At 42.6% G+C, this 61,624-nt stretch overlaps 3 protein-coding genes across 7 annotated transcripts; all 3 read left to right on the forward strand.

Annotated features, from left to right (window-relative positions):
- Window positions 1–3,727: 3,727 nt before the first annotated feature.
- Window positions 3,728–17,193, forward strand: LOC103292683 (membrane-spanning 4-domains subfamily A member 8-like; the record flags this gene model as incomplete). Its single annotated transcript, XM_054725691.1, has 6 exons — window positions 3,728–3,943; window positions 7,933–8,055; window positions 11,901–11,960; window positions 12,971–13,068; window positions 16,768–16,918; window positions 17,092–17,193. Coding segments are annotated over 6 exons (750 nt in total), but the record flags the coding sequence as incomplete, so codon positions are not given.
- A 4,771-nt stretch (window positions 17,194–21,964) lies between these two features.
- On the forward strand, window positions 21,965–37,731 carry LOC103292772 (membrane-spanning 4-domains subfamily A member 8-like). 2 transcript variants are annotated; one of them, XM_054724913.1, is made up of 8 exons: window positions 21,965–22,317; window positions 23,635–23,734; window positions 24,015–24,234; window positions 28,074–28,196; window positions 32,292–32,351; window positions 33,355–33,483; window positions 36,974–37,087; window positions 37,261–37,731. In XM_054724913.1, exons 3-8 carry the CDS (start codon window positions 24,016–24,018, stop codon window positions 37,363–37,365), a joined length of 750 nt encoding a protein of 249 aa, XP_054580888.1. In that variant the 5' UTR covers window positions 21,965–22,317; window positions 23,635–23,734; window position 24,015; the 3' UTR covers window positions 37,366–37,731. The 2 variants fall into 2 exon arrangements, with proteins under 2 accessions (XP_054580888.1, XP_054580887.1); XM_054724912.1 differs by lacking the exon at window positions 23,635–23,734 and having other exon boundaries at window positions 21,967–22,317.
- A 3,048-nt stretch (window positions 37,732–40,779) lies between these two features.
- Window positions 40,780–58,640, forward strand: LOC103292771 (membrane-spanning 4-domains subfamily A member 8-like). Of its 4 annotated transcripts, none has more exons than XM_054725580.1 (8): window positions 40,780–40,844; window positions 42,375–42,559; window positions 42,734–42,953; window positions 47,784–47,906; window positions 52,879–52,938; window positions 53,962–54,081; window positions 57,484–57,597; window positions 57,770–58,640. In XM_054725580.1, the coding sequence occupies exons 3-8, from the start codon at window positions 42,735–42,737 to the stop codon at window positions 57,872–57,874; spliced, it is 741 nt and encodes a 246-aa protein (XP_054581555.1). In that variant the 5' UTR covers window positions 40,780–40,844; window positions 42,375–42,559; window position 42,734; the 3' UTR covers window positions 57,875–58,640. The 4 variants fall into 4 exon arrangements, with proteins under 4 accessions (XP_054581555.1, XP_054581556.1, XP_054581554.1 ...); XM_054725581.1 differs by having other exon boundaries at window positions 40,784–40,844; window positions 42,407–42,559; XM_054725579.1 differs by lacking the exon at window positions 42,375–42,559 and having other exon boundaries at window positions 40,785–40,844.
- The last annotated feature ends 2,984 nt before the right edge of the window (window positions 58,641–61,624 follow it).

Raw genomic sequence — 61,624 nt, forward strand, 5'->3', positions numbered from 1 at the left:
TACGATTCATAACAGTAGCAAAATTACAGTTATGAAGTAGCAACAAAAATAATTTTATGGTTGGGGGTCACCACAACATGAGGAACTGTATTAAAGGGTTGAGGCATTAGAAAAGTTGAGAACCACTGGGGTAAGGGATGAAAGAAGGAGGAATGGTGGAGCTAGCTAAAACAAACAAAGGATGTGTCTTGCAGGAAATAGGATGTTTTTTCTTAGAAGTGAAAGAGAACCATGTTGCAGAAAGGCCAGGAACCAATCAGAGAGCAGCACAGATAGACAAAGAGCAGGCCTTTATCAGATAAAAGGGGAAGAGCAGAATCCTTCCATGGCAACCCATTTGAATCTCCCTCCCAAGGAGCCACTCTGTGTTTGCAATAAATTCCTGCCTTGTTTGAACACCTCTGGTCTGTGGCTTCCTTCTTTGATTCCTTGAGACAAGACCCAAAGAAAAATTTCTGCTCTCCAGTTCCAGTCTCACAAGTAGGACTTATAACCTGGTGGAGACGAACTGTGGGGCAAAAGCTAGAATGACAATAATAATAATAAATAGTATGGTGGAAGGAAAAAGTTCTGGTTGCTAATTCCAAGTCAAAGAATGAGAGGAAAATTAAACATTAGTTTGGAGGGTTATAGCCAAATATTTAAGGAAACAAATAAACAACAACAACAACAAAACCACTTCAGGATTTAGTTTAATTTAGCTCCTGTGAAAAATAAACTGAAGATAATGAACTGGAGTCTAACATTTACAACTGTATATATGCAGCCTATTGAAATATAATTTTCCCCCTAAAGTCACCCTCATTTTTATTAAAGAGCCAAATTAAGAGCAATTCATTTACTATATTGTCTAGTTACAACTTGGCAATATTTGATTATTTGTATGAACACAATAAGAATAACAATTGATTATGCAGGCTTTTAAAAACCTGCTTTGCTGGAACATCATGATTGAGTTTTTTAATTAGCTCTTCAAGGCAAAGAACTGAGCCACCTAGCTGACATGAGGTTTTCCTGCAATTACTGTAGACTTGGGTGAGTTTCTTAAGTTCTTGATGTTCCCAATGATGTCTTGAGGTTCTTTCCTTGCCATCTTCCAGGAAAGCAAACTTTGTGCCTTACCTGTAAAGACTGCCATGAACCATGTGATCAAGCAAAGTACCAGGCTTTTTCTTGCAAGTGGCTTTTGATTGCCTTTGAACAGTTTTGAGAATGTTTCTCCCCTGGGGGCTTTGTTTCTCCCCTGGGGGCTTTGTTATTCTCTCTTACATGCAGCCATATACAGTGCCCCTGAGTGCCCAGTTCGTTTCTGTGTCTCCCTGTCCACCAAGCACAGTTTTGAGAATGATTTCTGGTGGTGCCCAGAGTTCAGGCACATCCTTTTCAGACATGACATTCCACAATTGGAAACTGGTCTCATTGAACTCATGCAAAGGAACGTATTGCCATGACTCACTCATTAAGAACTGCCAGATTCAGGAGGGATCAAGTAAGGAGAAAAATATAAAAGCTTCATTTTGTTGATGAAGGCATAATTTACCAGATTGTTCTAGGGAAATACAAATAAGCTTCTTTATATCTGGAAGGCAGAAAGATTTTCAAATAACTAATCTTTTGTCCTGATTAGTTGCCAGAATTTTATGTTTTTAGTCATTCATCAGAATTCTATAATTTTTCACTTAACGGGCCATCAAAATGAAAGGTGAACATGGCTGGTTAGCATGGTGGTGCACAGGCAGGCTACTAAATAGCCATCTCAGACACTGATTTAAAAAATTAAATTTATTTAAGGGAAGGGGATATCCAAAGGAAGGACTGCACAGCACCATGCCAAGGGGACATTGTGTCGATGATGGCAGCACCCAGGCCCTGGAGTTTCATCCTTATATGCAGTCACTGGCAGGAAACTTGTCTTCAGTGGGTTTGGGTGCTAAGGTGAACTTGGAATGAGGATGGAATGTAGGTGTGTGGTCAGGTATCTTCAGGACAGTTTCCATTCCTTATATGGTCTGACTCTTGGTGTCCAGCAAGCTTTTCCTGGTCTTTTGTTCTCCTATGGCAGGAAGCTTACGAATGACCATTAAGGATTGCATTGCCCTGCATTCCTAACAGAACTACTAGTACATGATGAAGGGTTCATGTTTCTCCCCTGGGGGCTTTGTTATTCTCTCTTACATGCAGCCATATACAGTGCCCCTGAGTGCCCAGTTCGTTTCTGTGTCTCCCTGTCCACCAAGCACAACCCTTTATTCTCCACAACAACACCATTAAACACTTATCCAATTGAACTGCATTTAATTGGTCACTTGGCATTCATAGGAAGTAAATGTGGGTGGGGAAACTGAGCTCTAGGCAGCTAGTGACATGCCCTGCCCCTAGGGCTTTGATTTAGATCTTCCTAAACATATTTCCCAACTGAACCCAGTGTGATTGCTCTTTTGGGAACATTGAACTCAGTGTGTTTTTTCTTTCCGGAGTAGTAGGTCGCCTACAACAAGCTCTGGGAAAGAGGACCAAGGGAGACTTAACCACTGGCAGAACAAAGTGAGTATACTTAATCTAATGGTTTCTATGGATAGCTCAGGGATGCTGATAAGGTTTTTCTGCCAATTGAGACTTACGATAACTGTGGGTGTGAGGATGAGCCCATGGCAGGGATTATTGTACTAGCTTTTGAGGGTCTGCTCCAAAAAAAAAAAAAAAAAAAGAGAAAGAAAAAAAATTCAGTCAGGTTAGGCACTTTGCTTTCAGCCTTGACAGACCCTGATCAGGGACCCCAGCCATGCCAGACTTCTGACCTACACAGACAGGAGCTAATAAATGAATTCTGTTTGAAGCTGCTAAATTTATAATTTCTAATACAACGTGCTTTCCTTTAAGAAAAATCTATGAAGACGTTGCAGCCAGAGAGACTGTTCAAAATCTCTGCTTCATAGGACCCTTAATTAGAAATAATGAAGCTTCTTTATCTTTAGTTACCTTCTCTATTAAATAAGAGTAGTACTATATTTATTATCTCCCCACAGAGTTATTATAAAAATTAGAGATCATGTGTATAAAGATCTGTGAGAGCAGCTTAGAAACAAACTACAGTGAAAGTGACATGATACCAAGTTACTTACCAGATACTCAGGGGTAACTGTTGTAATTATAACTAATAAATACTGTCACTGTTGTTTAGGAACTTAGGACATTATAGAGAGACATCCAGGGGTAAAGTATTTTAATAAATATATGTGTATCGGTTTACGGCATTGAGGAGAAAGGACAAGTAGTGTCTGAAGAATAGGAAAATAGATTAAAAATCCAACCTGATAAAATGCCTCAAAGAATGCACTCTCACAGATGGGAGATTCAGGTATGCACGGTAAGTCATTTTAGAATGTTCTACAGCTGAGAGTCCTACCAACATGGCCAATCACCAGAGGTGCCGACTTCTTGAGTATTTCTGAGGATGTACCATCTTGTCTTCAAATGTATTTGTTATGCTATGGAATTCTGTGAGGTTTATTTAGAAGTTGCTTCCCAATATGTTACTACAACTCACTTTAACTTTTTCTCTAAATTTCCCCTCTAACTGCTATCTAATATCTCTAAAACAATAAATCCCTAGGGGATTTAGATGCTCAAATGAGTTTAATGAAAGCAAAAGTCCTTTTTCAATGTAAACATTAATGCATATGTGAGGGATGATTCTACTGCATTTATATCTTAATATCATAAATTTAATATCATGACTTTAGCAGGCCCCTCGGCCAATTCTGTGTTTGTGATGGCACCCCACAACAGGTATCCTGTGATCCCGGGAAGCATGTCTCAAGTGCCTGTGTCTCCACTTAACCAATCCCAAGTCCAACAAATTTCTGGGAACCCGCCTAGTTTGGAGCCACGTCGGTCTATGCAACCTGCCCAGAGATCCTTTAAAGAAGCCAAAGTTTTAGGGGTAAGTGAAGTTTCACACTGTGTGCACTGGCCACATGGTTGGAGTCAGGGGTGGGAGGAGGTTCGGAAACACAGAATCTCCAAATCCAGCAGGTGGGGCTGGAGCTGACCCAGCCTTGCCAAACTCAGGTCTATTAAGAAGCTCGGCTCTCCAGCATCACCAGGGCCTCTGGGTGGGACCTTGTATTATCTCTCTTGGGCATTTTAGGAAAGAGAAAGAAAAGCAACAAAGAAGCAGTAAATTGGAATGTTGGTTGTGTTGCCAGAATCCATGTTGACCCATGTGGCCTCTGGAAGAAGTGGGTCCAGTGAGACAGAAGGTGGATTCTAAACCCAATGTGCTTGAATGGAATCTTTCTCCAATGGGAACAAAATAAGAGCTCACGATGATTTTTCCCCCAAAGGCTGTCCTGGATGAGACAAGGGAAAGCCCACTCATTACATGGGTAAATGAATGCATGCATGGACTCTGACTCAGGCTGTCCAGGCTCAAATCCTAGCTTCACCCCCATTTACTGCTCATATCAATGTTAATCAATACAATTTGTATGAAAGGCTTTCTGTATCTGCCAAATTTTAAAATACATAATAATTCCACTTCTGAGGCTTGTCTTATAGATATGTCTGTACACATAAGAAATATGACATGTATGAGGTTATTTATTGCAGCATGGTTTGTGATGGTGAAACTGGCTCAAATGATCCTCAGGTTCTTTTGCCTGCTGCTGTGAAGCCAAATACACAACACTATTGCTGATGGAAGGAAAGGGATTTATTTAGGTACTGACTACCTGAGAAGATAGCAGGCTCATGTCTTAGCAACCATCTTAATGTCTCAGGGTAGGCAAAATGTTTTTATAGAGGGATCGTGAGAGAAGGGAATTAAGGAATGCTGATGACATCAGTTTTACATTTAAGCTCTCAGTGGGTTTGATGCTCTCTTTCATGTCTGTCAGCAGACATATCTCGTATTTTTTTCTCTTTGTGGGTTTTATTTCTGGGGATATGATATTGCAGGCCTGGCCAGCCATTAGCATGTATTACACAATTATGGTAGAGGCCAGTGAAAAGGGGAGTTGGAACTGCTTCTGCCTGTGTAATATGCTTAAATATGAAATTATTAATATTTTAGACTATAAGTTTTATTAGCATATTCTTTCAATCTTTGATTAGTTAGTCAATTAGACATGAGGTTTTTTTTTATATCCTATATCCTATACCCTGTTATAATAGGAAAAGATTGGGGATAACCAAAATATTTATCAATATAATACTGGTTAAATCAATGTATTATATGTCTGAAGAATGAAATGTGATGGAGCTATAAAAAGGATATGCTCTTTGCCCTGCCAGTGTGGCTCAGTTGGTTGACCATCAACCCATGTACTCAGTGGTCGCCAGCTCTATTCCCAGTCAGGGCACATGCCCAGTGGCAGACTCCATCTCTAGTAGGAGGCAACTGATCAATATTTCTTTCTCATCAGTATTTCTCTCTCTATCTCTCCCTCTCCCTTCCTCCTTCTCTAAAATCAATGATAACATATTTTAAATACAATATGTATATATATTATATTTAATAAAAATAAAGTTCTTTAGCTCCTTTTATAATGATATGGACATACTCCCAAGCTATATCATTAATGAAAAAAAAAATAATTGGGGGCAGACGTTTTAAATGATTTTCTAACATTTGTGTAAATTTAGTGAAATAATATATTTGTATTCTTTGTTATGTTTGTACTATATACACCTATTTATCATTTGGGCAGGAATATATATTAGTTTCTTAGAGCTGCCATAACAAAGTACTACCAATCAGGTGGCTTAGAACACAAGAAATTTACTGTCTCAGTTCATAAGTTTGTAATCAAGGTATCCATGGGGCCATGCTCTTTTTGAAGGCTCTAGGGGTGAGTCTTTTCCAGGCCAGTCTCCTAGCTTCCAGTAAGTCCTTGGATTGTGGCAGCAAAACTACCATCTCGGCATTCTCCTGGGTGTGCATGTTTCTCTTCACATGGCATTCCTTTGAAAGGATAGCAGTCATGTAGGGGCCACCCTATTCCATTATACCTCATATTATCTAATTGCATCTGCAGCAACCCTATTTCCAAATGAGATCCCATTCAAAGTCACTGGAGGTTTAAACTTTAAGCCTATCTAATAAAAGAGCAATATGCAAATTGACCATACCTACGCTACACCAACAAGCCACACCCACCAGCCAATCAGGAGCAAGTATGCAAATTAACCCAACCAAGATGGCTGCAGCCATGGAGCGAACAGGAGGCTTGGGTTTCCCTGACAATGGAGGAAGCCAAGCTTCCTGCACACTCTGGCGAGCCCAGGCCTCCACTCAAGGGTACAAAGTTTCAATTATAGAAGATAAATAAATCCCAGATCCCAGGGCCTCTGCTTAGGTCGCTGGGGGGCGTGGCCAGCCTGCAAAACACCACAGGCCCCTCGCCCAGGCCGCCCCATGCCCAAAGAGAACCCCCACCCTGATCCAGGACACCCTTCAGGGCAAACCAACTGGCCCCCACCCGTGCACCAGGCCTCTATCCTATCTAATCCTATCTAATAAAAGAGTAATATGCAAATTACTGTCACTCTAACACACAAGATGGCTGCCCCCATGTGGATACAAGATGGCCGCCACAAGATGGCCAGCAGGGAAGGGCAGTTGTGAGTGATCAGGCCAGCAGGGGAGGACAGTTGGTTGGGACCAGGCCTGCAAGGGAGGGAAGATGGGGGCAATCAAGCCTGCAGGGGAGGGCAGTTAGGGGTGACCAGGCTGGCAGAGGAGGGAAGTTGGGGGTAACCAGGCCTGCGGGGAAGGGCAGTTGGGGGGCACCCAGGCCTGTAGGGGAGAGCAGTTGGGGGGGACCAGGCCTGCAGGGGAGGGCAGTTAGGGGCGACCAGGCTGGCAGGGGAGGGCAGTTAGGCATCAATCAGGCTGGCAGGGGAGTGGTTAGGGGGTGATCAGGCTGGCAGGCAGAAGCAGTTAGGGGCAATCAGGAAGGCAGGCAGGTGAGCAGTTGGGAGCCTGCAGTCCTGGATTGTGAGAGGGATGTCTGGCTGCCCATTTAGGCCCAATCCTACTGAGAGGATTGGGCCTAAATGGGCCGTTGGACATCCCTCGAGGGGTCCCAGATTGGAGAGGGTGCAGGCTGGGCTGAGGGACATCCCCACACACACACACACGAATTTTGTGCACCAGGCCTCTAGTATATTAATATGAGCCCTGGCCAGAGTTACTCAGTGGTTAGAGCATAGGCACGTACACCAAAGGCTTGCAGGTTTAATTCACAGGCAAGGGAAGGTATCTGGGTTGCAGGTTCAGTACCCAGCTGGGAGACAGGCAATTGATGTGTCTCTCTCATATCAGTATTTCTCTCTCGCTGTCTTCCATCATCCCTCCATTTCATTCTAAAAATCAATGAAAAAAATATCCTCAGATGAAGATTAACAAACAGATATATAAATTTAATGAAAGAAGACACAATTCAATCTAAAATAATATTTCAAAGAAATAAAAGATGAACACAAATACTTATCTACAAAGATGTTTATTGCAGTGTTGTATATAATATGGAAACATATTATACCTGCCCAATATCTTTTGTCTTAATCCTCCACAGATCATCCATATAATGGAATGTAGGAAGACCTTAAAAAGCATATATTTAAAGAATACTTAATGCCATAGGGACGTTTTCATAATGAAATATTAAGTTAAATATGCAGAGCCTTTTTGTATTATCAGTGTATATATTTTAAAAAATAATGGAACGTTATGCACCAAAATATAAGTGGTTGTTTTCTTTGAGTGGGGAGTAATTATGGGAAGTATTGTTTCGTTAGTACATTTTAAATCTGACTTTATTGATCAAGAGAACAAAATGTTTATTAAAATAAAAAGGAGGCCCAAGAGTGCAGGGGTTAAAATCCGGCCTCAGAAACAAAGGTCTCTGCTTTTGGCTCCCCTGACAGGCCATCCAGATCCTGATCGGCCTGATACACATTGGCCTGGGCATCATCATGGGGACCATCATGCCTGGGCCCTACACCGCTGTCTCATTCTACGGAGGCTATCCCTTCTGGGGAGGCATCTTGGTAAGTAATGTCAGTCGCCCTGCAAGTGAGTTCCAGAAGTGCCAACACACTGGCAAGTTGTGTACTTTGCTGCATAAGTTTTTTAGCCAAGAGAGCACGTGGGCTGTGAACCCAGCTCAGGCCTTGTTCACCAAGAACTTTAGTCCATGTGGGAAGCCAGAGCAAATACCACAGACTTGGTGGCCAAACAACAGACATTTATCATCTCATAGTTCTGGATGCTGGAAGTCCAAGGTCAAGGTGTGGAAAGGGTTGTTTCTCCTGAGGCCTCTCTCTTTGGAGTGTAGATGGCTGTCTTCTTCCCTGTGTCGTCACATGGTTTTCCCTCTCTGTGTTTCTGTGTTCATATCTCTTCTTATTAGAACACCACTCACATTGTTTTAGGGCCCACCCATATGACCTCATTTAACTTTAATCATCTTCTTTATTAATTTTTTTAAATAAATTTTATTGGGATGGCATTGGTCAACATGAACATATAGGTTTCATGTGTGAATTTATAAGTTATAAAATCTGTATATAGCCTCATGTGCCCACCACCCAAAGTCAAATCTTCTCCTGTCACCTCATATTAGGACCTCCTTTCCCCCCACTCCCCTTCCTCTGGCAACCATGACACTACTGTTTTTGTTCATAAGTTTCAGTTTTATATCCCACATATGAGTGAAATAATATGGTTTTTAGCTTTCTCTGCCTGGCTTATTTTACTTAGCATAATGTTCTCAAGGTCCATCTATGTTCTTGTAAATGACTCTATTTCATCCTTTCTTATGGCTGAGTGTTAATCGCCTTCTTAAAGACCCTATCTTCAAATACAGATGCTCTTCAACTGATGATAGGGCTACATCCCCAAAAACCCATCATAAATTGAAAATATCTTGAGTCAAAAATGCATTAAGTACTACACTGTAGAGAATGTGTTGTTTAGGCTCGTGATTGCGTGGCTGACAGGGAGCTGAGGCTGACTGCTTCTGTCCAGCATCACCAGAGAGTATCTTACCACATATAACTCACCCAGGAAAAGATCAAACCTCAAATCCAAAGAACAGTTTCTGCTGAATGCATATCATTTGCACACCATTGCAAAGTAAAAAAAAAATCATAAGGCAAACTATAGTGAGTCTGGAAACGTCTATACAGTCACATTTGGAGGTCCTAGGGGTTTAGACTTCAAAAGATGGATTATGAGGAGACAAAATTCAGTTCATATACCAAGTGACAGCCCTGTAAAGTGCCGTTGCCCCAAAGCAGGCAGCTTCCTAATTAGCCCACCTCAGAGGGTAGGAAACCTTTTCCTAGTTCATCAGCCCAGTGCTCAAGTGTTGTTGGACTCAGGCTCAGAGCTGGTGCTCCAGGAGAAAAATGCTTCCCCCAGGAGTTAAGAATGGCTGCCCAGCCACAGAACAGACATTAAGCAGTGGGAACTCAACCCGGAGTCCTTTGATGGGTTCAGAGTCAACCTTGTTGCAAAATATTTGGTATATTAGATGTTTTTTATTTATTTTTTTTTCTGGAAAAGCCCACAGTTTTTATCACATTTTCAGGGTGATCTGGAACCTCTTAAAAGGTTAAGAACCAGAGGTCCTTTCTCTTTCCAATGTATTGCCTTTATGATTGTTTTCCACTCTTCTTAGTGTCTTCCCTCTTCCACAGGCGCGCGCGTGCACGCACACACACACACACACACACACACACACAATCCAATCCAGGGGTCCTCAAACTTTTTAAACAGGGGGCCAGTTCACTGTCCCTCAGACCGTTGGAGGGCCGGACTACAGTTTATAAAAAACTATGAACAAATTCCTATGCACACTGCACATATCTTATTTTGAAGTAAAAAAACAAAACGGCAAAAATACCCGCATGTGGCCCGCAGGCCAAAATACCCGCATGTGGCCCACAGGCCAAAATACCCGCATGTGGCCCACAGGCCAAAATACCCGCATGTGGCCCGCAGGCCGTAGTTTGAGGACGCCTGATCCAATCCCTCTCCCACCAACCATGTTCCTCTCTTCTAAATGCCAAAACACAGTTTTTCTCTCTAATCACTTATCTGTGACCCAAGGCAACTTTTCTCACAAATAGCAAAACTCCAGAGTAACCTGGACATCAGCCAAGTCACCATACACTGAGCTTTAAATAAAAATAGCCTAGAGTCATCCACCATCCTCATACACACACACACACAGCCTCTGCAAATGGCAGGGCTTAGATTCTTGGGAGCATCTTTGTCCAAGTACCTGCTCTCTCTTGTTCCCATTTGTGTCTCATCTTCTGAGGCTGAAGTGGTCTCTCTGTTCAGCACAGACCCAGACTTGGAACTTAGTCAACCACAGACACCTGTGTGTATAACAGACTTCTGTGGAGTTTGGGGAAATGGAGAAAACTAACACCACAGCCACAAAACAGTTCCTATTGAGTGTTAGATTCTCTGAAGACATCTCAAAGGCCTTGCTGGCCATCTCCCCTTCCACCAGGCTGCTCAGGTCCCATCACCCTTATGACACCACCCTCCCTTTTTCCTACAGGACACTTTTGATCTTTGTTGCCTTCTTGACTCCAGGACTATCTATTTCCTAAAGATCATTAAAGTCCTCCTCCAAACCAAAGGCCCTCTCCTTAGACATCTCAAAAGGACCAGCAGGGACATCAGAAGTCCAGCCTTCTGTTTCTTTCCTTCCCCAACAAGTCTGTATAAAAAGAAGGACATAATGGTTCACATTTATTTTTCCATTTATAGGAAACATGGCATTCCTCTTAGAAGGCACAGGTGGCTAGAATAAGTTTTCATTGTGAATATCAGTTTCCATTCCCTGAAGTAGAATGAGTACAGGATGAGGGTTAAGAACATGATATCTGGGGTCAACTACCTGGATTTGATTCCCAGATATACTATTTGCTAGATGGTCTTGGGTGTGTTAACCAAATCTCTAAGCCTCAGTCCACCCCTTTATAAAATAGGAATAATAATGGTGCTTCATGGGCCATCATGGAGTTAAGTAAGGCAAAGTTAAAAGCAGTTCAGGTAGGACTGAGCAAAGCTTCCATTAAATCATATCTGATGCCCTCTCTAACCCTCACTGACAACAGAGAATTCCATCAGCCACTATGCCTGCAGAACATCAGTGTTGAAATAAATCCAAACATTCTACCCTGTAGCCCTCATAGCTGATGTACTGCATTGCAGAGATGCAACATTCTTTGGAGTAACTAAAAGATACATTGGGTTGATATCTCAGCAGTGAAAATGTGTTAACCCCTTCCTCCTTCCCTCCAGAGCCCTTGTGCCTGAGTGAATCGTTTTGGGTGGCCAACAAGATGTGCCTGTGGGAAAAGAAAAGGCAAGAAAAGAAGTAATTGCATTGAGTATCTACAATGTATAGGATCTACCATGGGCAAGATATACCAAATGCTAGAAGCAAGGGACAAATTATCTCATGATAATAACACTTAGGAAGACATACAGTTTTCCTCATTTTTTGAAGAGGAAATATACACTAAGAAAAAATTAATAACTTACACAAGATCAAATGAGTTTCAAGTTAGAGTTTAAAAACTGGTATACTGGATTCTAAAATATATATTTATCCCTAGTCACTGCCCTGTCATGTGGCACAAAATAGGCCTTCCTTCCTTCCTTCCTTCCTTCCTTCCTTCCTTCCTTCCTTCCTTCCTTCCTTCCTTCCTTTATTAATTAATTAATTTATTTTCCCCAAGTTGAGTAGGAGATCCCAGCAGAGGATCCTAGCATGTTTGAGAGAATATGTGTGTGATCAGAAGCTTGGAGCCTGAAGGTGAGGCCCTGACCACTGACCTTTTTCTAAACTCCCTCTCTTCTGTGCCAGTTCATCATTTCAGGATCCCTCTCAGTGGCATCAGAACAGCTACCAAGATCTTCTTGCCTGGTAAGTCACATCCTGAGACAGGCTCTCTGAACCGTGGACCCTTAGGAGAGACACACAACGCGGGAAAGAAGCTCACACACAATGCCTCCTTCATCCTTGCACCTACTTATAAGCAGACACAGGGCACTGTCATGCATATTCACTCATACTCACTTACAAGACCACATGAACCTAGACAGAGTCACAAATGGGGAAAAACTCCAGAAGATTCGGTGGAAGGAAGGGCAGCTTCAGGGTATGGAGAGACAGAATAATTTTCCTGAGAGGATCTTACAAGAGGCAAAAAATTACCAGGGGTGCAGGACTCCCCTCCAGCAGAGCAGGCACTGACTGCCTGCAGCACACAGAGCCCAGTGCCAGACATTTCTACAGGGAAGCTGCTCAAGCAGCAGCTTCCCAAAGGAATCCTTTCAAACAAGTTCTATGAATTGACGTGGGAAAAGCTTGCTGGCCCCAACTATTGGACCAAGAGAGTACCTTTGTTTCCCCAGGATGGCCCGGTCCCACACCAGATGAGATCTATTTAAAAACTCCACAGGGAAGATCAATTCTGGGCATGCCTTTCTGCACATGGACCAGAATCATGGAGCATCAGAGTTGGTCCCATCCCAAAACACTTTGGTTGAGTCTTCTAGCCATGTCCTGTGGGATAAATGAGTCCAGTGATTCCTAAACATTATTCTTGGGGATACTTGTCCCATGAGATACTTTATGAAGATGGTTAAATAACTTGGGAGGGATCTCTATTTAGTAGTCTCCTCTCCAGGGGATCCATATTCCTTGTTAAAGGCTCTGAGAAGTCCTGCACAAAAGACCTAACTTTGTGTAACCCAGGTGTTTTCAAAGTTAATTTACCACCAAGCCTACTGTATTTTGCACAAGACATCTCTTTACTTGCCTCGCATCTAGGGTTCCAGGAATTCAAATTATGAAGCACTTGTTGAAACTCTGCTCATCTCAGCTACAATTGTTTTCCTCTCTCATACTGACCTTCTCTGTACCTTCTTCAGCTGAAAAGTAGCATGGGCTTGAGTATCGCCAGTGCAATCTGCTCTATGGTTGGAATCCTGCTCCTCATCACAGATATGGTTATCAACTCCCTATATAGGTACACGGACCCCTATCATTATATTGGTGTGGTAAGTATCCCTCTTGACTAATTCTCCTGTGGGTTCCAATGTAGCTATCTTTAGGAAATCATTGGAAAAGGCCTGACTCCACCAGGCTTCTTTACCAAGCACCAAAGAAAACAAAGCTCTCTAAATCAGAACAGAGTTTCAAGTCCCTTACCTGTAGCTTTACTGCTGTTACTCTAAGCAAGTGACTTTTCTTAATCTTGTTTCCATCTTTATAAAAGAGTACCTACCTTTTGACATTGTTGGGAGAATTAAATGCAGTTATACAGAAAATACATCAGTACCCACCAATCTCCTCATCTTCCTGCCCATTACTGTGGAGAAAAGGGTCAGCAAAGGTGTTTAAAAAAAGGATATAGTGTGAACATTTAAGGTTTTGCTGGCCATCTGGTCTCTATTGCAAGTACTCAATCCAGTGTGAAAGCAGCCATAGAAATGAATAGGTGAATGAGCCACCAATGCTATAGACCCATTCTGTCAAATAGAAATCTAATGTAAGCCACATGTGTGATTTTACATTTTCTAGTCTCTGTATTACAAAGAGTGAAAAAAAAAATGAAATTAATTTCCGCAATACATTTATTTAACCCAATAAATACAAAACATCATTTCAAGGTGTAACCTATATAAAAAAGTTATTAATTCAATATTTTGCATTTTAGGTGCCACGTCTTAGAAATCCAGTGTGTATTTTGCATTTGCAACACATCTCAAGTCCTCAGGGGACACTTGGCTAACATCTGAAAATTCAGCTATAGATGAGTCCCATGTAAACTCAGTATCTCCCTCTACACAGCAGCCCAGCCCTCTCTGCTCACTCAAACACACTTCTGTTTCTTTCATCTTCGATAACACACTAACCTTCTCTTGGTTATTTCAGCTACCACTCCATTTCTCTGGCTCTCTCTGCAGAAAATTCCTTAAAAGAATTGTCTGCCTCACTGTCTCCAATTCTCTCCTCTCATAATCTCTCTTTAACCCATGCTAGCCATACTTCTAGCCTCAGTTCTCCAAAAAACTCCTCTACTCAAGCGCCCAATCATTCCTCCTCTTTGGTGGACTTCCCGTTGGCTTCCAGGCCCTGCAGCTGTTGTTTCTGCACCCACACTGGTTGCTCTCTTCTCTGACCCTTTTGCTGGTTCTTGTCTTTCCCCCAACTTCTCACACTCAGTCCTCAATCTTCTTCTGTTTCTCTCTATACTCTGCCTTAGCAATCTCATGCAGTCTGGTGACTTGAAACACTTTCCTTATGACATTGACTCCAAATGCCTACGTTCCGGCAAAACATCTCTCACAAACTCCTGTCTAGTATCCAGTTGTCCCCTTACCATCTAATATTTGGATGTTAACATATCCAAATCTCCTATCCATATTTTACTTCCCAAACTTTCTCTCAGGTTGCCGTTTCCAGGTTGATGGCAACTGCATCCTTCCAGTCACTCACGACAAACCCTGGTGAAATCATTCACTCACTCTGCCCCCCCACCCCCACCCCCGGCAACCTCCGAGCCAACGCCTCAGGGAATCCTGTTGAATTCACCTTTAAAATGCATCCAGAATCCAGCCATTTTCACCAGTTTCTCAGTCACCACACTGGCTGGAGCCACCACCATCCGACTTCGAATCTCAGTTCTGCCAATGTCTGATCTCTTTCATCCCGTGCACCCACACACCTCTGGCTTCAGTCCAGAAGGAGGAGGGCTGGACTTCAACATAGCTTACCAAAAGATGAGCCAAGGGATGGGGTGCTTCAAGGTCCCAACAAGCATGAATTAATACTCACCAAATAGTAACTATCTAAACTGCTTAAGGAACCCTTCTCCTTCATAGAAGGGTATATTTATTGATTTATTTTTCAATTACAGTTGACAAACAATACTATTAGTTTCAGGTATATGGTGTAATGATTAGATACACATATTTTATGAGGTAATACATTCCCTATACTGTACTTTAATTTACCTCCCTGTGACTGTTTTTATAACTCCCTATTTGTTGTTCTTAATACCCTTCACCTTTTTTATCTATCTTCCCAACTCTCCTCCCATTAGAAAGCTTTATTTATAAAAGAACTAGAGGCCTGGTGCACAAATTCATGCACCAGTGGAGTCCCTCGGCCTGGCCAGTGATCACGCTGATAGGGGCCATTTCACCAGGTCCTGATTGGGGCCGTGGGGGCCGACTGGCTGGGGAGGGGCATTGGGAGGGCTCTAGGGTATATCCAGCCCTCTTGCCCACTCCCAATCAGCTGGACCCCAGCTGCAATCTAACCTACTGGTCGGAGTGTCTGCCCCCTGGTGATCAGTGTGTGTCGTAGCGACTGGTCAAGCGATCAACCGATCCATCGGATACTTAGCATATTATGCTTTTATTATATAGGATGTTGTTGTTAAAAACATTTGAAAAATACCAGCATCATTTGTAAAGGCCCCTTCTCCCTAAGCTTCTGTGATTCTGTTACTCAGACATCACCATCCTGCTGTTCCCCTTGCCTAAACACATGTCCAAACCCACATCATTGGATCTTCAACTGAGAATGAAACTTTCTCTCCTCAGTGCCCTGAGACTATTATTGGCTTTTTTATAGCTCTTACCATGTCTGATTTAAATTATAATTTAATACATCTGTATCTGCCTCCCTCACTAGATTGTGCCTCTCAAGATGCTTTCTTAGCCTTCCATAGCAAACAGATGTTTAATAAGTACTTGATAAATCAAGAGGGGAGAGAAGGAAAGTGCTGAGGAGAGGTCTCTCCATGAGAGAGGATTCTCTGAGCAGCCAGCTATCACCAAAGCCATTTAAAAAATTATGATTGACCAACATTGGTTTGATACCTATCATATGCCATGCACTTTCACTTTCATATGTATTCTCTCCTGTAATGCAATCCAAATGTTATTGTGGTCATTCATCTCTTGTCTTTTTATAACTGAAGTGGATTCTATCCAAACTCTCTCCCCAGATACAGTGGGAGATCCCATGTTCCTGAGCATTGTTGTAGAACAGCAAGGGAAAGACTTAGATGTCTCCTGATGCTCACATGAAATCAACTACCGCTGAATTAGTTCCATTGGGGATCCTTTTACTGACCATTTTTCTTAAGTTAAAGACAGTCCCAATTATTTCTCTCCACAAAATGCCACAGTCACAAGCCAGGAAGCTTGTTTTAGTAGCTGACTTTCTCTAAAGGTTCGGAGAGGTGGTGGAGGTAACTACTGATGCCTGGAGCTTAGACATCCCTGCTTTGTCTTAATTTCTCACAAGATACCTTTCTTTGTAGACTCCACCTTCCCTTCATGTTGTTGAGTCCTGTCTTTCTCCTCTACCCATCTCCCTTTGCTCTCTCTGAGGACTGTCCATACTCCCAAATTTCTCTTCGCTTCCTACACAGAACAGTTTCACTGTCTCACTCCAGACCCCATCCTTAGGTTTCGTGCCCTGTACCCGAAATAAGTCATCAAGGTGTTTCCCTAAACAATGACTATTCTTTTCCTTAGAAGAACACGGGTCGTAAGTGTTAAAATAATTCTTTTACAAACACACGTGACCCTCACAAAACCTGGTGAGATCTTTTCTCCATGAGGCTGAGATGAGGTTAGAGGACTTCCTCAAAGCCCTAGCCATGGTCTATTGCAGAGCCATGCTTTGAGCCAGACCTCACATTCCCCAGGCAACACTCATCACCTCCGTGTTCCTCCTTGTTCCAGGCCTTTGGAGTAGCTACTTCTGCCATGCTGTTCATCTTTAGCCTCCTGGAGTTCTGCATTGCCTGCACGTCTGCCCACTTTGGCTGCAAACTCGTCTGCTATTCACATAACAACGTGAGTGTGTAGGATTCTCAGTGGGTGGAAAGATGCTCTAAAGAGTGTGAGGACTAGAGAGGTTTTCAAGCTTCCCCTTCTTTCCCAGGCACTTGGGGAATCCCAGAATGTCTAAAGGCCTTTGTGCAATTGTGGTTCTGACTAACGCACCTCCTTGTACCTGTCTTTTTCAGGGCACTGTGGTCTTCCAAACCGTCTATGTGACACACCCAGTGGCCAATCCTGAACCAGTGAACTCTCCACCATCTTATTCCAGTGAGGAGCAGGACTCCTAATAAGTCAATGGTTCTAGAAGCATCTTTCACTGGAACTAAAAGAAGAACTCCCCTTTCTGGTCTTCTGAAACTCAGCTTCTTCCTTCTCTGACAAACTAAGGAAAATTTCTCTCCAACTCTTGGCACCCTGTACCTCATTCACTTCAGTTTAGTTAATCATGCTGTTCCTCCATTTAAAAGGAGACAGGACTTTAAAGTGGATTTTAGCCAAGAAGTCCTCCCTAGGACATCCACCTGTGGGATGTCTAGTGCACATACTCATGTGCTTTCCTGTGTGAGCTTATGTGTTAGTGAAACAAATGTCTAGATAACCCAAGCTTCATTCTCTCAATCTTTCACTTACTGAATAAAAGTACACTGAGCATTTGATATGTTGTTCAAAACTCAATTAATGGCAGGATGAGGGTGAATATGGTGAATTTGCAAAGTCCTTGACTTCAAGGAACTTCTGCCTCACAAGAGAAGAACATGCAAGCAATTTTCTTTAACATAGGCAGAATGTGGGGATAGTACAGAGAGATCAGAGAGGGAAATGATTTATTCTGACAGTGACGGGTGAAGCAGAGAACAAGCCTGGTTGAGGAATCAGCATTTGTTGGGGCATTAAAAGAGAGTGTGTGGTTTTTATGTTGTTTTTTAGTGCAATAATATGTGCCGTGCCAGCACAGCCAAGGGTTCGGCGAGCCTGAGGGAGGGCCAGCGAAGGAGGAAGAAAAGACAGACAAAGAGAATAAGCTGGGTCTAGGTGGATCTTCTGTGTGTGACTGAGACCACAGAACAGATCCAGATTGTAAACTGATGCTTTATTTTATAGTCAGAGGTAAACAAGGTAATTTACAATGTTCTTGTAAGTTTCACTTGTTTTGGCAGCACTTGCTGCACCTCCCACAGCCCATTAGCTACCCAGGAAAGATCTAGGGAGCAGTCACAAGATCAAGCTTAATTATGCTAAGAGGGCTGTGCCCTCTAAGCTGGGACTTGTTTGTGGCTTTGCCAGCAGGTCAGTCCAAGGCTTAACCCTATAACCGCTCCCTACAATAATATACCATTATTTTGAGAAGACCATCGGAGAGAATCATCCACTGAAATTATTATGCTTTTTATATGCTGTTGCCACTGATGCAATAGTACTCAAGAACATGTCTTAAGATATCTTCCGAAGTTATGAGGCAATTATATCTTTATTTAACAAAGGATCAGAACTCATTCAAAGAAGTTATGTATATAACTTGTAGATGTCTGCTCTTTCAACTTAAATATTGTTACCCATGATGACCAATTGGCTCCCTAAAGGTTACGTGCCCACAGATTATAGAAATAATCTGTAAAGGCCTACATTGTGTTTTCTAGAACTTAGTGGGTTTTAGGAAATGATAGACAACAAAAAAATGTTAGTCGGAGCATGTACTGTTCTGATTTAGACCAGCCCTCCACCTATCTGTTTTGTAAGCTGAGTCCAATGTTAGTACACTGAGCTCCCCATCATGGGCTGACTTGTTTGGACCAGTTTTGGAAGGCTGGATGGTCAGAGTGAGTCTGGCCCTCTCTCCTTCTTCTTTGTTGTTGCCTCTCACTGCCCCATCCGATTTGACATCTCACTCCACAGATCTCCAGTCCTCCAAATTGATCCTACACTCTCTTCTCAGAGCCTCCTTCCTGACTTATCTGACCTCTGAGTTAACATAAATACTCCAGATGTGTCTCACCTCCTACATGTGCATCATCTCAGAGAAAGCATCTTCTAACACACCTGGTGCTTCTCCAGAGATGGATACCTTCCACCTTCCCTGCTGAAATCACCATGGGGCTAGTTTGAAGAGTCTCTTTTTTATCCTACTACCTACTTTATTAGTTCTGTGTGCTAGGCCCATCATCCAAGAGGGTTCCTTCCCCAACCTGGAGTGATAGTTCACTGTCTCCAGCAGGTAATAAAATTGCATACTTGTCCTGCACTGTCCCACAAGCCATCTGTCTGCACACCTCCATTCACTCCCATATTCTTCAGATCAATGACACATAAAAGCTGGAAGAGACCTTGGAGACCTATGGATCAATGGAAATGCAGTTTCCATCAATGGAGGGCAGAAATTTCCCAGGGTTATCAAGCCACTTTTATGACCATTTCATTTTGCAGTACATTCTGATACCTCATTGCTTTTTGAAGGTGATGGTACCCAAGATTATTAAGATCATCATGTGAACATATGTCTCAACCTATGGTGGGATCTCTCTTGGTGCATACATTTTCTGGAATATTTTTCACTTTCCCTTCCTATGTCATAACAAAGGGGATTGATATTATATTTGCCTTGGTTAATTATGAAAATACTCATTTTCTCTACTTCCACATTCTGTACTTTGCCTTGATGTGACTATACAGATTAATATTTTATTCTTCTTTCTCCTATATTAGATTAATAAGTCTACTCCTTTATAACTTAATTTTGTTATTTATTACTTGCTAGTGTCCTGGTGCACAGATTCATGCACATAGAAAGGAAATTAATTAGAAGAAATATTTCTCTCTTCACCCTTTCTACTATAATAGAAGTGTCAACCAAATTCCCCGGTCAACAATGACAGATCGAAACACACGCATGCAATTGGCACCAGTGAGAGCTTTATATGTATTGCGCATGTGTGAGCCAACTTAACCTTTTATATATATAGAATAAACTTGCTTAATTAGACTTGCTTTCTGATTAAGCTAAACTTTTTCCAGCCCAGTGAAGCACCCCAACTTCTCTTTCAGGCAGTTGTCAGCAACATAGCAGTAAATATCAACACGAAGCATATTATTATTGTAGATCACACAGGGAGAACAAAGGGTAAAATATTTAACTGTAGCAGTGTTTGACTATATTCTGCTCAGCAAGAAAACCTGAAATCATTTATTGGGAGCCCTATGTTAACTTGCATGATTAGGATTCCAAGTTCTTCCTTTAAATAAAAATAGCCATAGATGTCATGTTTGCCTCCATTTGGGGCAGGGTGGGTGTGGGGACCCTATCTATAGTGTGTTGGATGTTCAAGGCCACTCTGAGCATGGGAATCCTAATCAGGGTGTTCAAGGCTAAGTTGCTATAAGCAGGTGCCAGAAGCAAGGACACGTTATCTTACTGTATGTATACTGCAAAAGGGTGCCCTTCTGTAACCCAAAAATAGTGAGGTCACTATTTGGAAAGAAGCCTCTTTTGTCTAAGTTAGTATTAAAGTATGTTACTGACCAGCAGGTAGCAGGCTCAGAGGTGGCTACTTAGTGAGGCTGTAGCTCTAAGGATGGCTCCTGTATAGCTCCTATGTTGAGGCTACTGCTACTTTGTAGGAAAGATGTACTGTTACCTAGCTGGTGTACGGCTACTGAGGACTGTACTTTGAAGAACTGCTTTGTCTAATAGCTCATGTCTCAGCAATGGCTGCTTGGGCTACAATAAAGACTCTCTTATATACCCACAACTTCTCAGGGCTTCTCCGTCAAATACCTGGCGTCCAAGAAGGTCCAGTCCCTGACAGAGGAGCTCAGACCTGATGTTGGGGGAGACCAAGGAGGCAAACAAGTCCCCACTTGCCCATCCAGATCCATTTTCTGCTGTTAGAGCAGTTAGGTAACTGGTTATGTTATCAGAGAATTGCACAGGTGGAATTTTTCCGTTGCTAGTGGGATTCTTACAATATCTTGAGAAAAAGAATTTCCTAAGACTCACATGGGAGAATGAGATGTGGTAGAAAGGTTTATTCAAGTGAAATTATATCCCTGGGGTTGCAAAGTCCCATTTCTCTTAAAGCAGTCCTGAAAAATGTGCAGCTGGGGCTTCAGCAGAGCTAGAAGCAAAGCCGGTGTCCAAAGTTTCCATTCCATGAAGGAGTTGAGTTGGGCACAGCATCAGTCTAGTCACATTGTATGGAGTCCACAGGGCTGTGAGTCACATGGGTGCATGCAGGGGAGCACGCCCCCTATAACAGGGGAGCCAGGAGCACAAGAGGGCCAAGAAAGAAAAGTCCTTTGATCAGGAGCTTATCTACCACAAATTCCACTCTTGTGGTACCCATGTCCATTCTGGCCAATGCCCTGAACCCAGGTGTCTGACAGATAACTACCTTCCTTTACCTCATTTAGACCTTACTGGGCCTACATCTGTTATCTAGTCTCTTCCCCCAGTGGTGTGCGGGCAACAGACCTGGAGAGTGTTAAGTGGCAGATTCCTGGCAGAGCTGTACAAATGGCATGCCTATATTATCTGGCCTTCTTTTTGCCACTTTTCTGTTAATAAATAAATAAATAAATAAATAAATAATAACTGGGTTAATTATAATGGTATCAGTAAGACTGCAAAATAGGGTAATTTAAGGAACATTTAATTCAGGACTTCCCTCCAAAATGTGGGTTCTGAATCCAAAATAAGAGTTCTGAATTCAAATGAAATGCACAGTGGAATAAGCAAAGTAAAGTTTACTTACTTTGTGTCTCTAAAAAAGAAATATGGGCAGTGTGTACAAAAATCCCAATATTGTAACAGAAAATAAAAAAATTTATACTATTCTAACTATTAAACAGAATTAGAATAAAATGTACTAAAAGTGATAGAGGAATTCACATACAGTGTCCTTATACTAGTAAGCTAATTGTAGTTCCTCCCTCGCTGACTGTAAGAATTTTGGCAAATGACCAGCAAAAATGCTGCCTGAACCTCCTCTTCCCCTTCTGGGAAGCCAACTGTGACACTTCAGGTGGAGCAATGAAACTATGTGATGAAGGGTTCCTGTTTCTCCTTCTGAGGGATTTGTTTTTCTGTCCTACAGGCAGCTATATGCAGTACCTTGAGCGCCCAGCTCAAGCAACCCTTTCTTTTCCACACTGATACCATTAAACACTGGGGTAGCTGTTACAATTGAACTGCGTTTAATTGGTTTCTTGTCAATTATAGGAAGTATATGTGGGTGGGGAAGCTGAGCTCCAGGCAGCTGGTAACCTGCCCTGCCCCTAGGAGAAGGACTTTGTTTTGAATCTTTCTAAATATATTTTGTAACTGAATCTGGTGCGTTTGTTCTTTCCGGAAAAACAAGTTGCATACAGCAAGCCCTGGGGAAGAGAAGCAAAGGAGACTTAGCCACTGGCAGAACAAAGTGAGTATACTTAACCTAAGGGTTTCTCTGGGTAGCTCAGGCATGCTGATAAGGTTTTCCTGCCAAATGATAACTGGGGGTGTGAGGATGAGCCCATGGCAGGGTTTATTGGACTAGCTTTTGAGGGTGTCCTCCAAAAAAAGAGGAAGGAAAAGAATTCAGTCAGGTTAGGCACTTTGCTTTCAGCCTTGACAGACCCTGATCAGGGACCCCAGCCATGCCAGACTTCTGACCTACACAGACAGGAGCTAATAAATGAATTCTGTTTGAAGCTGCAAAATTTATAATTCCCAATACAACGTGCTCTCCTTTAAGAAAAATCATGAAGACTTTGCAGTCAGAGATATTGTTCAAAATCTGTGTCATTGGACCCTAAATTGGGAATAATGAAACTTTTTTCTCTTTAGTTACCATCTCTATAAAACAAGAGTAGTAATATATTATTCCCTTCCCCCCACAGAGTTATAAAAATTAGAGATCATGTGTATAAAGATCTGTGAGAGCAGCTTAGAAACAAACCATAGTGAAAGTGACATGATACCAAGTTACTTACCAGATACTCAGAGGTAGCTGTTACAATTATAACAAGTAAATATTGTCACTGTTGCTTGGGAACTTAGAACCTTATAGAAGGGACATGCATGGCGGTAAAGTATTTAAGTAAATATATGTATATCCGTTTATGGAATTGGGGAGAAAATGCAAGCAGTGTCTGAAGAATAGGAACATAGATTAAAAATCCACCTGATAAAATGACCCAAAGAATTCACTCTTTCAGATGGGAGATTCAGGTCTGCATGGTAAGTTATTTTAGAATAGTCTAGAGCTGAGAGCCCTAGTAACATGGCCAGTCATCAGAGGTGAGTATTTCTGAAGATGTGCTGTACCATTTTATTTTCAAATGTATTTGTTATGCTACCTTTATGGAATTCTGTGAGCCATTACCTTTACCTAAGGTTTATTTAAAAGTTGCTTCCTGATATGTTACTACAATTCACTTTAACTTTTTCTCTAAATTTCCTGCATGAAACATAAGAGTTCTGTATCCAAATGGAAATGCACAGTGGAAGAAGCAAAATAAATTTAACTTACTTTGTATCTCTTTAAAAAAAAAAGAAAAAAAGAAATTTAAAAAACGAAACCAGAATTCCCAGTTGACCTAGAACACTGAGTAACCATGAGCCCCCCAGTGAATATATTCAGCCCTGGGAATGGGCTTCCTTGGCGGATAAGGATCTCCATTTAACAAATATTTATATGACTGGGAACTAGGGGAATTCGTGTCCACACTCCCAGCCTCAGTTTCCTTTTTTTCAGAAATTGAAAGAATTAGAGTCACTGTTCTCCTGGAGACTCTCCAGCTCTGCAATGTTGAAGTACCACTTTGTGCAAAACGCCCTGCTAAGCACAATGAGAGGTACAAAAGTGAAAAGACACAGCCTTGCCCTCTGTAGCTCTCAGCCACATTGGGCCTCCGTTTTCTCACCTGGGAAACTGGCAAGGTGTGAGGAACCAAAGAGATGTATTTGTAAAGCACTGACTGCATTTGTGCTCTCTAACTGCTGCCTAATATCTCAAACAATAAACTCATAGGGCATTTAGATCCTCAAATGAGTTAATGAAAGCAACAGTTATTTTCCAATGTAAACATTAGTGCACATGTGTGGGATGACTCTACTGCATTTATACCTTAACAGCATGAATCTGATGACTTCAGCAGGCCCCACGGCCAATTCTGTGTTTGTGATGGCACCCCACAACGGGTATCCTGTGATACCCGGAAGCTTGTCTCAGGTGCCCCTGTATCCACTCACCCAGCCCCAAGTCCACCAAATTTCTGGGAACCAACCTGGTTTGGAGCCACCTGTGTCTATGCAACCTGCCCAGAGGTCCTTAAAAGAAGCCAAAGTTTTAGGGGTAAGTGAGATTTCACACTGTGTGCACTGGCCACATGGTTGGAGTCAGGGGTGGGAGGAGGTTTGGAAACACAGAATCTCCAAATTCAGCAGGTAGGGCTGGAGCTGACCCAGCCTTGCCAAACTCGGGTCTATTAAGAGGCTCAGCTCTACAGCATCATCAGGGCCTCTGGGTGGGACCTTGTATTATCTCTCTTGGGCATTTTAGGAAAGAGAAAGAAAAGCAACAAAGAAGCAGTAAATTGGAATGTTGGTTTTGTTGTCAGAATCCATGTTGACCCATGTGGCCTCTGGAAGAAGGTGGGTCCAGTGAACCAGAAGGTAGATTCTAAACCCAATGTGCTTGAATGGAATCTCTCTCCAATGTGAATAAGATACGAGCTTGTGATGATTTCCCCCCCAAAAGGCTGTGCTGGGTGAGACCAGGGAAAGCCCATCTCATTGCTTGGATGAAAGAAGACACTCATGGATTCTTTTTGTTGTTGTATTTGTCAATCCTCACCTGAGGATATTTTTCCATTGATCTTTTAGAGAGAGGGAGAGAGAGAAAGACAGAGAGAAACATGGGTGTGAGAGAAACACATTGATTGGTTGCCTCCTGAATGCACCCGCATCAGGGCCTGGGCCTGGGCCAGGGAGGAGCCTGCAACTGAGGTATGGGCCCTTGACCAGAAATGAACCCAGGACCCTTCAGTCCGCAGGCCTACGTTCTATCCACTGAACCAAACCAGCTAGGGCAAGACATGCATGAATTCTGATTCAGGCTGCCTGGGTTCAAATCCTAACTTCTCCCCCACCCCCCATACTACTCATAGTAATGTCAATTGATACAACCTGTATGGAGGGCTTTCTATATCTGCCAAATTTTAAAATACACAGTAATTCCATTTCTGACACTTGTCCTGCAGACATGCCTGTACACATAAGAAATATGACATGTATGAGGTTATTTATTGCAGCATGGTTTGTGATAGTGAAACTGGCCCAAATGACCCTCAGGTTCTTTTACCTGCTGCTGTGAAGCCAAATACACAACACCGTTGCTGATGGAAGGAAAGTGAGTTAATTAGGTGCTGACTACCTGAGAAGATGGCAGGCTCATGCCTTAGCAACCATCATAATGTCTCAGGGTAGGCAAAAGGCTTTTCTAGAGGAATCATAGAAAGAAGGGTATTAAAGAATGCTGATGACATTATAAGCTCTCACGTGGGTTCGATGCTCTCTTTCATGTCTGTCAGCAGACATATCTGGTATTTTTTTCTCTCTGTGGGTTTTATTTCTGGCATCAGGATGTTATAGGCTTGTCCAGCCGTCAGCATCTACTACACATACATGGTAGAGGCCAGTAAAAAGGGGAACTGGAACTGCTTCTGCCTGTAACATGCTTAAATATGAAATTATTAATATTTTACACTATAAGTTTTATTAGTATATTCTTACTTTTAATTTTTGATTAGTCAATTAGATGTGAAGTTTTTTTTTTAAACCCTACACCCTGTTACAATAGTTAAAGAATGGGAACAACCAAAATATTCATCAATATAATACCAGTTATATCAATATATTATATGTCTAAAGAATGAAATGTGATGGAGCTATGAAAAGGACACTCTTTGCCCTGTCCAGTGTGGCTCAGTTGTTTGACCATCATGCCATGTACTCAGTGATAGCCAACCAACTCTTTTTCCCAGTCAGGGCACATGCCCGTGGCAGACTCCATCTCCAGTAAGAGGCAACTGATCAATGTTTCTTTCTCATCGGTATTTCTCTCTTCCTTCTCCCTTCCTCTCTCTCTCAAATCAATGATAACTTATTTTTTTAATACAAAATGTTTTTTAAATAAAAACAAAACTCCTTAGCTCCTTATGTAATTACTAGTGGCCTGGTGCACGAAATTCATGCATGGGGGCAGGGGGAGGACGGTTGTCCCTCAGCCCAGCCTGCACCCTTTCCAATCTGGGACCCCTCAGGGGATGTCCCACTGCCGATTTAGGCCTGATCCTGATGGGGCCTAAACCGGCAGTCGGACATTCCTCTCACAATCCAGGACTGCTGGCTCATAAATACTCATCTGCCTGCCTGCCTGATTGCTCCTAAACGCTTCTGTCTGGCAGCCTGATTGCCCCCTAACCACTCCCGTGATGGCCTGATTGATGCCTAACTGCTCCCCTGCTGGCCCGATCACCCCCAACTGCCCTCCCCTGCTGTGACCTGCCTCCTCCTCCGGGACCTGCCTCCACTGTAAGAGGCGGTGGAGATGCCAGGACCTGCCTCCTTCGTGCAGCACGAAGCCATGGGACTCCCAGGCCTCACTACGCAGAGCGGCTGCCGAGCCTTGCCTCAGCTGTGCGCATGGCCATCTTGTGGTGACCATCTTTGTGGCGGCCATCTTGTGGCAATGTCGCATGTGAGGGTCACGTAAGCTTTTATTAGTATAGATATGGACATACTCCCAAGCTATACCATTGAGAAAAAGAATTGGGGGCAGGCATTTTGTATAATTTTCTACCATTTGTGCAAATTTAATAATATATTTGTATTCTCTGTAATGTTTGTGCTGTACACACACACACACACACACACACACACACACATATATATATATAAATATATATATATATATATATATATATAGCATTTGGGCAAGAACATATATAAGTTTCCTATAGTTGCCATAAAAAAGTACTACTGATTGGGTGGCTTAGAACACAAGAATTTTTTTTATCTCATTTCAAAAGTTTGTAATCAAGGTATCCATAGGGCCATGCTCTCTTTGAAGGCTCTAGGGGTCGATCTGTTCCAGGCCAGTCTCCTAGCTTCCGGTAGGTCCTTGGCTTGTGGCAGCAAAACTCCCATCTTGGCATTCTCCTGGGTGCGCATGTTTCTCTTCACATGGCATTCCTTTGAAAAGATAGCAGTCATATAGGGGTCACCCTATTCCATTATACCTCATATTATCTAATTGCATCTGCAGCAACCCTATTTCCAAATGAGATTCCATTCTGAGTCACTGGAGGTTTGAACTTCAAAATATTAAATTTGAGTCCTGGTCAGAGTTGCTCAATTGTTGAGCATCAGTCTGTGCACCAAAGGGTAGCAGGTTTGATTACTAGTCAAGGGCATGTACCTGGGTTACAGGTTTAATACCCAGCCCCAGTCCAGTCATATGTGGGAGGCAGCCAATTGATGTGTCTCTTACACATCAGCGTTTCTCTCTCTCTCCCTCCCTCTCTTTCTCTCTCACCTATCATCTCTCCATTCCATTCTCTCTCAAGATCAATGAAAAAAAAAATCCTCAGGTGAAGATTTAAAAATAGAGATATATAAATTTGATGAGGGAGAGAAGACACAATTCAATCCAAAACTATATTCCAAAGAAATAAAAGATGAGCACAAAGACTTACCTACAAAATGATGTTCATTGCAAGTTGTTTATAATATGGAAACATATTATACCTGCCCAATATCTCTGTTCTAACTCTTCCACAGACCATCCACATAATAGGATGTGGGCTACCTTATAAAGCATATATTTAAAGAATACTTACTACCATGGGGATGTTTTCATAATGAAATATGAAGTTATATATGCAAAACCCTTTTGTATAATCAGTGTATATATTTGAAAAAATAATGTAAGGTTGTACACCAAATTATAAGTGGTTGTTTTCTTTGAGTGGGGGGAAATTATGGGAAGTATTATTTCATTAGTACATTTTAAATATGACTTTATTGACCAAGAGAACAAAATATTTATTAAAATAAAAAGGAGTCCCAAGGGTGCAGGGGTTAAGATCCGGCCTTAGAGACAAAGGTCTCAGTTTTTGGCTCCCCTGACAGGCCATCCAGATCCTGATCGGCCTGATACACATCGGCCTCGGCAGCGTCATGGGCACCATCGTTCTCTGGTACTACACTGCTGTCTCATTCTACGGAGGCTATCCCTTCTGGGGAGGCATCTTGGTAAGTAACATAAGTTGCCCTGCAAGTGAGTTCCAGAAAGTGCCAACACACTCAGGCTCACCTTGGCAAGTTGTGTACTTTGCTGCAGAAGTTTTTTTTAGCCAAGAGACCATGTTGGCTATGAAACCAGCTCAGGCTTTGTTCACCAGGAATATTAGTCCACTTGGGCAGCCAGAACAAATACCACAGACGGTGACTAAACAACAGACATTTATTATCTCATCAAAATTTGTGCACTTGCGGGGGGGGGGGGGGGGGGGGTGGTCCGTCAGCCTGGCCTGCACCGTCTCACAGTCTGGGAGCCCTCGGGGGATGTCCAATTGCTGGCTTAGGCCCGCTCCCTGTGGGAAGCAAGCCTAAGCCGGCAGTCAGACATCCTTAGTGCTCCTGCGAAGGCGGGAGAGGCTCCTGCTACCGCCGCTGTGCTCGCCAGCCATGAGCCCGGCTTCTGACTGAGCAGTGCTCCCAGTGGGAGCATACTGACCACCAGGGAGCAGCTCTTGCATTGAGCGTCTGCCCCCACCAGTCGTTCCGCTGTTCGGCCGAAACCAGCTCTCTGACATCCCCTGAGGGAACCCAGATTGTGAGAGGGTGCAGGCCAAGCCGAGGGACCCCACTAGTGCACCATCAGGGGTGGGGAGGGATGTGGGAGGTTGGCCAGCTGGGGAAGGACCATGGGAGGGCTCCAGGGTATGTCTGATCCATCTCGCTCAGTCCCAATTGGCTGGACCCCAACAGCAAGCTAACCTACCTGTCGAGCGTTTGCACCCTGGTGGTCAGTGTACGTCATAGTGAGTGGTTGAGCGGGCTTAGCATATCATTAGCATATTGACCAGAGATGACCCAACACTTAGCATATTAGGCTTTTATTATATAGGATAGTTCTGGATGCTGGAAATCCAAGATCAAGGTGTGGGCAGGGTTGTTTCTCCTGAGGCCTCTCTCCTTGGTTGTTTTCCTCCCTGTGTCTTCACATGATCTTCCTCTGTGTGTGTCTCTGTCCTCATAGCTCTTCTTATTAGAACACCACTTATATTTTATTAGGGCACATCCACATGACCTCATTTAACCTTAACCACCTCATTAAAGGCCCTATCTTCAAATATAGATGCTCTTTAACTTATGATGGGGTTACATCCCCAAAAACCCATCATAAATTGAAAATATCCTGAGTCAAAAATGCATTAAGTACTACACTGTAGAGAATGGGTTGTTTAGGCTCGTGATTGCGTGGCTGACAGGGAGCTGAGGCTGACTGCTTCTGTCTAGCATCACCAGAGAGTATGTTACCACATATCACTCACCCAGGAAAAGGTCAAAATCCAAAATCCAAAGAATAGTTTCTACTGAATATGTATGGCTTTCACACCATAAAATAAAAAAAATTAAAAAAATCATAGTTCCAATAGAGTGAGTCTGGAAATATCTATACAGTCACATTTGGAGGTCCTGGGGATTTAGACTTCAAAAGATGGATTATGAAGAGATAAACTTCAGCTCATAATACCAAGTCCCAGCCCTATAAGGCACCATCATCCCAATTAGGTCACCTTTTCTAATTAGCCCACCTTAGAGGTTAGGAAACCTTTTCCCAGGTCATCACCCCAGTGCTCACGTGCTGTTGGACAAAGGCCCACAACTGGAGCTCCAGGAGAAAACATTTTCACTACTAATTGAATGTCTGCCCAGCCACAGAACAGTCATTAAGCAGTGAGAACTCAACCTGGAGTCCTCTGATGGGATCAGAGTCCACCTTGTTACAAAATATTTGGTACATAGATGTTTTTGTTTTTATGGAAAAGCCCATAGTATTTATCACATTTTCAGGGTGATCTAGAATCCCTTAAAAGGTTAAGAACCACAGATCCTTTCTCTTCTCCAATATATTGCCTTTATGATTCTTTTCCATTCTCCTCAGTGTCTTCCCTCCTCCAGAGGCACACACATGCAATTTAATCCCTCTCCCATCAACCATGTCCTTTTCTACCCACTATAACACAATTTTTCTCCCAAATCACATATCTGTGACCCAAGGGAGTTTTCTCACAAATAATAAAACTCCAGAGTAGCCTGGACATCAGCAAAGTCACCATATACCATGAAATTTAAATAAAATAGCCTAGAGTTGTCCACCACCTTCATACACACACACAGCATCTGCAAATGGCAGGGCTTAGATTCTTGGAAGCATTTTTTTCTGAGCACCTGCTCTCTCTTGTTCCCATTCGTGTCTCATCTTCTGAGGCTGAGGTCTTCTCTCTCTGTTCAGCACAGACACAGACTTGTAACTCAGCCAACCACAGATACCTGTGTGTATAACAGACTTCTGTGGAGTTTGGGGAAATGGAGAAGACTAACACCACAGCCACAAAACAGTTCCTATTGAGTGTTAGATTCTCTTAAGGCATTTCAAAGGCCTTGGTGGCCATCTCCCCTTCCACCAGGCTGCTCAGGTCCCATCAGCCCTCATGACATCACCCTCCCTTTTTCCTACAGGGCACTTTTGCTCTGTGTTGCCTTCTTGACTCCAGGACTATCTATTTCCTAAAGATCATTAAAGTCCTCTTCCAAACCAAAGGCCCTCTCCTTAAGCACCTTAAAAGGATTAGCAGGGACATCAGAAGTCCAGCCTTCTGTTTCCTTCCTTTCCTACAAAGTTTGTAGAAAACATAAAATTGAGACTCATTTTCTTACTTGTAGGAAAAATGGCATTCCTCTTACAAGGCACAGGTGGCTAGAGTAAGTTTTCATTGTGAATACCCATTTCCATTCCAAGACATAGGCATCTACTCTGATGTGGAATGAGTTCAGGATGAGGGTTAAGAACATGAGATCTGGAGTCAATTACCTGGATTTGATTCCCAGATATGCTATTTGCTGGATGGTCTTGGTTGTGTCTTTTAAAATTTCTAAGCCTCAGTCCACACCTCCTTAAACTGGGAATAATAATGGTGCTTGATGGGCCATCATGGAGTTAAGTAACTTCATTTAGGGCTGAGCAAAGCTTCCATTAAACCATAGCTGATGCCCTTTCAGACTCTGACAGCAGGGAATCCCACCAACCACTATGCCTGCAGAACATAAGTGTTAAAATAGATGCACACAACCTATCCTGTCGCCCTCATAGTTGATGTTCATCATTGCAGCGATGCAACATTCTTCTGAGTAACTAAAAGGCACCAAATTATAGACGGGAAAGGACTGATATTGGGCTTTTATCTCAAAGCAGTGAAAATATGGGGACCCCTTCCTTCTTCCCTCCAGAGCCCCTATGCCTGAGTGAATTGTTTTGGGAGGCCAGCAACAAGTGTATGTGAGAAAATAAAAGGCAAGAAAAGAAGTGATTTTATTAAGTATCTACTATGTAGAGGATCTACCATGGGCAAGATATACCAAATGCTAGATGCAAGGGACAAATTATCTCATGATAATAACACTTAGGAAGACATATAGTTTTCCCCATTTTTTAAGAGGAAATATACACTTAGAAAAATTAATAACTTACCCAAGATCACATGAGTTTCAATTTAGAGTTTAAAACGAGGTGTACTGGATTCTAAAATACATATTTATCCCTAGTCACTGCCCTGTCATGTGGTATAAATCGTCCTTCACTCCCTCCCCTCCCCTCCCCTACTCCTCCCCTCCCCTCCCCACTCCTCTCCTCTTCTTTACCTTTCCCTTCCCCGTCTCCTTCCTTCCCTTTCCTTCCTCCCTCCCCCCCCCCTCCTTGATTGAGTAGGAGGTCCCAGCAGCGGATCCTAGCATGTATGAGAGAACATGTGTGTGATCAGAAGCATGGAAGCCTGAAAGTGGGGCTCTAACCTCTGGCCTCTTTCTTTTTTTACAATATATTTTTATTGATTTCAGAGAGGAAAGGAGAGGGAGAGAGGGATAGAAACATCAATGATGAGAATCATTGATTGGCCGCCTCCTGCACGCCTCCCACTGGGGATCGAGCCCACAACCCAGGCCTGTGCCCTTGACTGAAATAAAACCTGGGACCCTTTAGTCCACAGGCCAACACTTTATCCACTGAGCCAAACCAGCTAGGGCTCTCTGGCCTCTTTCTAAACTCCCTCTCTTCTGTGCCAGTTCATCATTTCAGGATCCCTCTCAGTGGCATCAGAACAGCTACCAAGATCTTCTTGCCTGGTAAGTCCCATCCTGAGACAGGCTCTCCCAACTATGAACCCCTAGAAGACACACACAACAAGGGGAAGAAGCTCACACACAATGCCTCCCTCATCTTTGCACCTACTTATAACCAGACACAGGGCACTGACACGCATGCTCACTCATACTCACTTACAAGACCACATCAACCTGGACAGAGTCACAAATGAGAGTCCAGAAGATTCGGTGGAAGGAAGGGTAGCATCAGGGTGTGGAGAGACGGAGAGAATAACTTTCCTAAGAGGATCTTACAAAAGGAGGCAAAAAACAACCAGGAGTGCCAGGCTGCCCTCCAGCAGAGCAGGCACTGACTGCCTGCAGCACACAGAGCCCAGTGCCAGACATTTCTACAGGGAGGCCAGGGGGAGGCTCAAGCAGCAGCTTCCCAAAGGAATCCTTTCAAACAAGTTCTGTGAATTAACACAGGCAAGGATTGGTGGCCCCAAGTATTGGACCAAGAAAGTACCTTTGTTTCCCCAGGATGGCCCGGTCCCACACCAGATGAGATCTATTTAAAAACTCCATATGGACCAGAATCATGGCGCATCAGAGCCTGTCACATCCCAGAACACGTGGGCTGAGTCTCCTGCCCATCTCCTGTGGGATAAATGAGTCCAGTTCTTCCTAAACATTATTTTTGGGGATACTTGTCCTATGAGATACTTTATGAAGATGATACTTTATTTAGATACTTTATTTAGATAACTTGGGAGGATCTCTATTTAGTAGTCTCCTCTCCAGGGGATCCATATTCCTTGTTAAAGGCTCTGAGAAATCCTGCATAAAAGACCCAACTTTGTGCAACACAGGTGTTTTCAAAGTTAATTTACCACCAAACCTACTATATTTTGCACAAGACATCTCTTGCCTCACATCTAGGGTTCCAGGAATTCACATTATGAAGCACTTGTTGAGTCTCTGCTCATCTCAGCTACAATTGTTTTCCTCTCTCATACTGACCCTGTCTCTGTCTCTTCTCCAGCTGAAAGGTAGCATGGGCTTGAGTATTGCCAGTGCAATCTGCTCTTTGGTCGGAATCATGCTCCTCATCACAGATATGGCTATTAACAACCTGTATAGCTCCTTCAGCTCCTATCCCTGCAGTGGTATGGTAAGTATCTCTCTTGACCAATGCTCCTCTGGTTTCCAACGTAGCTATCTTTAGGAAATCATTGGAAAGGGCCTGGCCCCACCAAGCTTCTTCACCAAGCACCAAAGGAAACAGAGAAGCTCTCAGAACAGTTTTAAGTCCCTGACCTGTAAGTTTATTGCTGCTACTCCAAGCATGTGACTTTTCTTAGTCTTAGTTCCTATCTTTATAAAACAGTACCTACCTTTTGACATTGAATGCGGTTATAGAGATAATGCACCGGTACCCACCAACCTGTACATCTACCCACATGTTCACCTTCCTGCCCATTTTCATGGATAAAGGGGTCGGCAAAAGTGTTCAGAAGAGGACAGAGAGTGAACATTTAAGGTTTTGCAGGCCATCTGGTCTCTGTTGCAAGTACTCAATCCAGTGTGAAAGCAGCCATAGAAATGAATAGGCGAATGAGCCATCCCATGCTATAGGCCCATTCTGTCAAATAGAAATCTAATGTAAGCCACATGTGTGATTTTACATTTTCTAGTCTCTGTATTAAAGAGTGAAAAAAACTGAAATTAATTTCCATAATACATTTATTTAACTCCATAAATACAAAACATCATTTCAATGTGTAACCTGTATAAAAAAAGTTATTAATTCAAAATTTTGCATTTTAGCTGCCACATCTTAGAAATCCAGTGTGTATTTTGCATTTACAACACATCTCAAATCCTCAGGGGACAGTTGGCTAACATCTGAAAATTCAGCTATAGATGAGTCCCATGTAAACTCAATGTCTCCCTCTACACAGCAGCCCTGCCCTCTCTGCTCACTCAAGTTATCACTCCATGTGCTTCTCCCTACTCCCTGGCCCCACCTCTCTTCTACATCACTACCTGCCATTGGCGACAGCTTTTCCATCAACGTCTGAACACACTTCTGTCTCTTTCATCTTTGATAACACACTAACCTTCTCTTGGTTATTTCAGCTACCACTCCATTTCTCTGGCTCTCTCTGCAGAAAATTCCTTAAAAGAATTGTCTGCCTCACTGTCTCCAATTCTCTCCTCTCATAATCTCTCTTTAACCCATGCTAGCCATACTTCTAGCCTCAGTTCTCCAAAAAACTCCTCTACTCAAGCGCCCAATCATTCCTCCTCTTTGGTGGACTTCCCATTGGCTTCCAGGCCCTGCAGCTGTTGTTTCTGCACCCACACTGGTTGCTCTCTTCTCTGTCCCTTTTGCTGGTTCTTGTCTTTCCCCCAACTTCTCACACTCAGTCCTCAATCTTCTTCTGTTTCTCTCTATACTCTGCCTTAGCAATCTCATGCAGTCTGGTGACTTGAAACACTTTCCTTATGACAATGACTCGAAATGCCTAGGTTCCAGCAAAACATCTCTCACAAATTCCTGTCTAGTATCCAGTTGTCCACTCTCCATCTTATATTTGGATATTAACATCTCCAAATCTCATCTCCAGATTTTATTTGCCAAACCTTCTCACAGGTTGCCTTTTCCAGGGTGATGGCAACTGCATCCTTCCAGTCACTCAGGACAAACTCTGGTGAAATCATTGATTGTCCCACTTTGTCTCCTGCACCTCTAAGCCAACTCCTCAAAGAATCCTGCTGATTTCACCTTTAAAATGCATCCAGAATCCAGCCATTTTCACCAGTTTCTCAGTCACCACACTGGCTGGAGCCACCACCACCTGACTTCTAATCTCAGTTCTGCCAATGTCTGATCTTGGAAAGAGATCTCTTTCATCCCCAGCACCCACACACCTCTGGGTTCAGTCCAGAAGGAGGAAGGATGGACTTCAACAGAACTTACCAAAAGATGAGCCAAGGGATGGGGTGCTTCAAGGTCTCAACAAGCATGAATCAACACTGACCAAATAATAACTATCTAAACTGCTTGAGGAACCCTTCTCCCTCATGGAAGGCTGTTTTTATTTTTCAGTTACAGTTGACAAGCAATACCATATTAGTTTCAGGTATATGGTGTAATGATTAGACACATATAACTTATGAGGTGACTACATTCCCTATACTGTACTTTAATTTACCTTCCTGTGACTGTTTTCACAATTCCCTATTTGTATTTCGTAATACCCTTCACATTTTTCACCCATCCTTCCAGCCCTCCTCCCATTAGAAAGATTTATTTATAAAAGAAAGTTGTTGTTAAAAACATTTGAAAAGGACCAGCATCATTTGTAAAGGCCCCTTCTCCCTAAGCTTCTGTGATTCCTTGACTAAGACATCATCATACTACTGTTCCCCTTGCCTGGACAGATGACCAAACCCACATCACTGAATCTTCTACTGACAATGAAACTTTCCTCAGTGCCCTGAGATTATTATTGGCTCTTTTATAGCTCTTACCATGTCTGATTTAAATTATAACTATCTACATTTGTATCTGCCTCCCCCACTAGATTGTGCCTCTCAGGATGCTTTCTTAACCTTTCGTAGCCAACAGATGTTTAATAAATACTTGCTAAATCAAGAGTGAAGAGAAGGAAAGTGCTAAGGAGGGTTCTCTCCATGAGAGAGGATTCTCTGAGCAGCCAGCTATCACCAAAGCCATTTTGAAAAATTATGATTGACCAACATTTGTTTGGTACTTACTATATGCCAAGCATTTTCAGATTTATTCTCTCCTGTAATTGGAATACAAATGGTTATTATGGTCATTCACCTCTTGTCCTTTCATGATTAAAGTGGATTCTACACAAATTCCCTCCCCAGATATAGTGGGAGATCCCATTTTCCTGAGCATTGCTGGAGAACAGCCAGGGAAGGGCTTAGATGTCTCCTGGTGCTCATGTGAAATCGACTACTGCTGAATTAGTTTCATTTGGGGATCCTTTTACTGACTATTTTCTTAAGTGAAAGACAGTCTCAATTATTTCTCTCTACAAAATGCCACGGTCACAAGCCCAGGAAGGTTGTTTCAGTAGCTGACGTTCTCTAAAGGTTCGGAGGGATGGTGGAGGTAACTACTGATGCCTGGAGCTTAGACATCCCTGCTTCGTGATGTGTTAATTTCTCACAAGATGCCTTTTTCTGTAGGCTCTACCATCCCTTAACGTTGCTCAGTCCCATCTTTCTCCTCTCTCCATCTCCCTTTGCTTTCTCTGAGGACTGTCCATACTCCCAAATTTCTCTTCACTTCCTACACAGAACAGTTTCACTGTTTCACTGTCTCACTCCAGACCCCATCCTTAGGGTTCGTACCCTGTGCCTAAAACAAGTCATCAAGGTGTTTCCCTAAACAATGACTATTCTTTTCCTTAGAAGAACACAAGTAATAAGTTTTAAAATAATTCTTTTACAAACACACTTGACCCTCACAAAACCTGGGGAGATATTTTCTCCACGAGGCTGAGACCAGGTTAGAGGCCTTCTCAAAGCCCTAGCCACAGTCCATTGCAGAGCCATGCTTTGAGCCAGACCTCACACTCCCAGGGCACCACTCATGACCTCCATGATCCTTCTGGTTCCAGGTCTCTGGAGTGACTACTTCTGCCGTGCTGTTCATCTTTAGCCTCCTGGAGTTCTGCATTGCCTGCACGTCTGCCCACTTTGGCTGTAAACTGGTCCGCTATTCACACAATAATGTGAGTTTGTAGGACCCTTAGTGGGTGGAAAGATGCCCTAAAGAGTGTGGACACTAGAAAGCTTGTTAGGCTTTTGTTTCCTGTCCAGGGACATGGGGAGTCCCGGAATGTCTAAAGGCCTTTGTGCAATTGTGGTTCTGACTAACGCACCTCCATGTACCTGTCTTTTTCAGGGCACTGTGGTCTTTCAAACCGTCTATGTGACAAATCCAGTGGCCAATCCTGAACCAGTGAACTCACCACCGTCTTATTCCAATGAGGTCCAGGACTCCAAATAAGCCAAAGGTTCTAGAAGCATCTTTCACTGGAACTAAAAGAAGAACTCCCCTTTCTGGTCTTCTGAAACTCAGCTTTTTCCTTCCCTGACAAACTAAGGAATGTGTCTCTCCAACTGTTGGCACCCTGTACTTCATTCACTTCAGCTTGGTTAATCATGCTGTTCCTCCATTTAAAAGGAGACAGGACTTTAAAGTGGTTTTGAGCAAAAAGGTCCTCCCTACAACATCCCCCTGTGGGATGTCTAGTGCACATATTCATATGTTTACTTGTGTGAGCTTATGTGTTAGTGAAACAAATGTCTAGACAACCCAAGCTTCATTCTCCCAATCATTCACTCACTGAATAAAAGTGCACTGAGCATATGATATGGTCAAAACTCTATTAATGGCAGGATGAGGGTGAACATGGTAAATATGCAAAGTCCTTGACTTCAAGGAACGTCTGCCTCATAAGAGAAGAACATGCAAGCAGTTTTCTATAACACACAGTAGGATTTAGGGGTGTGTAGAGAGATATCAGAGATGAAAATGATTTATTCTGGCAAGTGATGGTGAAGCAGAGAACAAGTGTGGTTGAAGAAGCAGCATTTTTTTGGGTATCAAAGGATAGAGTGTCATTTTTGAGGTGTTTTTAAAAAAATCTTTATTGAAAGTATTACATATGTTCCTGTTTTTCTCCCATTAACCTCCTTCAGCCCATTTCTGTCCCCCACCCCAGACCCTCACCACCCCATTGTCTGTGTCCACGGGTTATGCATATATGCATACAAGGTCAGGATTGATCTCTTCCTACCCTCTAAGGTTCAACATGCTTCTATGACTCTGGGTCTATTTTTGTTCATCAGTTTTATTTGGATCATTAGATTCCACATATGAATGAGATCAGGTGATACTTATGTTTCTGTGACTGGCTTACTTTGCTTAGCATAATACTCTCCAGGTCCATCCAGGCTGTTGCAAGTGGTAAGAGTTCTTCCTTTTTCATTGCCACATAGTATTCCACTGTGTAAAAGTACCTGTTGAGGAATACTTACTCCTTAATCCTGCTTGCTGCGCCAGTTGTTGGAGTAAGTTCTTCCTTGATTCTGCTCGACTATGCTAACTGTGGGGTCTCAGTTCCCCTGCCAGGAACTGGACCTTGATGGGTGCCGGGTATTAGACAGAGAAGACAATATGAGCATTCACAGGCATATAAGAAGTCTTTATTGTAGACTAAATAGCCATTGCTATAACAAGGCAGTCCACAAAGTAATCCTTGCTAAAACAATAGTAAACACGAAGCAGCCCTTGCTAATAGAGTAGTAAACACAGGAGCCATTACTAACAAAGTAGCCTGACCAAGTAGCCGCACAAGGCAGCCCTTGTAGACAAGTAGTCCCCATACATAAAAGTAGCCTTAGTAACATAGGAGCTATCACACAAGTCTGACCAGGCAGCCTCTCACTGGCTGGTCAGTAACACACTTTATACTAACTTAGACAAAAGTGGCTTCTTGCCAAATACTGACCTCAATACTTGGGCTATGGACAGGCATGCCTGCAAAGTGTACACAGTAAGATTGCTGTGTCCTTGCGCATACTGGCTTTGAACATCCTGATTAGGGTTCCCGTGCTCAGATTGGCCTTGAACATCCAGCGTACTCTGAACAGGGTTCCCACAGCACCACAATTTTGAGAGTGTGGTTTCTAAGTTGTTTTTAGTGCAGTAAACTACAATTTTGAGACCTTTGAAGAGAGTTCATCCTCTAAAATTATTAGGCTTTTTATATGCTGTTGTCATTGATGCAATAGTACTCAAGAACAAACATTGTCTTAAGATACCTTCCAAAGTTATGAGGCTATTATATCTTTTATTTACCAAAGGATAGGAACTCATTCAAAGGGAAATAGCTATATCTATAACTTCTAGATTTGTACACATTCAATTTAAATATTGTTATCCATGATGGCAATTGGCTCCCTAAAGATTATGTGCCAGCAGATTATAGAAATAATATCTAAATTCCAGGTGCCATCAAATTTTCCTTTGCTGCACAGACTGGCAATGACTTTCTCTTTTTATATTATTAAGTATAGACATGTTTTTACTCTTGTAAATATTTTTAGGCTCTGACTTTACCTAAGAAGTTTCCTCTCAATGGCTTGATGTTCAGAGTTCTGTCCCTTTCTGCCCCTGTATCTTCTCTGACCAGGGAGCCTTTGGCTGCCCATCAGCCAGTCAGGAATGGCTGAGTTTCCAAGGCCTCCAGTGGGTTTTCTAGAACTGAGTGGGCCTTAGGAAATGACAGACACAACTAACCATGAAATGGAATTAGAATAAAATGTACTAAAAACCTGCTAAAGGAACTCACATACAGGCAGTGTCCAGATAAGCTTATTGCAATTGCAGTTAGTTCCTGCCTGACTAAGAATTTGGGCACGTGACCAGCAGAAATGCTGCCTGAATGTCCTGTTCCCATTCCCGGAAGCCAGCAATGAAACTGTAGGTGCAGCAATGAAACTGAAACTGGACACAATGGGTTCCAGGCCATATGTCAGTACTTGAGTCAAATTAAGCAGAGACAGGGTTGAATCATAAAATGAGCATTTATTCCAGTAGTGCCGGCAGTACGGGGAGAGTAGTTGGTCACCCTGGGAATTTCGCTCTGACCCCCCCTCGCCAGTTGGCTGATTATATATACACAGGAGTGAGAAGGTAGCTACATGCAGCTGTGAGCTGCAAGTATAACATGAAAAGGGGAGGGGAGAGTCTGCAGTCTGGCCTTCGGGAGCTCAAAGTCGGATAACCAGGTGGCTAATCTCTGATGTTACAAACAGCTCAGCCCATTCCTGGGACCAGAGAATGGTCAGCATTCAGAAAAAAACTCCTTGAGCAGGTCAGGGTTCGGGCACAGCAACCAAATCAAAGCGTATCCTTTGGTCTGTTTTCAAAATTTATTTCTTTTCTGAGTAATGGACCCATCGAGATATCTTACCTTTTTACAGCCTTGTTTCATACTCCAGTTTCCCAGAGTCTGTAAGAAAACTTTTTATTTAGTAAGTAAGGTGAATGATTATTAGACAACTGTGGCTCTATTCTTATTACATGCCTTCCCCACTATCAAAACTACATGATGAAGGGTTCCTGTTTCTCCCCTGAGGGATTTGTTATTCGTCCTACATGAAGCTGTATGCAGTAACCCTGAGTGCCCAGTTGAAGCACAACCATTTCTTCTCCACACAGATACCATTATACACTTATCCAATTGAACAGCATTTAATTGGTTCCTTGTCAATTATAGGAAGTATATGTGGGTGGGGAAGCTGAGCACCAGGCAGCTGGTAACCTGCCCTGCCCCTAGGAGAAGGACTTTGTTTTGAATCTTTCTAAATATATTTTGTAACTGAACCTGGTGCGTTTGTTCTTTCCGGAAAAACAAGTTGCATACAGCAAGCCCTGGGGAAGAGAAGCAAAGGAGACTTAGCCACTGGCAGAACAAAGTGAGTATACTTAACCTAAGGGTTTCTCTGGGTAGCTCAGGCATGCTGATAAGGTTTTCCTGCCAAATGATAACTGGGGGTGTGAGGATGAGCCCATGGCAGGGTTTATTGGACTAGCTTTTGAGGGTGTCCTCCAAAAAAAGAGGAAGGAAAAGAATTCAGTCAGGTTAGGCACTTTGCTTTCAGCCTTGACAGACCCTGATCAGGGACCCCAGCCATGCCAGACTTCTGACCTACACAGACAGGAGCTAATAAATGAATTCTGTTTGAAGCTGCAAAATTTATAATTCCCAAAACAAAGTGCTCTCCTTTAAGAAAAATCATGAAGACTTTGCAGCCAGAGAGATTGTTCAAAATCTGTGTCATTGGGCCCTAAATTGGGAATAATGAAACTTTTTTCTCTTTAGTTACCATCTCTATAAAACAAGAGTAGTACTCTATTATCTCCCCCGCAGAGTTATTATGAAAATTAGAGATCATGTGTATAAAGATCTGTGAGAACAGCTTAGAAACAAACTACAGTGAAAGTGACATGATACCAAGTTACTTACCAGATACTCAGGGGTAGCTGTTACAATTATAACTAGTAAATATTATCACTGTTGTTTCGGAACTTAGAACCTTATAGAAGGGACATGCATGGTGGTATTTAAGTAAATATATGTATATCAGTTTATGGCATTGAGGAGAAAATGCAAGTAGTGTCTGAAGAATAGGAAAATAGATTATAAATCCCACCTGATAAAATGAATGTGCTCTCTCAGGTGGGAGACTCAGGTCTTCATAGTAAGTCATTTTAGAATGTTCTAGAAATAGAGCATGGCCAATCAGCAGAGGTACAGAATTCTTGAGTGTTTCTGTCATCAAATGTATTTGTTATGCTACCTTTATGGAATTCTGTGAGTCATCACCTTTACCTAAGGTTTATTTAAAAGTTGCTTCCTGATATGGTATTACAATTCACTTTAACTTTTTCTCTAAATTTTCTGCATAAAACATAAGCATTCTGAATTAAATGAATAGACAGTGGAATAAGCAAAATAAATTTAACTTACTTTGTGTCTCTTAAAAAAAAAAAAGAAAGAAAGAAAGAAAGAAAGAAAGAAAGAAAGAAAGAAAGAAAGAAAGAAAGATTTTAAAAATGAAACCAGAATTCACAAGTGACCTAGAACCGTGGTTGGCAAACTGCGACTTGCAAGCCACATGCGGCTCTTTGGCCCCTTTAGTGTGGTTCTTCCACAAAATACCACGGCCTGGGTGAGTCTATTTTGAAGAAGTGGCGTTAGAAGAAGTTTAAGTTTAAAAAATTTGGCTCTCAAAGAAATTTCAATTGTTGCACTGTTGATATTTGGCTCTGTTGACTAATGAGTTTGCCGACCACTGACCTAGAACATTGAGCAGCATGAAACCCCCAGTCAATATAATCAGTCCTGGCAATGGGCTTCCTTGAAGGATAAAGATTTTTATTAATGAATGTTTATATGACTGGGAATTCATTTCCCTGCTCCCAGCCTCAGTTTTCTTTTTCAGAAAGTGAGCTAATTAGATGCACTGTTCTCCAGGAGACACTCCAGCTCTCCAATGTTGAAGTACCACTAGGTGCAAAGCACCTGCTAAGCACAATGAGAGGTGCAAAAGTGAAAATGTCACAGCCCTGCCTTCTGAAGTTCTTAGCCACTTTGGGCCTCGGTTTTCTCACCTAGAAAACTGTCCAGGTGAGAGGCATCAAGGAGATGTGTTTGTAAAGCACTGACTGCATACGTGTCTTTTAACTGCTACCAATAGGCGGTTTAGATGCTCAAATGCGTTAATGAAAACAGAAGTCCTTTTTAAATGTAAACATTAGTGCACACGTGAGGGACTACTCTACTGCATTTGTACCTTAACAGCATGAATCTGATGACTTCAGCAGGCCCCACGGCCAATTCTGTGTTTGTGATGGCACCCCACACCGGGTATACTGTGATCCCGGGAAGCATGTCTCAGGTGCCCCTGTATCCACTCACCCAGCCCCAAGTCCACCAAATTTCTGGGAACCAACCTGGTTTGGAGCCACCTGTGTCTATGCAACCCGCCCAGAGGTCCTTAAAAGAAGCCAAAGTTTTAGGGGTAAGTGAAGTTTCACACTGTGTGCACTGGCCACGTGGCTGGAGTCAGGGGTGGGAGGAGGTTCGGAAACACAGAATCTCCAAATCCAGCTGGTGGGGCTGGAGCTGACCCAGCCTTGCCAAACTCGGGTCTATTAAGAAGCTCAGCTCTACAGCATCACCAGGGCCTCTGGGTGGGACCTTGTATTATCTCTCTTGGGCATTTTAGGAAAGAGAAAGAAAAGCAACAAAGAAGCAGTAAATTGGAATGTTGGTCCTGTTGCCAGAATCCATGTTGACCCATGTGGCCTCTGGAAGAAGGTGGGTCCAGTGAACCAGAAGGTAGATTCTAAACCCAATGTGCTGGGTGGAACAAGGGAAAGCCCATTTCATTGCTTGGGTGAATGAAGACGAGCTTGGATTCTCTTTTTTGTTGTTGCTGTTAATCCTCACCTGAGGATATTTCTCCATTGATCTTTTAGAGAGAGAGAAAGACCGAGAGAAACATCAATGTGAGAGAAACATATTGATTGGTTGCCTCCCAAATGCACCCGGATCAGGGCCTGGGCCTGGGCCTAGGCTGGGGAGGAGCCTGCAACCGAGATACATAGCCTTGACCAGAATTGAACCTGGGATCCTTTGGTCTTCAGGCCAATGCTCTATCCATTGAGCCATACCAGCTAGGGCAAGACAGGCATGAATTCTGATTCAGGCTGCCTGGGTTCAAATCCTAGCTTCACCCCCATATACTACTCATAGTCATGTCAGTGGATACAACCTGTATGGAGGGCTTTCTGTATCTGCCAAATTTTAAAATACATAATTCCATTTCTGAGACTTGTCCTGCAGACATGCCTGTTCACATAAGAAATATGACATGTATGAGGTTATTTATTACAGCATGGTTTGTGATAGTGAAACTGGTTCAAACGACCCTCAGTTTCTTTTGCTTGCTGCTGTGAAGCCAAATACAGGGCACTGTTGCTGATGGAAGGAAAGTGATTTATTTAGGTGGTGACTACCTGAGAAGACGGCAGGCTCATGCCTTAACAATCATCTTAATGTCTCAGGATAGACAAAAGGCTTTTCTAGAGGGGTTGTGGAAAGAAGGGTATTAAGGCATTTTGATGACATTAGTTTCACATTTCAGCTTTCACGGGCATTCGATGATCTTTTTCATGTCTGTCAGCACCTGGTGTTTTTTTTTTTTGCTCTCTCTGTGGGTTTTATTTCTGGCATCAGGAAGTTACAGGCCTGGTGAGCCATCGCCATCTACTACACATTTATGGTAGAGGCCAGTGAAAAGGGGAACTGGAACTGCTTCTGCCTGTAACATGCTTAAATATGAAATTATTAATATTTTAGACTGTAAGTTTTATTAGTATATTCTTACTTTTAATCTTTGATTAATCAATTAGATGTGAGGTTTTTATACCCTATACCCTGTTACAATAGGAAAATAATAGAAACAACCAAAGTATTCGTCAATATAATACCAGTTAAATCTATATATTATATGTCTAAAGAATGAAATGTGATGGAGCTATACAAAGGAAGCTCTTTGCCCTGGCTGGTGTGGCTCAGTTGTTTGACCATCATGCCATGTATTCAGAGGTTGCCAGCTCTATTCCCAGTCAGGGCACTTGCCCAGTGGCAGACGTCATCCTCAGTAGGGATTGTGCAGGAGGCAGACATTCAATGTTTTTTTCTCATCAATGTTTCTCTCTCTCTCTCTCCCTCTTCCTTCCTCACTCTCTAAAATCAATGATAACATATTTTTAAATACAAAAAATATTTTTTAGATAAAAATAAAACTCCTTGGCTTCTTGTCCTATCTAATAATAGACAAATATGCAAATTGACCACACCTCCGACACCCCACAAGCCACGCCCACCATCCAATCAGAGCGAGCATGCAAATTAACCCAAACCAAGATGGCTACAGCCACAGAGAGCAAGGTTTCCTAAGTAACAGAGGAAGCCAAGCTTTCTGCCAGCCGTTGCAGGCCTAAACCTCCACTCAAGCTACAAAGTTTCAATTATAGAAGGTAAACAAATTCAAACAAATGGCGGCAGAATGGAGCTTGAGAGAGCAGGCCAGGGTTGCCACCGGCAACAGGAGAAGCAAAGCTTTCCACACACCCTGGCCGGGCTCACCTGCTTAAGGCAACAAAGTTTCAATTATAACCCCAACACAAATGGCTGAGGGCCTCAGAGGGAGCCCCAGGCTTGGCTCTGCTCCAGGCTACAAAATTTCAATTGTAGAAGGAAAATAAATTCCAGATACCAGGGCCTCCGCTTGGGTTGCCAGCGGGCGTGGCCCACCTGCAAACCACCACAGGCCCCTTGCTCAGGCCACCCCATGCCCCAAGGGAACCCCACCCTGATCAGGGACACCCTTCAGGGCAAACCAGCTGGCCCCCACCCCTGTACCAGGCCTCTACCCTATCTAATAAAAGAGTAATATGCAGATTGATCATCACTGCAACACACAATATAGCTGCCCCCATGTGGTCAAAGATCCTGCCCCCATGTGGACACAAGATGGCCACCACAAGATGGCCAGCAGGAGAGGGCAGTTGGGAGGCACCCGGCCTGCAAGGGAGGGCAGTTGAGAAGGACCAGGCCTGCAAGGGAGGGCAGTTGGAGGTGATCAACCCTGCAGAAGAGGGCAGTTAGGGGTAACCAGGCCGGCAGAGGAGGGAAGTTGGGGGCAAGCAGGCTGGCAGCAGAGTGGTTAGGGGGTGATCAGGCTGGCAGGCAGAAGCGGTTAGGGGCAATCAGAAAGGCAGGCAGGTGAGCAGTTGGGAGCCAGCAGTCCTGGATTGTGAGAGGGATGTCCAACTGCCCGTTTAGGCCTGATCCAGGGATCGGGTCTAAACGGGCAGTCGGACATCCCTTGAGGGGTCCTAGATTGGAGAGGGTACAGGCTGGGCTGAGGGACAACCCCCTCTGTGCACGAATTTCGTGCACCGGGCCTTTAGTGTAATTATATGTTATATCATTATTGAGAAAAATGATTGGGGGCAGACATTTCATAATTTGCTACCATTTGTGCAAATTTAATGAAAAAAAATATATATATATATATGTATATATATAAATATATATACACTTTTTTTTTAATTTAATAAATCTTTATTGTTCAGATTATTACAATTGTTTCTCCTCCCCCCCCCCCCCGATATTTCCCCTCTGTGTGTGTATCATTTGGGTAAGAATATATATGTTTCATAAAGCTGTCATAAAGTACTACTAGTGGGGTGGCTTAGGACACAAGGAATTTACTGTCTCAGTTCAGAAGTTTGTAATCAAGGTATCCATGGGGCCATGCTCCCTCTGAAGACTCTAGGGGTGGATCTGTTCCTGGCCAATCTCCTAGCTTCCGGTAGGTCCTTGGCTTGTGGCAGCATAACTCCCATCTTGGCATTCTCCTGGGTGCACATGTTTCTCTTCACATGGCATTATTTTTAAAAGATAGCAGTCATATAGGGGCCACCCTATTCCAGTATACCTCATATTACCTAACTACATTTACAGCAACCATATTTCGAAATGAGATCCCATTCTGAGGCACTGGAGGTTTGAACTTCAAAATATTAATTTGAGCCCTGGTTAGAGTTGCTCAGTTGTTAGAATGTCAGCCTGTGCACCAAAGGGTCACAGGTTTGATTATTAATCAAGGGCACATACCTTGGTTGCAGGTTCAGTACCCAGTCCCAGTCCTGTCATGTGTGGGAGGCAGCCAATTGATGTGTTTCTTGCACATCAGTATTTCAGTGTTTCTCTCTCTCTCTCTCTCTCTCTCTCTCTCCCCCTCCCTCCCTCTTTCTGCCACCCTCTCTCCCACAGTCCCTCCCTTCTGCTCTCTTTAAAAATCAATGCAAAAAATATCCTCATATAAAGATTAACAGATATATATATATATCAGTGCCCTGGTGCATGGATTCATGCACATTGAAAGGAAATTAATTAGAAGGTGGCTGGCAGGGCGGGACTGGGCGGGACTGGCCAGACATGCCCTGGAGCTAACCTCCAGTGATTCCTTCCTGGCCGGCTGCACCTGGGGCCGTGCAGTGGCTTGAAGGGAGTGAGCAGGGTCCCTCTGGCAGATGGGGTCCCTCAGCCTGGCCTGTGGGGATTGGGCCAAAACTGGCTCTCCAATATCCCCCAAAGGATTCTGTATTGCCAGAGGGCAGTTCTCAGGTGATGCACCCCGGAATCGGGCTCCCTCCTCTATGGTTCCAGGGTGTGTCACCGGAGAACCACAGCTGCCAAGTCAACAAGTGTTAAGGGTCTGCCCCCTGAGGGTCAGTGCGGGTCATAGCTACCAGTTGGACGGTGAGACAGTCGCTTAGCCTTTTATATATAGAGATTAATTTGATGAGGGAGAGAATACCCAATCAAATCCAAAACAATATTCCAAAGAAATAAAAGATGAGCACAAAAAGTTATCTCCAAAATGATGTTCATTGCAGTGTTGTTTATAATACAGAAACATATTATACCTGCCCAATATATCTGGGCAATCCTTAAAAAAAATATATTCAGAGAATACTTAATACCATGGGGAGATATTGATAATGAAATATTAAGTTAAATATGCAGAGTCATTTTGTATTATCAGTGTATATATTTAAAAAAATAATCGAAGGCTATACACCAAAATATAAGTGGTTGTTTTCTTTAAGTAGGGTGAAATTATGCGAAGTATTGTTTCAGTTGTACATTTTAAATATGACTTTATTGACCAAGAAAACAAAATATTTATTAAAATTAAAAGGAAGCACAAGGGAGCAGGGTTAAGATCTGGCCTGAGAAACAAAGGTCTCAGCTCTGGCTCCCCTGACAGGCCATCCAGATCCTGATTGGCCTGATACACATTGGCCTGGGCATCATCCTGGGGACGTTCCTGCCTGGGACCTTCGTATCTGTCTCATTCTATGGAGGCTATCCCTTCTGGGGAGGCATCTTGGTAAGTAATGTCAGTCGCCCTGCAAGTGAGTTTCAGAAAGTGCCAACATATTCAGTTCCACCTTGGCAAGTGGTGTGTTTTGCTGCAGAAAATTTCCAGCCAATAGAGTTCATGGGCATCTTTCTAATTAGCCCACCTCAATAGAGCATGGGGGCTGTGAAACCAGCTCAGGCCTTATTCACAAAAATATTAGCCCTCTTGGGAAGCCACAGATGGGGTGGCTAAACAACAGACATTTATTAATTCATAGTTCTGGATGCTGGAAGTCCAAGATCAAGGTGTGGGCATGGTTTTTTCTCTTGAGGCCTTTCTCCTTGGTGGGTAGATGGCTATCTTCCTCTTTGTGTCTTCACCTGGTTTACCCTTTGTGTGTATCTGTATCCTCATATCTCTTCTTATAAGAATACCGGTCATATTGGATTAGGGCCCGCCCATATGACCTCATTTAACTTTAATCACTTCTTTAAAGGCCCTATCTTCAAATATAGATGCTCTTCAGCTTATGATGGAATTATATTTCAATAACCCATTGTAAATTGAAAATATCCTGAGTCTGCCCTAGCTGGTTTGGCTCAGTGGATAGAGTGTCGGCCTGTTGACTGAAAGGTCTCGGATTCAATTCTGGTCAAGGACATGTGCCTGGGTTGAGGGCTTGATCCCCAAGGTGGGGCATGCAGGAGGCAGCCAATCAATGATTCTCTCTTGTCACTGATGTTTTTATCTCTCTCCCTCTCCCTTTCTATAATCAGTAAAAACATATTTTAAGAAAAGTTCATTAAATACTACACTACAGAGAATGGATGGTTTACCCTCTTGATCGCGTGGCTGACAGGGAGCTCAGGCTGGCTGCTTCTGTCCAGCATCACCAGAGAGTATCTTACCACATGTCACTCACCTGGTAAAGATAAAAACTCAAAAACCAAAGTACAGTTTCTACTGAATGCATATGGCTTTCACACCATTGTAAAGTCAAAAAAATCAGGAGTCCAACTATAGTGAGTCTGGAAAAAACTATGCAGTCACATTTGGAGGTCCTAGGGATTTGGACTTCAAACGATAGATTATGAGGAGATAAAAACCAGGTAATAACAAGTGACAGCCTGCAAGGTGCCATTGCCCCAGAGTGGGCACCTTTCTAATTAGCCTACCTCAGAGGTAAGGAAACCTTTCTGTAGTTCTTTAGCCCAGTGCACACATGTTATTCAAATCAGGCCCACAGCTGGAGCTCCAGGAGAAAAACATTTCCACTAGGGGTTAAGAGTGGCTGTCCAGTCACAGAACAGTCAGGAAGCATTAGGGACTCAATCTGGAGTTCACTGATGGGTTCAGACTCCACCTTTTTTGCAAAATATTTGGTATATTAAATGTTTTTGTGTGTGTGTGTGTTTTCTGGAAAAGCCCACCATTTTTATCACATTCTCGGGGTGACCTAGAACCCCTTAAAAGGTTAAGAACAACAGGTACGTTCTCTTCTCAAATGAATTGCCTTCATGATACTTTTCCATTTTCCTTAGTGTCTTCCCTCCTACACACACACACACACACACACACACACACACACACACACACATGCACACACACAATCCAATCCCTTTCTCACCAACCATCTCCTTTTCTCCCTGCTATAACAGTTTTTCTCTCAACTCACATATCTATAACCCAAGGCAACTTTTCTCACAAATAGAAAAACTCCAGAGTAACCTGGACATCAGCCAAGTCACCATATACCATGCGATTTAAATAAATAGCCTAGAGTTGTCCCCTACCCTCATACACACAGCATCTGCAAAATGGCTGGGCTGAGATTCTGAGGAGCATTTTTGTCTGAGCACCTGCTCTCTCTTGTTCCCATTTGTGTCTCATCCTCTGAGGCCTAAGTCCTCTCTCTGTTCTGCACAGACCCAGACTTGGAATTCAGCCAATCACAGACACCTGTGTGTATAACAGACTTCTGTGGAGTTTGGGGAAATGGAGAAAACATAGCCACAAAACAGTTCCTATTGAGTGTTAGATTCTCTTAAGACATCTCAAAGGCCTTGCTGGCCATCTCCCCTTCCACCAGGCTGCTCAGGTCCCATCAGCCCTCATGACATCACCCTCCTTTTTTCCTGCAGGGCACTTTGGCTCTTTGTTGCCTTTGACTCCAAAACTATCTATTTCAGTGGTTCTCAACCTTTCTAATGCCGCGACCCTTTAATACAGTTCCTCATGTTGTGGTGACCCCCAACCATAAAATTATTTTTGTTGCTACTTCATAACTGTAATTTTGCTACTGTTATGAATTATAATGTAAATATCTGTGTTTTCCGATGGTCTTAGGCGACTCTGGTTGAGAACCGCTGCTGTAGAACCACTGCTGTAGAGCCTAAGACCATCGGAAAACACAGATATTTACATTACGATTCATTAATAGTAGCAAAATTACAGTTATGAAGTAGCAACAAAAATAATTTTATGGTTGGGGGTCACCACAACATGAGGAACTGTATTAAAGGGTTGTGGCATTAAAAATGTTGAGAACCACTGATCTATTTCCTAAAGATCATTAAAGTCCTCCTCCAAACTAGAGGCCCTTTCCTTAGGGTATTCAAAGGGACCAGCAGGGACACCAGAAGTCCAGCCTTCTGTTTCCTTCCTTACTCATCAAATCTGTAGAAATAGAAGGACAGAAGATTGGGACTAATTTTCCCACTTAAAAGAAAAATGGCATTCCTCTTAGAAGGCACAGGTGGCTAGAGTAAGTTTTCATTGTGAATACCATTTCCATTCCAAGGCACACGCATCTACCCTGAGTGGCAGGGAGTGTAGGATGAGGTTTAAGAACACAGGGTCTGTAGTCAACTACCTGGATTTGTTTCCCAGATCTTCTCTTTGCTGCATGCTCTTGGATGTGCCATTTAAACTTCCAAATCTTAGTCCACCCCTCCTTAAACTGGTAATAATAATGGGGCTTGATGGACCATAGTGTAGTTAAATAAGGCAAACTTAAAAGCAGTTCACATAGGACTGAGAAAAGCACTTATTAAACCATACCTAATGCCCTCTCTGACCCTCACTAACAGCAGGGAATCCCATCAGCCACTATGCTTGCAGAACACCAATGTTGAAATAAATGCACCCAATCTACCTATCACCCTGATAGTTGTTCCGCACTGTAGAGATGCAACATTCTTCTGAGTAACTAAAAGGTACTCACCAAACTGTATATGGGCAAGGTCTGAGCTTGGGCTTATACCTCAAAGCAGTGAAAACGCAGGAACCCTTTCCTTCTTCCCTCCAGAGCCCCCATGCCTGAATATCGGTATTCACAATGAAAACTTACTCTAGCTACCTGTACCTTCTAAGAGGAATGCCGTTTTTCTTTTGGGAGACCAACAAGATATGCTTATGGGGAAATAAAAGGCAAGAAAAGAAGTAATTGTATTGAGTATCTACTATGTACAGCAACATGTCAAACTCAAAGGCCAACATGGGCCAAATAAACCATCTCACACCTGTCAGAATGGCTATCATCAACAAATCAACAAACGACAAGTGCTGGTGAGGATGCAAAGAAAAAGGAACCCTCGTGCACTGCTGGTGGGAATGCAGACTGGTGCAGCCACTGTGGAGAACAGTATGGAGTTCCTCAAAAAACTAAAAATGGAACTCCCATTTGACCCAGTGATCCCACTTATAGGAATATATCCCAAGAAACCAGAAACACCAATTAGAAAGGATATATGCACCCCTATGTTCATAGCAGCACAATTCACCATAGCTAATATTTGGAAACATCCTAAGTGCCCATCAGCAGATGAGTGGATTAAAAAACTGTGGTACATCTACACAATGGAATACTACGCTGCAGTAAAAAAGGAGTTCTTACCATTTGCAACAGCTTGGATGGAACTGGAGAGCATTATGCTAAGTGAAATAAGCCAGTCAGAGAAAGATAAACAAGGTTTAAGTTTATGTGGGCCGCAAAAAGAAAAGCTTCAATTTTCATAGAAATGTAGGTTTATTTCGATAGAGACATGCTGAATACAAAGGGCTGAAATTAATGAGTAATCATTAACATAAAATAATAGAACTTTTTAATAAAAATTAGTATTTTTTCTTGAACATTAACTTACCAGAAACTGAATAACTACACAAATTAATAAATGTAATGCAAATAAACCTATTTTTCTTGATCTCCAAAAGCAAAATATTTCCTGTTGTGCACACCAAACAAGTTAGTCCAAGACTAATGACATGGCAATCGGCTGCTAACATATTTGCTGCTAGTATTAGTGGAGAGAAACGGTAAGCCCGTGCATAAGGTGCGTAAAGGAAATGAATGCAATACAATTACGTAATCAGTCATTAGCAAACGTTGTAGTTTGTTATTAATAATTATGTATAACAGGATATTATAAAAATTAAGTTATAAAAATTTTATTAAAATGTTTCTTACATACCATTTTATTGGCTGGGCCGCAAAAATATTTGTTGTGGGCCTCATGCGGCCCACGGGCTGTGAGTTTGACATGCTTGATGTACAGGATCTACTATGTACAGGATCTAAATGTTAGATGCAAGTGACAAATTATCTCATGATAATAACACTTAAGAAGATGCATAGTTTTTCCCATTTTTTGAAGAGGAAATATACACTTAGAGAAATTAATAACTTACCCAAGATCACATGAATTTCAAGTTAGAGTTTAAAACTAGGTATACTGGATTCTAAAATATATATTTATCCCAATTCACTGCCCTGTCTAGTGGTGCAAAATAGCCCTTCTTCCCTTCTTTCCTTCCTTTATCCCTTCCTTCCTTCTCTCCTTTATTAATTAATTAATTAATTAATTTTCCCCAAATTGAGTAGGAGATCCCAGCAGAGGATCCTAGCATGTGTGAGAGAATATGTATGTGACCAGAAGCATGGACGCCTGAAGTGTGGCCCTGACCTCTAACCTCTTTCTAAACTCCCTCTCTTCTGTGCCAGTTCATCATTTCAGGATCCCTCTCAGTGGCATCAGAACACCTACCAAGATCTTCTTGCCTGGTAAGTCACATCCTGAGACAGGCTCTCTGAATCATGGACTCTTAGGAGAGACACACAATGGGGGAAAGAAGCTCACACACAATGCCTCCTTCATCCTTGCACCTACTTATAACCAGACGCAGGACACTGACATACATGCTCACTCATACTCACTTAACAAGACCACATGAACCTGGACAGAGTCACAAATGGGAAAGAGTCCAGAAGATTCGGTGGAAGGAAGGGCAGCTTCAGGGTGTGGAGAGACAGAGAATAACTTTGCTAAGAGGATCTTACAAGAGGGGGCAAAAAGCTACCTGGGATGCAGGACTCCCCTCCAGCAGAGCAGGCACTGACTGCCTGCAGCACACAGAGCCCAGTGCCAGACATTTCTACAGGGAAGCCAGGGGAGGCTCAGGCAAAGGAATCCTTCCAAACAAGTTCTGTGAATTAACATGGGCAAGGCTTTCTGGTCCCAAGCACTGGACCAAGAAAGTACCTTTGTTTCTCTAACAAGCAGGCTATCTGGGACAAGGGGCCCCAAACTGAACCAGTCCCACACCAGATAAGATCTATTTTAAAATCTCCACAGGGCATGGCTCTCTGCACAAAGACCAGAATCATGGAGCATCAGAACCTGTCACATCCCAGAACACTTGGGCTGAATCTTTGGGCCATTTCCTATGAGATAAATGAGTCAAGTGTTTCCTAAACATTATTCATGGGATACTTATCCTACGAGATACTTCATGAAGATGGTTAGATAAACTTGGGAGCGAGTTCAATTTAGTAGGTTCCTCTCTAGGGGATCCATAATCCTTGTTAAAAACTGAAAAGTCCTCCACAAAAGACCTATTTAACTTTGTTCAACCCAGATGTTTTCAAAGTTAATTCACCACCAGACCTATTTTGCACAGGATATCTCTTTACTTGCCTCACATCTAGGGTCCCATGAGTTCACGTTATGAAGCACTTGTTGAATCTCTGCTCATCTCAGCTACAGTTGTTTTCCTCTCTCATACTGTCCCTCTGTGTCTTCTTCAGCTGAAAGGTAGCATGGGCCTGAGTATCGTCAGTGCAGTCTGCTCTGTGGTTGGAATCCTGCTCCTCATCACAGATACAGTTATCAACTCCCTATTTATCCACAACAGCTCCAGTGGTATGGTAAGTATCCCTCTTAATCAGTGCTCCTCTGAGCTTCACCTGAGCTATCTTTAGGAAATCATTGGAAAAGTATTCACCCTACCAAGCTTCTTCACCAAACACCAAAGAAAACAGAGGTGTTCTCAGAATCAGAACAGAGTTTCAGGTCCCTTACCTATAGCTCTATTGCTGTTACTCTAAGCATGTGACTTTCCTTAGTATCACTTTCCATGTTTATAAAACATTACCTATCTTTTGATATTGTTCGAAAATTAGATGGAGTTATACAGACAATGCACTGGTACCCACCAATCTGTACATTTACTCACATACTCACCTTCCTGCCCGTCTTCATGGACAAAGAGGTCTGCAAAGGTGTTCAGAAGAGGACAGAGAGTGAACATTTAAGGTTTTGCAGGCCATCTGGTCTCTGTTACAAGTACTCAACCCAGTGTGAAAGCAGCCATAGAAATGTATAGATGAATGAGCCATCCCATGCTATAGACCAGTGCTATAAAGTAGAAATGTAATGTAATCCTTGTATGTGACTTTACCTTTTCTAGTCTCTGTATTAGAAAGTGAAAAAATAACAGGTGAAGTTAATCTTAATAATACATTTATTTGACCCAATAAATCCAAGATGTCACTTCATTATGTAATATGTATTAAAAACTATCAATTCAATATTTTGCATTTTGGGAGCCACATCTTTGAAATCCAGTGTGCATTTTACATTTACAACACATCTCAACTCCTAGGGAGCCACTTGGCTACCAGATGGGAAATTGAAGCTATAGATGAGTCTTCATGTAAAACCAATGTCTCCTTCTGCACAGCAGCCCTGTCCTCTCTGCCCATCCAAGGTTATTACTCCATGTGTTTCTCGCTTCTCCCTGATTCCCACCTCCCTTCTACATCACTGTGTGCTATTTGCTACAGCTTTTCTATCAACATCTGAATATACTTTTGTTTCTTTCATCTTAAAAAACACACACACAACAACCTTCTTTCAGTTACTTTAGCTACCACCCCATTTCTCCAAAAGCCTCCTCTGCTCAAAGCCCCCAATCATTCCTCCTCTTTGGTGGACTTCCAGTGACTCCCAGGCCCTGCTGCTGGTGTTCCTCACCCACACTGGTTGCTCTCTTCTATGTCCCTTTTGCTGGTTCTTATTTTTCCCCCCAATTTCTCATGCTCAGTCCTCAATCTTCTTCTGTTTCTCTCTCTACTCCCTGCCTTGGCAGTGTCATCCAGTCTGGTGACTTGAAACACTTTCTCTATGACAATGACTCCAAATGCATAGATTCCCGCAAAACATCTCTCGCAAACTTCAGTCTCTTGTATCCAGTTGTCCACTCACCATCTTGAAATTAACCTACCCAAATCTCATCTCCAGATTTTACTTCCCAAACCTTCTCACAGGTTGCCTTTTCCAGGTTGGTGGCAACTGCATCCATGCAGTTGCTCAGGACAAGAACCTGGTGAAATCATTGACCCAGTCTCTGTTTCCTGCACCTCCCAGGAAACTCCTCAGAGAATCCTGCTGGTTTCACCTTTGAGCATCCGGAATCCAGTCATTTTCACCAGTTTCTCAGTCACCACACTGGCTGGAGCCACCACCACCTGACTTCTAATCTCAGTTCTGCCAATGTCTGATAGGAACTCTTCTATTCTGGCCACACACACACTTCTGGCTTCAGTCCAGAAGAAGGAGGGCTGGACTTTGACATAGTTTAGCAAAAGAAGAGCCAAGGGAGGGGGTGCTCCAATGTCTCAACAAGCATGAATTAATACTCACCAAATAGTAACTATTTAAGCGGCTTGAGAAACCCTTCTTCCTCATGAAAGGGTGTTTTTTATTTTATTTTTCAGTTACAGTTGATAAACAATACTATATTAGTTTCAGGTGTACCGCATAAGGATTAGACACATACAACTTATGAGGTGACTATATACTCTATACTGTACTTTAATTTACCTCCCTGTGACTATTTTTATAATTTCCTATTTGTACTTATTAATAACCTTTACCTTTTTCACCCATTCCCTCAGCCCTCCTCCTATTATTAGAAAGCTTTCTTTATAAAACAATGATTTGTTAAAAAACAGATTTGAAAAGGACCAGCATCATTTGTAGAGGCTCCTTCTCCCCATGCTTCTGTGATTTCTTGACCAAGGCATCACCATACTGCCATTCCCTTTGCCTAGACACCAACACCACATCGTTGAATCTTATACTGAGAATGAATCTGTGTCTCCTTGTGCCCCGAAGCACTATTTTTGGCTCTTTTATAGCTCTTACCAAGTCTGATTTAAATTATGACTATCTCCATCTGTATCTGCCTCCCACACTAGACTGTGCCTCTTGGGATGCTTTCTTAGCCATTCATAGCAAACAGATGTTTAATAAGTGCTTAGTAAATTGAGAGGGAAGAGAAGGAAAGTGCTAAGGAAAAATCTCTCCATGAGAGAGGATTCTTTGAGCAGCCAGCTATCACCAAAGCCATTTAAAAATGATAATTGATCAATATTTGTTTGATACCTACCATGTGCCATGCACTTTAACTTTCATATTTATTCTCTCCTGTAATTGGAATCCAAATGTTATTAGGGTCATTCATCTCTTGTCCTTTCATAATTAAAGTGGATTCTACCCAAATTCTCTCCCCAGATACAGTGGGAGATCCCATTCTCCTGAATATTGTTGAAGAACAGCCAGGGAAGGGCTTAGATGTCTCCTGGTGCTCATGTGAAATCGACTACTCCTGAATTAGTTCCATTTGGGGACCCTTTTACTGACTGTTTTCTTAAGTTAAAGACAGTCCCAATTATTTCTCTCCACAAAATGCCACAGTCACAAGCCCAGGAAGGTTGTTTCAGTAGCTGACTTTCTCTAAAGGTTCGGAGAGGTGGTGGAGGTAACTGCTGATGCCTGGAGGTTAGACATCCCTGCTTTGTAATGTCTTATTTTCTCATAAGATGCCTTTCTTTGCAGACTCCACCTTCCCTTCATGTTACTCAGTCCTGTCTTTATCCTCTATTCATCTTTCTTTGCTCTTTCTGAGGACTGTCCATACTCCCAAATTTCTCTTCGCTTCCTACACAGAACAGTTTCACTGTCTCACTCCAGACCCCATCCTTATGTTTCGTGCCCTGTACCCGAAACAAGTCATCAAGGTGTTTCCCTAAACAATGACTATTCTTTTCCTTAGAAGAACACAAGTAATAAGTTTTAAAATAATTCTTTTACAAACACACTTGACCCTCACAAAACCTGGTGAAATATTTTCTCCAAGAGGCTGAGACCAGGTTAGAGGACTTCTTCAAAGCCTTAGAAAAGGGTCCATTGCAGAGCCATGCTTTGAGCCAGACCTCACACTCCCAGAACACCACTCATGACCTCCATGATCCTTCTGGTTCCAGGTCTCTGGAGTGACTACTTCTGCCGTGCTGTTCATCTTTAGCCTCCTGGAGTTCTGCATTGCCTGCACGTCTGCCCACTTTGGCTGCAAACTGGTCCGCTATTCGTACAACAATGTGAGTTTGTAGGATCCTCAGTGGGTGGAAAGATGCCTGAAAGAGTATGAGGACTAATGATGTCGTCTGGCTTCCCCTTCCCACGCAGGTGCACAGGGAATCTCAGAATGTCTAAAGGCCTTTGTGCATACATAGTTTGTACTAACGCACCTCCTGTGCCTGTCTTTTTCAGGGCACTGTGGTCTTCCAAACCTTCTATGTGACAAACCCAGTGGCCAATCCAGAACCAGTGATCTCTCCACCATCTTATTCCAGTGAGGTTCAGGACTCCAAATAAGCCAAAGGTTCTAGAAGCATCGTTCCCTGGAACTAAAATAGAACTCCCTTTCTGGGCTTCTGAAACTCAGCTTCTTCCTTCTCTGACAAACTAAGGAATGTGTCTCTCCAACTGTCGGCACCCTGTACTTCATTCACTTCAGCTTGGTTAATCATGCTATTCCTCCATTTAAAAGGAGACAGGACTTTAAAGTGGATTTGAGCAAAGAGGTCCTCCCTAGGACATCTGCCTGTGGGACGTCCAGTGCACATATTCATGTGCTTAACTATGTGAGCTTATGAGCTAGTGAAACAAATGTCTAAACAACCCAAGCTTCAGTCTCCCAATCATTCACTCACTGAATAAAAATGCACTGAGTATTTGATATGTTCAAAACTATTTATGGCAGGAAGAGGATAAACATGGAACATGCAAATTCCTTGACTTCAAGCAACTTCTGCCTCACAAGAGAAGAAGAACATGCAAGCAATTTTCTTTAACATATGCAGAATGTGGGGATAGTGCAGAGAGATCAGAGAGGAAAATGATTTATTCTGACAGTGACGGGTGAAGCAGAGAACAAGCCTGGTTGAGGAAGCAGCTTTTGTTGGAACATTAAAGGAGGTAGTGTGGTTTTTATATTGTTGTTTTTTAGTGCAATAGCAAACCACAATTTTGAGAAGACCTTTGGAGAGTCATCCACTAAAATTATTAGGTTTTTTTATATGCTGTTACCACCAATGCAATATTACTCAAGAATAAACATTGTCTTAAAATATCTTCCAAAGTTATGAGGCTATTGTATCTTTATTAAATAAAGGATAGTCACTCGTTTAAAGAGAAATGGTTATGTCTTCTAAATTTGCACACTTTCACTTACATATTGTTATCCATGATGGCCAGTTGGCTCCCTAAATGTTATGTGCCAGCAAATTATAGAAATAATCTTTCAATTCCAGGTGCCATCAAATTTTCCTTTGCTACACAGCCTGACAATGACTTATTTTTTATTACTAAATACGGAATATGATCTTACTAAAAAGTATTTTTAGTCTCTGACTTTACCTAATACGTTTCTTCTCAATAGCTTACTGTTCATAGCTCTTTCTTTTTCTGCACCTACATCTTTTCTGACCAGAGAGCCTTTGGCTGCCCATCATCTAGTCAGGAATGGCTGAGGTTCTAAGGCCTCCAGTGCATTTTCTAGAACTTAGCAGCCTTAGGAAATGACAGTCAGCAAAAATGACAGATGGAGCAATAATAAGCTGGTTTAGACCAGCCCTCCACCTATCTGTTTTGTAAGCTGAGCCCAATGTTAGTACACTGCGCTCCGCATAAGGGCCTGGCTTATTTGGACCATTCTTAGAAGGCTGGATTGTCAGAGTAAGTCTGGCCCTCTCTCCTTCTAATGTTGCCTCCCACTGCCCCATCCAATTTGACATCTTCTTCCTCCACAGATCTCCAATCCTCCATGTTGATCTTACACTCTCTTCTCAGAGCCTCCTTCCTGACTTATCTGACCTCTGAGTTAACATAGACACTACAGATGTGTCTTACATCCTACATGTGCATCATCTCAGAGAAAGCATCTTCTAAAACACCTGGTGCTTCTCCAGAGAGGGATACCTCCCACCTGTGCTGCTGAAATCACCATGGGGTTAGTTAGAAAAGGGTCCCTTTCTTATCCTACTACCTACTCTATTAGTTCTGTGTACTAGGCCCTCGTCTCCAAGGGCCCCTTCATCAACTTGGGGTGATAAAGCTGCCTCCATCCAGTAGGCAATAAAATTGTGTGCTTGTTCTGCATCATCCCACAAGTCATTTCTATGCACACCTCCCTTCTCTTTAAAACAATGACACATAAAAGCTGGAAGAGACCTTGGAGTTCTATGGATAAATACAAACGCCGAGGTAGAGAGGGCAGAAATATTCCCAGCTCAAGCCAGCTAGGAGCACAGGCAAGACCAAAACTCCAGAAGGCCAGTCCAGGGCTCCTTGAAGAAGCAGACACATGTGGTGGGAAAAGCAATGTGATTAAGGTCAGAAGACAGTTTTTTTTTTTTTCACCTTAGCAAACACTACTCTCAACCTTACTTTCTCCAACACCTTCATTCCCCATTCCAAGGACAATGTCATCAATACCCCCTCGCCCCACCCCATGTTGCCAAGCTCAATGGTTCTATTTCTTTTCTTTTCTTTTTAAAAAAAATATATTTTATTGATTTTTTACAGAGAGGAAGGGAGAGGGAGAGAGAGTTAGAAACATTGATGATAGAGAAACATCAATCAGCTGCCTCCTGCACACCCCCTACTGGTGATGTGCCTGCAACCAAGGTACATGCCCTTGACCGGAATCGAACCTGGGACCCTTGAGTCCGCAGGCTGACACTCTATCCACTGAGCCAAACCGATTAGGGCTCTATTTCTTTTCTTATCTTTCTTGACCTCTGCAGGATTTGACCAAACAATCCACTCTCAATTTAAAATAGTCTCCTAATTTTGCTCCATTGTCTCCACATGTCCTCCTAATTCTTCTACAATGGCTCTTCTTTCTCCTCTTGTACCTCAAGCTTTGCTCCCCAATAAGGCACGTACCTTGGTCCTCTTCTTATTTTATGTACTCATTTCTGGGGGTTTAAGATTCAAATCTCAAGTAAGATTGTGAGATTCAAATGTGCTAATCAGTGCACAAAAGTACTGCAAAGTATACCATTATCCAACTAGGCTTTGGTTTCCAGGACCTATCATCAACCAATTGGGATTTCTTATGAAAGAGGTTGTTCTATTTCCTTTCTCATATGCTGCCACTCTTATTCACTGTAGTATTGGAAGTCCTAGCCAAAGCAATCAGATAAGAAGGGAAAAAAAAGGCATTCAAATTGGATAGGAAGGAGTAAAACTGCCCTTACTTGAGATAACATAATACTCTATGTAGAGAACCCTAAAGAATCCAATAAAAAAACTACTAGAACTGATAAATGAATTCAATAAAGTAGCAGGATATAAAATAAGTATACAGAAATCTGTTGTATTTTTATACACCAATAGTGAACTGACAGAAAGGGAAACGAAGAAAACATTCTCATTCATAATTGAGTAAAAAAGAATAAAAACCTAGGAATAAATTTAACCAAGGATGTGAAAGTCCTCTACTCAGAAAATTATAAAACACTGAAGAAAGAAATGGAAGAAGATCCAAATAAGTGGAAACATATATCATGTTCATGGATTGAAATAATTAACATCATTAAAATGTCCATACTACCCAAAGCAATCTATAAATTCAATGCAATTCCTATAAAGACACCAATGTCTCACTGTGCTAGAGGCTGGAAGTCCTAAATGAAGGTACTGGTGGGGTCATGCTCCCTCTAAAACCTGTAGGAAAAGGAGCCTTCCTTTTGTCTTCCTAGCTTCTGGAGAGTTGCCCGCAATTTTTGGCATTTCTTGGCTAGTAGTTGTATCACTCCAGTCCTCCATCTTCATGTGATGTTTTTCTTACATGTCTCTACTCCATCTTCCCACTGTATATGTCCCCTTATGTATCTAAATTTCCCCTTTATTAGGACAGCAGTCACATTAGAATAAGGCCCACCCTGTTGACCTAATTTTACCTTTATAAAGACTCCATGTCTAAATAAGATCATATTCTGAGGTACTGGGGAATAGGACTCTAATATCGTTTTTAGGGGACCCAATTCTACCCATAACAGCACTCCTCAGAAAGCTCTCAAGTGATTTTTTTGGACTTAGAATGTTGAGCACATCTTC

This window comes from Eptesicus fuscus, chromosome 13 (assembly GCF_027574615.1).
Source record: "Eptesicus fuscus isolate TK198812 chromosome 13, DD_ASM_mEF_20220401, whole genome shotgun sequence".
Classification (NCBI taxonomy): domain Eukaryota; kingdom Metazoa; phylum Chordata; class Mammalia; order Chiroptera; family Vespertilionidae; genus Eptesicus; species Eptesicus fuscus.

Excerpts from the sequence above, each read along its gene's own strand:
- LOC103292772 (XM_054724913.1), top strand. The coding sequence starts at position 24,016 with ATGAATCTGATGACTTCAGCAGGCCCCACGGCCAATTCTGTGTTTGTG. Across the intron at positions 28,197-32,291 it reads CCTTCTGGGGAGGCATCTTG|TTCATCATTTCAGGATCCCT; the intron begins GTAAGTAACATA and ends CTTCTGTGCCAG. Across the intron at positions 33,484-36,973 it reads CCTATCCCTGCAGTGGTATG|GTCTCTGGAGTGACTACTTC; the intron begins GTAAGTATCTCT and ends TTCTGGTTCCAG.
- LOC103292771 (XM_054725580.1), top strand. The coding sequence starts at position 42,735 with ATGAATCTGATGACTTCAGCAGGCCCCACGGCCAATTCTGTGTTTGTG. Across the intron at positions 52,939-53,961 it reads TACCAAGATCTTCTTGCCTG|CTGAAAGGTAGCATGGGCCT; the intron begins GTAAGTCACATC and ends TGTCTTCTTCAG. Across the intron at positions 54,082-57,483 it reads ACAACAGCTCCAGTGGTATG|GTCTCTGGAGTGACTACTTC; the intron begins GTAAGTATCCCT and ends TTCTGGTTCCAG.